This window comes from Tachysurus fulvidraco, chromosome 1 (assembly GCF_022655615.1).
Source record: "Tachysurus fulvidraco isolate hzauxx_2018 chromosome 1, HZAU_PFXX_2.0, whole genome shotgun sequence".
Taxonomy (NCBI): Eukaryota; Metazoa; Chordata; class Actinopteri; order Siluriformes; family Bagridae; genus Tachysurus; species Tachysurus fulvidraco.
In genome coordinates, this window is record NC_062518.1 from 9,661,129 (window position 1) to 9,722,512 (window position 61,384).

The following is a 61,384-nucleotide window of genomic DNA, read 5'->3' on the forward strand; positions in this document are numbered from 1 at the left end:
TAAGACAAGCCTGAGTACAAATGGCCATGAAAATAGACTATTGGTGAAAATGTCCTGAGACTTGACTCGTGTTATACAGTCCTGGACCTCAGATCCACAACAACCCTAATCGACATACAGTGCTTGCTGAAAGGGGATGAAAAAACTTTTACAATCAATACAATCTCCCTTATAAATACTACACAAGTTGTGAAGTGGTCTGAACATGTAACTGTGCAGCATCGCAACACCAATGTGATTATGCCAAAACATTGTAAAGACAGTGTTGTGGGCAGTCGTGGCCTAATGGTTAGAGAGTCTGATTCGTAACCCAAAGGTTGTGGGTTCGAGTCTCGGGCCGGCCACGACTGAGGTGCCCTTGAGCAAGGTACCGAACCCCCAGTAACTGCTCCCCGGGCGCCGCAGCATAAAAATGGCTGCTCACTGCTCCGGGTGTGTGTTCACGATGTATGTGTGTTCACTGCTGTGTGTGTGCACTTCGGATGGGTTAAATGCAGAGAACAAATTCTGAGTATGGGCCACCGTACTTAGCGTATGTCACGTCACGTCACAATTCAATTTATATGTCTAGCAGCTTCACAGAAGCATAGAAACGGAATAACAATTGTAAAGTTTAAAATGAAATTACTATTTCTCTCTAACATCTATCCCTAATGAGTAAGACTGAGGTGACGGTGATGAGGACAATCTCCCTGAGGTGATATGAAGAAGAAACCTTGAGAGGAACCAGACTCAGGAGGAAGCCTCGGTCTCGTTTGGCGGATTAACGTGAATGGAAATAATGTCATTCCAAGAGCTCCTGAGGAACTAACAGGTCAGCGTAATCAAAACTTACAGAATATAAATCTCGAGTTAAATTAATTCCCTGCAACTGCATTTTCAGTCATTTGATTGTATTCTATATTTTATTTTTTTTTGCATGATATCGTTCCACAAGACGACCTTGCAAAATACTGTACTGCTTTGATCAGAATCAAATTTAAGATGTTTGCTTCATGCCCCAGCAGGTCTTTAGTTCTGGTTCTGGACCAGATCACAGAAGAGAAGTGACACTCACCTGGCAGACTGAGGTCATGTTGATGTTGATCATGTTGTTGATGAACTGGAACAAGACACAGCCATTGGTGTTCATTTAGAATTGATTTCAACAGCTTTATCCACAGATGCAGTTTCATTCACAACCATATTTTAATCATTAATAATTAATATTTCCATGGATTTTAAAGAGGTCACAGTCTGACAGATACTGTATAAGCCTGAATCTGTTCCATTGATGTCACCTTTTTAGATGTTGTCAGGAGGCATGTCCCCCATTTTAAATTATTAATACACCTGAAACATTAACTACAGTAAGGAAGTCTTGATGAAAGTGATGCAGGAAGCACACTGCCCCATGTTCCATCCCTAAACACGTTCTAGGCATGAAAAAATATAAAATAAATAAAAGCCTACGGCATAAGTCAAGCCTGACAGCTTCTCAGCTTGGTTTGGTTGAGGCTGTCGTTAATGACGCCGTCTTGACCCAACAAAATCTACAGTCATGATCCGCTCCTGGGTTTCAACATCAACGAACCAGTTCAAACTCAGGAAAACAAAATCCTAAAACTTCACTACTTACCTTATCCAGATTTGGTACGTTGAGAAAAAACTCGGGGTAAGGGTAGGATACTCCGACGTTGTTAACTGTGAAGGAAAAATTATAAGGACCAGATTTAAGACAAACAAAAAAAAAAAAAAAAAAAAAAAACAGATCAGAAAGATGAAAGCGGTTCCCATCCAGCAGGAGGCAGCAAACACTAGCATATGGCAGCTAGTGTTCATTAAAGAAACTCCTACTGTACTCAAAATATCCACTAGTTTAGAAAAAGAGACACCAGTTACACAGTCCATGCCTAGAACATTTTGTTCCAAAAAGCCCAAGTGACACTACAGGGACATGATAACAGCCGCTGAAATACCCAAGCTTCACACTGATTGGCTGCTTGGGAAAATGCAATCACGCAAACGCACACAAACGCACAACCTACCCAAGATCCCAATCTCAAGTCCAGCTAGTCCAGATTCAATCTTGGAATAGATATCCACTGATCCGAAGTCTGCAGAGATGGTTCTAGTCTCAACGTTGTACATGCTCTCTGAAAAATAACAGAGGGTGTTAAGGAAAAAAAGGGGGGGGGGGGGAGGATTACTTGAAATACAACATGAAATGAGAGGGGCTTTTATTTCAGCGATAACGGGACGTCAGTGAAGGACGGGCGAGGACAAAGCCGCAGGGTTTATTATCCAGTGTACAGACAAACACAAGGAATTCACAGTGCTACAATCATCCATGTAAGTTACAGAAATGTTTCCAGGCCAGTCGACTTTTTTACAGGCGTGCACGAGTGAACACAGGAAGTGAGCTGAGCTTTTGCATAGCTGCTTATTTTCTGTTAGCCTTTATGGAAGGCGGATAATAAATAACCTGTGGAACGAATTGAAAAAAGTTCAAAACTTTAAGCTGCAGACAAAAAAAAAAAAATGCATGAATTTGAATGATAAAAGAAACAAAATACTAAATGTAAAAAAAATAAATAATTAAATAAGAAAAAGCAAGAGAAATATATGGGGCAAGACAGAGGGAGAGAATGAGAGAAAAGAAGAAAGAAACTGACAAGAATGAAATAGAAATACAGTAGAAGAGGGAGAGAGAGGGGGACAGAGGGACAGAGAAAGGGCAGGAGAGAGGGGGAGAAATCAAGAAAGAGAAGAAATAGGAACAAAAACGGGAGGGGCAACAAAACAAGTGAATGGAGAATAAAATCAAGAGTGAAAGAAAAGGATGGAGGAGAGAGAGAGAGCTAGAGACTAGGAGACTGAAAGAGAAAAAAATATGGCTTTAGAGGAGAGAAAGAAAGGAAAGATGAAAGAGGTGCATTAGGAGAGATGCTGTGTGTGAGAGAGAGAAAGACAGCGAGAAGAAACAAGGCTCCATTCACTCCGTTCGTCTCTGCTCGTTCTCACAGGCTCGTCCCTGTAGACGCTGTCCTGCTTCATTGAAAAAGATGTGCAGGAGCAGGTGAACTGGAGCGACTCAGCACACAGGCAATTAAAAACATGACGGGAAAGAAGAAAGAAAAAAAAAAAAAAACTAACGCTGGAAATGTGCATGATATGTTGATGATGTGCGATATGTTCTGTTCTTAAACGAAAAAAAGATCACAAGCAGCTAAAAGTGATGCTGTGACGTTAACCTGCACGACTTCCTCATATTACAGCACTAATAACTAGCCACACACTGCGGTATCCTACAACACAGGATCTTTCATCTTTAGCTCTAGAACACGGAACAAACTAAACGTCGCTACATGAAATGAATCCAGTGAAAATGTTCTGTGAAAAAAAAAAAAATACATGAAATACATGTCCATTTGTTCTGGTGCCCCTACATGACGTATCCCAGGATGCACCTCCATCTGCGATTGTCCCTCAGTGTTGCAGCAGCCAGGCAACTTGGCTGGCACAGAGCCTGTCTTTCAGCGCGACACTAAAAATAGCCTGCTTCATTAACATCCAAACTCATTCAGCAGAGGGAGACACTCAGAGCCTCGCAAGCAGGAACAGCACTTTCCCTCCATCACAATTCCCTCTTTCAAGCACACACACACACACACACACACACACACGCACACACGCTTTTGCAAGCACACGCTTACTCGCGCACTCACTCGTGCAGACGCTCTCACCCCAGCACACACACACACACACACACGTCTCACTCTGTTTTCTCCTTAACTACACTTGTGGAGTTGCTCAGGTGCGCATCTAAGGACCAATTTTTTTTTCTGGATTTTTCCTTATGGTTAAATAATTCAGAAGCAGATTTTCTACTTTTATGCTGATAGACGGCTAATCACGTCTCAGGGAAAGGGTCTCCATAACTAGCCCATGGTTATCTGAAATTGGTTTGCTAAAAGCTTTACTGAAAAATCAGATGTTATTTTATTAGGTCCTCTCTATATACAAGAGGTTTCTTAGAAAACCTGCACGAGCCGGCTGCTTATTCAATCGCTGTCAAGTTACATATTAAGAATTCCTGGAAACTCAAATCCTCCGTTCGTCCCAGACGAGCCATGAGAAATTGAAAAATGTTATTGGAATTAACTACGCATGGGTCAAAATGCGAAACCAAAGCAAAAACAGCTAAATGGGGAAATATAGGTTTAGATTCATGTTGTTTAATGGAGACATTTTTCAAAGGCAGGCTACGGAGCATGAAGACTTAATGGCTATTCAGTTACTGTATAATAACATCAATAATGATAATTATTTAATGGCGTATACCAAAGACACTTTATTAGGAAGACCGGTACACCTGCTTATTCATGCAGTTACCCGATCAGCCAATCAGGTGGCTGCAGGGCAAGGCATAAAATTCATGCAGATATAAGTCAATTCAAATGCATATGTACTGTATAGCGCTTTTAGCGATGTTTATTGTCTCAAAGCAACTTTACAGAACATAATAAATGTTGCAAAAAAGTAGAAAAATGTTATTATATAAAGCTATGCAAAGATTCGAGATTAATATTAGACTTAAATTTAAATCTGCTTGTATTTATCCCTAATGAGCAAGCCTGAGGTGACTGAGACGACTGTGCTGAGGAAGAAACCCTGACACAATAGGGAACCTCATCCTCATTTGGGTGGCACTTGATTGGGTATGATTATAAACTGTTATGAACACCGGACAGTGTTACTATGAATAATGTCCTTTCTACAACCGTATACACTCCGGCAATTGTTTATTGATTAGGAGGTTTTTGTCCTCAGGGACTACGTGGAGTTGGTAACTTCTCTTTGAATGACTCTCTGACTCTTCACTGTCGCATGGCGGCATGTCGATTACTGGTTTGAGTATTTCAGAAAGTGATGATCTCCTGAGATTTTCAAGCGCATCAGCGCAGTGTTAACTCAAACAATAAAACACTGAGTAAGCAGCAGGTCTTTATAACCGTAGTGAGAATCAGAATGCACAATGCACTAAATCTTATGGTGGATGGGATACAGCAGCAGAAGTCTACATCGAGTCCTGTAGGCCGAGAACAGCCATCTGCGGTCGGCACGAAATATTTCAAATTCTTTATGTTTTATCAATCTTCTGAATGCGTCCAGCTTTAGTAGACCTCTGTCCATGGTTCCATGGTCTCAGTCAAACTCTGCTTGGGTCAGTTTACGGCGTCATGATCGAATTTTCTGGGATCAGACCGATATCTGTCAGAGATGTTATGATGTTTGATGTGAAGCTCTTGACTCCCATGTGATTTAAAACTGCCACGTGAGCAGCTCGATAAATAACCGCATGAATATATGGATGTACAGGTGTTCCTAATAAACTGGCCTGTGTGTTTTTTAGTATAATTATAATATATCAGGATTTGAGAGTAGGCCAATTTTTTGGTAACCTTGTGTGTAAGGAAAAGGTGAAGGAAGATAAAGAGGTTCTAGTGCACACCAATAATATCTGTCCGAAAATCACGTGACTGAGAATAAAATGGGAATAACAGCAAAAACGTAACAGCAGAAACACGCCAGGAAGGTACATACCAATGGATTTTGACACTTCATCCAGCTTCTCCTGAGTCCGGCTGATGAGGACGATGGCAAAGCCTCGGCGTGCAAGCTGAGAGGTGGAAGAGGAGAGAAAAAAGAAAGAAAGAAAAAAAAAACGCACAAACAGCCATTATAGCGTATTATCGTGTTCACAGGATTGGTGGAAAAATCTAAAAATATCCAGTTATCAGTTGTGTGTAAGCCTGGTAGTAATAAGTCAATCAATCATCCAGACAAATATACAGAAAATTAAATAACATTTTATTACATGGAGAAATAACATATGCTAAGTATAAGAGTATAAACAATTTAACTACTTGGAATACACACATTAGCGTGTTCAGTGATGTACAGTAAGACTGGATCCATTCATTCATCAGCGATTAGCGTTAGGTCTGTGCTCAGGAGCTCTTGGTTACACAATTCCACTCGACTATAAACCTTTGCAGAACGGACATTATTAGCATTTAAATTATTTCCTGACCAGGGTCACCTAAATGACGATGGGTTTCCTTCTAAACCTGCTTCCTCTCAAAGTTTCAGGGAGGTTTTCCTCACCACCGGTGTCTCCTAGCTTTGTTAGAAATAGTTAGGAATACGCAGTAACTTAATTTTAAACTTTTTTTCTAGAATTATTGAAAGCTGCTTCGAGACAACGTGAATTGTGCAAACCGCTTTACAAAGAAATTTCATTGAACTGAATATGTTGTGTATGTTAAGGATGGTTAAAGCAGGCGGCGATAGACACTTTCCACCTCGCTGTTCATATGTGTGTATGCTTTTTACTGGTACGTGTTTTAGTCTTCCGCTCATCTCTCACGAAGACCTCTCTACTGATGACTCATAGTGATTTCTGTAAAGGAAGACCAAAAAAAAAAAAAAAAACACCACACTGGAATCTTACCTCCTCCGCGTAGGCTTTTCCGATTCCATCGGTGGCCCCGGTTACGACTAGGAGTTGAAAAACAGAAGGAAAGGTTAGTTAGAAAATTGATACATTAACTACTTAGAGCATGAGACAGAACTAGCATCAGCATGGAAAATCCACTACACCGGCATGGTTTCCTTTGGTAATGCCATTATAAGACATTTAGTGTGATGAAGGAGACCCTATTACGTCTATAGAGCGCCCATGCATGTTCACGTGACCCTAATGACACCATGAAGTGTCATGTTCATTATGTAAATTCCACTGAAATGAAGATCTGGGAAGGGGATTGAACTTGGCTTGGGAGAATTACATGCTAACAGCAGGACAGTGAGTGTGCGAGTTCCTGGGCCGTTCTTGCTCAGTCGTCCTTGCTTTACCAAGACAACAGTGGCTATTTTAAGCCATTTGCTTCATCACCCCCCCTCTCACAGCTCACCTCTTTATAAAAATAGCTGGAAGCGAGGCATGTAAGGGGACAGGCTGACGATGTACTGCATGTATAGGAAGAGCAAGAAAAGCTCAGATTCATGACTGGCTTTGTCCCGTCGCCTCGGCATGGAGGGCACAGCCCTGGCGTCACCCTCCTTGACCTTGGCATGGATCGTGTCAAAGTAGGCAGAGTTAAAGATTCACGTGAGCGCTCTGCTTCCGCTGGAGTAGCAGAGGACAGAGTGTGGAAAAGGAGGGAGGGATGACGAACAACAAGACAGCACAAGGGTGGGGTGAGTGGGGTCTGATGCTGGGGCAGCTAAAAATAGAAAGAAAGAGTGAAAGGCAAGCAGCAAGTGGAGAGTACAGTCGAGAAGGGTGGTGACACACAGCTAGAGGCGAGGGAAAATTCTGTACGCTTTCAGTAGTTTTTTAGTAGAGACGGAAAAAAATAAATCCACGCGCTTCTTCTGATGAGGTCAAGATGCCGAGGAACATCATTGTCGAATCGCTTTGGTTAGAAATTAATTGAATAAAACTCATGACGAATATTCATGTCAGTGCGTGACATCATGTTCACCTGTTCACTGACAGAGTGCTGTCATAACTCATTATTCTGATCGAGGTGGAGTTTAGACACATGCCTGCTGCATCTCCACCCGCGCCCAAACCCACAAACTAACAGCTTTGGCCTTCGAGCTTGATCAGTACTAAATCATGTGAATCGTACAAAAACTGATCAGCTCCTTGTACAACAGTTTCTATTAACGGTCATATTAGACTGGCTCACTTTTATTTTCCCCGGTCACGGCAATACAAATAAAAGTATGGTGTAATAGTAGGTCCATAGACTGTTTAGAGGATCCCAATTAAATAGACCCTGAATCGCCACTGAAGCAGGAAATGCACTGATGCAATCTAGCACAGCTGAAGGTAAAGACAATCAAAAATTATTGACTGAAACCAAATCAATATCAGGTGAGTGAAATCTCTCTGTTCTTCCTCTTCATCAAGTACAAAAAAAAAATAAGTGTCTTTTTTTTATTTGAGAAATCAAGTCAACACCAGCACGATCTCTAAAGAGTGAGGACGCCCCCTCTCAGCGCACACTGCTGATGTTACTGATGCTGCTGCTGCTGCTGCAAAATAGTCTGAGGGCTAAAAAAAGAACAGGAGATTAAAAATACCAGGCAGGCACTGCAGCCTCGTCTGGAACGGCTGCAGCGCTTGAATACCAACGAGGCTCAGCATCACATCACCCGCTGCACATCTTCCTCTTTTGCTTGTGCACAGAAAGCAGGCTACAGATGCAGCCGGGGTCTCACCTCCCGCGTCGGCTGCACGCCGGTATCCGGCTGCGTCTGCACGGCTTTGTTGCCACTGCAGTAACGCATGCTGTTACTGACAGGGACCATGAAGACGAATGAAGCTGCGCCAGGAGAGGCAACAGCACCATGTATTCACTACTCACACAATACCATTGACCAAGAAATGCAAGAGTGAATGAATCTATTTTTGCAACCAATGCCCTGTCCACTGATGCATGAATTATTCCAGCTCATTCCACAAAGGATAGTGCTGTGATAAATATAGCCTCATCGCAAGGGTAAAAGAAAGAAGAGTGGGGGAGAAGAGAGAGAGAAAAAAAATGTAAAAAATGAAAAAAGAAACACTCTACGTGTGCCATCCACGTGGATTCCGTTTTCTTCTCTGAAACGCTCCTCCCCTCTCTAACTCCTAACAAAAACTTTAGAGGGGGGGGGGGGCATCCTTTGCTGTCCCTGTATGTATGCTGCGTTATGTAATAGAGGGAGCTCTTCATTGGATGCCACGATCGAGGCTTCAAAGGGTCCCCTGGGCCGTGGCTCACACTAACATTCTGCTTTAAATAGCATGGGATGCCACGTGCCTCTCTCTCGACGGCTTTATTCGCTTCACATCGACAGCGATCTTCAAAAGCAGGGGGTTTAAAATTGGCTGCTCTAAAAATAGCTTGCAATGCATTCAAGTTTTCCCCGGAGGCGAGGTATTTTCAGAAAAGGGGGGACAGAACCGTGTGAATGTCTCCTAAGCTCAAGTATGCACTACGGTATTGCTGCATCAGTTCCTAAAGAGCCATCAATGAAGTATTCATAAGATTTTGCAATGGAACCTCATAATGAACAGAAAATGAATGCGTGCTGTTGAAAAATGAAAATGAATGAACGAAGACCCGTTTTGAAAAATAAATTGTCAATGGAAAATGCACAGAAGGTCTCAATGAAAGAACACTGAGAAAATAGAGTTAAAATTCAACAATCTGCAGCCCATTCAGATCTAAAATAAGCAAACTACGGTGTACCACAAGGATTGGTCTTGGTATCCTTTATATTTTCACTGTATATTAACTTTCAATTAAGCTTAAAATCTTAAAAACTTCAAATCCTACCAATTATCAGGATACTCACACATGCTTGGCTTAAATATGTGAAATGTGTGTATGAGCAACAAGATGGTTGACTTCAGAGGTTTATTCATCGTCTCCCTTATTCTGTGTCAGTTTCCTCCGGGTTCTTGGGTTTTGACCTGAAAGCATGCTGTTAAAATGGTTGCGTGAGCATGGTGTCATGTAATGGAGTAGCATCCTCTTCTCTCCAGGGTGAACTTCCACCCAATACTCCAAAAACAGGCTCAAGATCCACCACCAACACCTTTACCAGATTGATTACTGAAGATAAATCCATGAATAAAAAGATATTAGAAAATTGATGCTGTCTCTAATATATGTGATCCCTTACGACTGTTAACAACAGACACTAGACACTTGGTGGTTGGGACAACATATAAATTTCCACTAATCTTTTACTCCAACAGCTGAGGCCTATGAGGACTTGGGTTAAGGTTGTGCGGTTTGCGTCTCATAAATAAGGCTTCTAACGGCAGTACTGAAAGCAATGACGAGAGCAAAAGCCAGCGAGCAGGGAGCGAGTGTGTGTATTCATGCAGGGACAGCGGGAGAGAAGCATATCATTGTTTTACGACTGGGAGGAGAGACAGAGAATAAAGCAGTTCGACTGAATGGGACGATATGCGTGAATAGGAGCTGGGCACGTGGCAACAACGGTGCACATCACAAGAGGAAAGCAAGGGGGAAAAAAAGAAAAAGAAAAAAAAAAAAGAAAACACACACACACACACACACACACACACACACACACACACACACACACACACACACACACACACACACACACACACACACACACACACACACACACACACACACACACACGAATCCATGTGGCCAATCAGAGCCCTGCCTTCAATCAACCAATTATAGCCTGCAATTTCAGATGCCTTCATTCACAAAAGTGGAAACAGGAACCGAAAAGGAAATTCACACATTGAGGGAAACTGTCAGGAAAGCACTAAAAATAGCTCTGTCTGTTTTCGTGGGTTTTTTTTTTTTTTGGTTAGTGTGTGAACCCTCTGCTTGCTTATTGCCTTTCAAACCTACAATGAAGCAGTCTGTATGTAAGTACAGGCAAGTGTTAATAAAGCATGATAAGGCATACACACAGGTCAGCAAGACAATTGTGTACAATGTCATTTCCTGAGCAAATTTCACATTTTTCTACATGATCTTGTCTCTTTAAGATTAAGGATGTGTTATGAGCAGTAGTGGCTCAAAGGTTAAGGCTCTGTGTTCAAATCCAAGGCACTGCCAAGCTGCCATAGTTGGGCTCTTAAGCAGGGCCCATAACCCTCTTTTCTCCAGGGAGGATGCATCAAGATCCTAACAAGCTGAAATATGTGAAGAAATATATATTTCTCTGTGCTGTAATGTACATGTGACAAAGAAAGCTTTGAAACTGCCACTAAAGCACAAATAAAATACATCATCATATAACATCAGACTGTGTAGGAATGTTCGGGGTTGCCTTTACGCATTTTACAAACAACTATTGCATGTGCTGTGTCCACTCTGTAGTTTTTGTTTGTTTTGGCACCAGCTCCTCTGTGCCTTCAGCCATGTTGCCACACAAAATAAGTTAGAAACGCAAGCTAAGGAGCATGGTTATGATTGGTTAGTTCCATCTGTCTGTCAGGGAGAACGCAAACTAAACTAGTGAATGAAGTCTGCTTTATTAAACATGTTTGGGTTCCCCACCTGAATGCTTACAGCACAACTGAAAGACCACTTGCTGCCACTGGACAAACAGATTATGGAAATATTCATTCATTCATTCATTCATTCATTTTCTACCGCTTCTCCGAACTACCTTGGGTCAAGGGGAGCCTGTGCCTATCTCCGGCGTCATCGGGCATCAAGGCAGGATACACCCTGGACGGAGTGCCAACCCATCGCAGGGCACACACACACACATATGAACATATACATATTCAGGTTTATATTATCTGTCACCAAAATTCAACTGAAAACAACATGAGAAAACAGAAGTTTTCACCATTAAATTAAAGTGATACATTTATTGCTCTGCTCGTGTACCAGCAGATCCCAGTCTATCTCAGGCAAGTCTTTGTGCAAACCTCAGGTACGGCACAGACACGGTTCTCAAAGTGGCAGCTTGGAATATTTTTTTTTCCTACCGTGATAGAAATCCCAACTCGATATAAAGAAGTATTTAAAAAACTCCTCATGCGAGTACACTTATAAATAAGGTGTACCTAATATCTGAAACGTAATTGTGTGTAAAATAAATCTATGCTGAGTTAGACTATGATTTTTTGTTTCACACAGAAAAAATAATAAATAAATAAATAAATAAATAAATAAATAAATAAATAAAGATGGGGCAATAAATCGTACAAATCACTCACAGTACAATCTGCATGCTAATAAAACTCATGCAAATATTAGAATAATTCTAAAAACTGTGAGAAACTGTTATGACATCACAATAATCATTCATTCATTTATTTATTTTCAGTAACAGTGTTATCCTGGTCAATGTTGTGGTGGATCCAGACCAAAGAGCACAGGGTATGAGGTGGAAACTAACCTGGGTGGAACTCCAGTTCATCACAGGACACCATACACACACTCATTCACGTCAAGGGGAAATTTTCTTTCCCATCGGCATGCATTTAGGAGATGGGAGAACCAGAAGAAACCCACATGGACACGGAGAGAACAGTCCACACGTATATCACAATACCATTATGTTCATTTCTGACAAATTGTTCTTAAGTAGGAATTGATTGATGTCATGTGTTTTCTTTTCATACAACCCTCTTATCTCAAGCCTCATCTCTGAACAAAATTAAATTGCTTTCTAAAAAATTTTTTTTAAAAATTAAAAATAAAAAAAGAATTCTGGTGCTGAAAGAAATTTATCTCATATAATAAAGACTAAAGGACAAAAAATAATAATTCGCCTTCCCGATTGAAATCTTTAAACCCCGACAATCATATCTGGAGTGAACCTCAGTCAACCTGCCAATGATTCAAATTAGCTAAAGACTGAAGAAAACAGTTTATCTTTGAAAAATATTATATGGTGTATTATATATAAGTGTAGTATTATTATAGGAGTAAGCAAGGTCATGTTCGAGTATCTGATCTATTTTAGTTTGAAATCACAACATAAAAGACATATTTAAAACAACTCCTTGTGAGATTACATGTATAAATAACATGTACCTAATATTCTAAACATGTAATTATGCGTGTAAATCTATGCTAAGGAAGTCTATGATTTATGATGGGGCAAAAGATTCAAGTTAACTGTCTGATCTATTTTAGCTCGATAATAACTACACCGGTGTCCGTTTTGCTTATACAAGGGTGTGATTTTGAAAGCTTGAAATGTTGAGGTGTCTGAAACTATGATTTGACAGCAGACAATAAAAGCTACGTGAGCTTTTATTAATAAAATAGCATTAATAATGAAGGTACAGGAGCTTTTATTAATAAAATAGCATTAATAATGAAGGTACGTGAGCTTTTATTAATGAAACAGCATTAATCATCATTCCAGGTGAGTTGTGAGTTGACCAAAAAGTGGACTTTTGAACTTCCAGATAAGGCTGAACTGTGGTGTGGTGTTAAAAACCTGTCTTGTGTAATTTGAACAACAATTCAGATTTTTATCTATATTCAATGTCCAAGTAGAGATAGAGACAGAGCTATGTATTTATTCATTAACCATTGAACCATTTGATTCTCATTCCTTCCAATAAACACAATATTCTCTTGAACACCTTTTTATTATTTTTATACCAACCTTAACGCTTAACACAGTCAAGATAAGGTGTAAGATGGAAATGTTTGATTTTGTTTGTTGACAGTAAATCAGAGTTACTTAGAGCTTAAGCAGAGCATAAATAAAAGCCGATACTACCTGGGTGTAGTGTATTAATACACCTGTTTACTTACCTGCCCATTTCCCGAGTTTGGGGGCTTTTATTAGGTCCCCATTGCCCAGGAACCACACTCGAAGGCCGGTAAGGAGTCTAAACAGAGTGCACACGGACACCCAGGTCAAAGTAACTGCCCCTAACCAAAACAAGGGCAATTGAATCTTCTTCAGAACATCCGCAGCTTCCATGACAACAGCCTGTCTGTGTTCAGCTCTACTTTTTAAGCTAATCTCTGTTCACCACGAAATAAAACTAGCAAGCTTTCTGTTTAACGGTGAGGCTGAATTCTAAATACCTCACTACTTCCTGTATATGTGCACTAGATTAGTCTAGGAAAGCACTGGTATTTGTGCCCTACGTAGTGCACTATATAGTTTATAGGAATTTGTTTGGTATTCGACACTTTACCGAGGTTGACTTCCGCATTAGCAACCGTTTCTGTGTGGCGTGTGCTGATCTCGAGCTCTGATTGGGTCCTGGTTATGTCAATCAAAATTAAAATTTAGAGGCGGGTCTGGACTGGGAAGCCTTAGCTTGAAAATGACATTGATAGATTCAGGTTTAAGATGCAAATCAATTAAGTATATAAATGATTAGAAAATAATAATAATGCTATATGAGGCATTAAAACAGTGACTAGACAGATGTATGTTAGAATATAACATGTGGCTCTGAAACTCAGTGACTAATCTACAGTAGGCAATTGATTCAGTATAAAATTCAGTATCTTGATTCAGTATCCTGAAATATATATATATATATATATTTATTTATTTTTACTAGGTATCTTTACACCATATTGCATGTGATTGCTCACAAAAGCCAGGTGTCATATATTTTATTTTTGAAAGTACTTACAGCAATCTCATTACACATGATAATCAGAGTATGTAGGAAAAATACAAGCACCGAAAGCACGATGAATTTTATTTTATTGATTTAAATATAGAGAATTAACATTAAGTGCATGCACACGTGTTTATTGTCATTGTGTGGATTGTAAATGAAATTATAATTTGATCGGTCACACACAATCAGTCTGTTGTCAAGTCAAGATAAGAAGCTTTTATTGTCATTTCAACCCTATATAGCTGTTGCAGTACACAGTGACATGAGACAACTTTTCTCCAGGACCATGGGTGCTACATAGAACAAAGACAGAGCTAAGGACTCAGTAAATAGTCCTAGATACATAAAGTGTATCTGTGCAACCTGGTGCAAACAGTGCAGGACAAGAAAAACAAGACAGTGCAGGACAAAAGACAGTGCAAACAAAAAATACAGGACACTACACAAAAGATAATACACAAAAAACAATACACAGCGCCGACCAGTGTAAATACTGTATGTCAAACAATATTACGTGTGCAGAAATACTGGAATGAACACATTAGTATTATAGCAGCAGTTACATGAGGTAATGTAAAGTATTGTGCTAAACAGCGAACATCTGAAATGTGAGACAGCATATGCAAAGAGCAACAACAGTGTGCAAAACAGCATGTAAACAATTTGATGCATATATAGGAATACTGTGTATATAGTGTAGGTCTGTGCAGTCTAAACAGTTGACGTGTGCATGTGTGTGTAGTGCTCAGTACAGTTCAGTTCAGTCTTTGAGGAGTCTGATGGCTTGTGGAAAGAAACTGTTACACATTCTGGTCGTGTGGGCCCGAATGCTTCGGTACCTTATTCCAGACAGCAGGAGGGTGAAGAGTGTGTGTTGCTGTTACATACATTAAGTATGTTGCTCTAAGAATATAATAACCACTAAAATATGTAAAAGTCGTAGCATGTAGAGTAAATGCTGTAGAATGCAGGACCGGCTATGTAGATCTTACATCTTACTTCCTTGTTTTACATCTTACACGTTGGTTTTAATACATATTTGTCATCCTGCCTATAGAAACAGGATGTAGATATGCACAATACACATCTTGCTCAACACACTGAAAAAAGTTTAAGCTTTCACAATCATTAACGGCTCAAGGCATTTCTCACATGACAGAAATATGGTGTCATTTGTAGGCTTCTAAGCATATTTCTTGTAAAGTATTAACTTGTAAAGTATCAAATGCACAGAAATATCAAATGAATATTGGATTATTACCTTAAAGGTAGAATAGCACATTATCTTACATGTACAAATCACATAGAAGATAGTTAAGACGTGCTAAAAATTAATAAATATATTGGTTCAAGCACAAGTGGACTAAGTGGCTGAGAAAAGATTTTTGGAAATCGTCTGGTCTCGAACCTCTTGTTTGTGTTTAGACAGCTCTCCTGTCAATCTTTGTATAAACACTCTATGAGCTATAGTATATCCTGGGGCAGAGATCTGTGTACATGGATGGGAATTAAGTGGTAGGCTAATAATAAAAAATAATAATAATAACTCAAACATTAAATACACCTACAGTATTAAGGGGACAAATCACAAATCTTACCTGCTGCACCTTTAATTCTAAATGTTGGATCATTTAATGACAATAAAAAATTTAGAAATCCATCAGAAGGCCCAGACTTTCATTCAACACTCTTTATAAATAGCTTTTCTGTTAGTTTGACTGCATATAGAAAATAACACAATGCAAGGATTTAAATAGCAATATCTCCAGCAATAAAGGTTCAGGCAACTTATATCCCTGCATCTTATGTCCCCTCTGAATTAAGTACACAACACAAATGTCTCTTCTGTCATCTGCAACTTTACTTTAGTCTATTAGTGTTTTCCATGATAAATCTGACCACCCATTATTGTGAGCCACTAAAACATCATATTTTATCCAAAATACAGTTACAATAATTTAATCAAGACCAGGGACCAGTTAAAAAAGGACAGGAGAGAAGGGGAGTGAAAGGATGAGCTCACACACCTCTGGTTTATATGTAAAAAAAAAAAAAAAAAAAGCAGAGCTGAGATATGATCGTATAAATTAATAGAAATATAGGTCATAGCATGACATGCATGACATGACACTGGCAATAAAGATGATGTGATACAAATAAATTTTTAAGCCATTATAAGGGTACAAAAAACTATTCTATTCACATTCTCACAATAATTAGAGCTCCTTACAATAACACTTTATTTTAATAGTACTCTAAAATCTCAGTATAATGTTATATAACTGCGTGTAACATACAGTATAACACACATTGCGATGCTCTTACTTGTGATAAAAAAGTGAAAAGATTTTCAAAATGATCACAAAGTGTTTTCCTAGTTTTGGACCAACTGAATCACTGTAAATTTTGCAGAGTAATTAAGAAGTGAAGAAAAAAATCAACAAGTGTCCCAGCAAAAATTGAAATATGTGTCATTTGAAATTAAACTGGAAGCTTTTTTTTCCTTACTGGACTTACGCCTACAGACTAAAAACTCTATTCCAAGTCCGAGCTTTTTTAACCAATTAAATATAAATCCAAATAGATATTGATTTCTTGATATATATTGTTTCCTATAAACAATAATAGCAAACATTCCTCATCATACTAATGCATAGTAAATATATAGTTCCCAATTCTGCATTTCTTAATAGTCTTGTTTAGGTAAAATGCAACAATATAGACTGTTCCAGAAATATTTAAATAAAAGTGTAGTACTTGGTATTTTGGTTCGTTTTGGGGTTTTTTTTTTCTAAAGTCAGACGTGATACTAAACCACTCCACACATCCGGTTAAACTGCTTTGTTAAATTAACTAAATGGAAGTCAGACGATCAGACACACACACACACACACACACACACACACACACACACACACACACACACACACACACACACACACAAACACAGAACATTCTGCACTTCTAAACATGTTGTTAAAGAGAAAAGGTGGTCAAATTTGTACATCCCTATGGGAATTGTTTTTAGAAGTAGGTTTTTTTTTAAGCTTTTGCACACGTTAGACCTACATATTATATAAGAGATGCACTCATGGATTATTTATGTCATTGTCACTGCTATAGTCATTTACATACATGGCAAATGAATGCCAGGGTTTAAAAATGAAATACAACAAAATAATACAATATATACACTATATTATAACGATATAATAATACACACACACATAGATTTTCTATGCAAATGCATTTTTTCTTATTTATTTCACCTTCATGTATTTTTAATTAGAGCTCTTCTACTATATGTCACCTCAAGTGCCCATAATTTGGTCAAATTTATTTCTTTTTTCCCTTTTTTTTTGTAAAATCTATTTGTTTTCTGTTCTGTTTTCTGCTTCATATATGATTTGTTTTATTGTAGTAAAGGAAAAGCCCATGTGTGTTAATGACAAAATGACTGCTGTTACTTCATCTATAAGCATGTGATTGTTTTTATTTGTTAAAACATCAGACATTATTTTAGGTAAAGTATATATACTTTTTATGTTCGAAAATGTGATAAAAATGATGCTTTATTAAGATTATAATTCGTTTTTATTTTCTTTTGAATATTTTTACATGAATTATTTTATAAAGTTGAGAAATTCTATCTTTTTCTAGCAGTATTATATTACTTATAATGCTTATATAATAATTTGTGGTCTACTTTGTGATGTACACCTTTTGTTTTAATCTCTTTGTCTTTATTTTATTTAGAAGACACTTGGAATAATCTAGGACATTCTTCCTTTATTTGAAATTTCAATGAATATCTAAAACAATTTGTAAAATATTTTCAAAACATGCAATAAATATCTTTTAGCTTTTCTTCTTTTGTCTAACTCTGATAGGACATTAACAAAAGGAGCACAAAGTTAATGTTCAGCATACAGCACGGAGTTCATAATTAACAAGGCCAAACTGTTGTTTTGTGAAAGCAGTAGTCTGAGGATGTGGCCAGACTTGTTTACCACATCAGCATGAACCAGACAAAGGCAAATCATTCAGGTAAAGCCAATCTGAGTCCATTAAAACATTTCCAGACATCACTTAAAACAAGAGACATGGAGAAATAACAGGCTAATTTCAAAATATTCCAGCCAGGACAAAGAGCGATGTTGGTAAAGTAGCTTTTTTTTAAACAGCAAAAGAAGGCAAATGTGTTTTTTTCAGTATGGTATTTAAATATCCTGGATTTGGATATCAATTCAGAAGAAACCACCAGTGGATTACTCATGTCTGTCACACTGCCAGTTCATTTTTATACACAGCAAATTAACGGCACGTATAATAAACACAATACAACACAATACAGAAGACAATCTGAGAGATTCAATTATACTCTCTGGCATTTTAAATAGAAGAAATTAACATTTCTTTTTATTTATTCACTTTACTGTCAAATATTAGTATAAGCTTTACATCTTTTGTAGCTTGTTAGCAAATAGACTGGAAATTAGCAATGACCAATCTAAACATTACAACACTTGCAGGCTTCAGGTCATTTTTGACACACTCTACACACACATTGGATAAATCATGACATTGTCTGATGTCATACTTTGTCCAGATCTCAGCTAGATTTGGATCAGAAATAGCATACAGATATATTTCCTTAAACAGTATTTTCATATATGATAAACTCAGATATCATAAAATGGGGTTTTCTCTCTCTCTCTCTCTCTCTCTCTCTCTCTCTCTCTCTCTCTCTCTCTCTCTCTCTCAATCTGTCCTTTTTTCTCTTACTAATATTATTATTAATTGTAATTTCATTCTTATTATATTATTATTGTGTACAATAATTTCTCATGGTTTAATTGTGTCTTGATGATTAATGATAAACTAGACATAATTATCGTGTCTAGTTTTTTACTGGAAGCATCTACAGTATGTTTATGCCTAATATTACATATTCTTTTCTTACAAGTCTAATTAAAAATTAGCTCTAAAACAAGATACACATTTGTATTGTTTAAAGTATGAATGAATTTGTTCACCTTATTCAGTCATTCAGATTTTGCTGAAAATATTTAATGCCATTTTCTATATGAGAGAAACAAAAATTATCTAGATTATTTAAAATAAAGCATATAATAAAGCATATAACTCTCTCTCTATATATATATATATATATATATACACAAAAATGTGTGTGTGTGTGTGTGTGTGTGTGTGTGTGTGTGTGTGTGTGTGTGTGTGTGTGTGTGTGTGTGTGTGTGTGTGTGTGTGTGTGTAAAGAGTAAATTAAATATAGGCTTTTAGGTTAACTATTATAGCAACACAAATCATGAAGACATTCACAAAATAACATTCACTCTTCAGTCAGGAGAACATGGGCTTGAATCCCAAAAATGCCACAGCATTCTCTTCCCTGTCAGTCAGCATATAACTCGCCATTCACAAGCATCTATGAGCTCATGTATGCATAAGAAGGCAGATACCACTTTGTGTTCTGTAACATAGCAAAGTTCACACATCTTGAAGGAAGCATGTGTTACAGGGGAGCGCTAGTTAATGAAAATTGGTGTATGTCTAAAAATGCTACTGATCCTAAAAAAAGTTTTTACTAACTGAAAGTGTGAAGTAGATAAGTAATACTAATACTAATCCATTTCTATTTGAATAATCATAAAATATCCTGTATTAAACTCATAGATAGCTCATTTAGTATATGCTAGAACTCTGTTTTCTCTGTCTTCTAACAGCAGCCATTTATTAGCTCGACTAAACACAAGCATGCTTCCTGACAATGTTATTAAGCCTGAGGTGAATGATGTGTTCTTTACAGCTAGAACACAATTATTTTTCTGATAGTTTAACCTACTGTAATTATAATAATAATGTGCTTTATAATCGTTCAGGTGTTCTTATTATACTGCCATTAAAGTAAGTGAACACGTGTTTATCTTTATCTACGTGTCCTGTTTATGTTTAAAGTTTAAGTTGCCACTTGGTGAAATATACATCCACAAATTGTACAGTTCTAATGTAGACTGTGTGTACTCTGTAATGCACTGGTGTAGTAATCCACTGTTTTTGTTTTTCTTTCAGAGTGACAAAGACAAAGAGCAAATGGAATAGAATTGAATAGAATAGAAGTAAACAGAATAGAATAGAAATTAAGTGAATATGACATGAAGTCCATGAAGTATTTATTAAAGTTAATATGAAATTATTTGAACTGAACTGAATTGAATTGCACTTTTTTGCACAATGCCAACACACAACATGTCAGAGTTTAATTACAGGATTTTCTTCTCACCGGCTAATTAAATCTACCCTAGGGATGATACACGAAGGCCGTGTGTTTCACCTTTTTGAGTTAGGTATGCATGGACAACTCATAATGTGAAGAATAACGTCATGAACTTGTAATAAAATGTGTAATAAGGGTAACCCAGCTGCTTGAGCTCTGAAGGGTGAAGTAGAAAATGGAGGGAAAAGAGGGAAATTAAAGCTGAGTGTAGCATTTAAAAGTCATTGATGCCGGTTGTCCTGCAGACACATGCTGGCTTTCTCGCACTTCTGACTCACTGTAAGCAACGTTCTCTGAACAAATGCATTAAGTGCACTGCAAGCTCTTCGGTTAAACATGTCACTTAAAATAGCATGTTACAGATAGAGAAATATTTCCAGTGCGAGTTTAGAAGGATGACCAATAGAACGACACGATCTGGCATTGAGAAGTAATGCAAAGATTATAAAATATATAATATACAGAATCAGATTGAAATACTTCATGGAAGTTATGTCATTTATTAGTACAGTAATTAGTAACTGCAGTGTTATGATCAAAAATGAAATAGAATTGTGTTCTTTGTGCAGTCAATTACAGATTGTGTCTTTTTAGGCAAATGAGTTTGATTTCTTTTATTTGTTTGTTTGATTATTTTATGGCAGGTATTGTGTAATCTTATAAGCATGTCAACAGATACATGAAACTGATTGGTGCACCATTACACAGCCAGCAGTATATATTATATCATGACAAATATATCATATTAAACTCATGAAATTTTTTTCTTTTATTTGTTTTTATTATTTATTTATTTATTTTTATCATATCACAGTGTTGCCTGTTCAGGCTGTACGCATGATCCCCGATGTATATTTCTGTTATATGACTTATATCTATTTAACACAGAGAAAATAAAAAGTAATATAGAATAATAAAACTAAAGACTTTTTTAGAAATGAAACCTGACATTGGAGGCCACTAATTCTACACTGAATAATGACTCTGGTACGTTCTCAGTTATATCCAGTCACCTTATTAAACCTGCAAATTGCAAGTTAAAGATAAATTATAGTGTATACTCACTGTCCACTTTATTAGGTACACTTGCACGTCTTTAGCAGGAGCACGTCAAGCATCAGGAAAAAACGTTGGATCTCAGTGACTTTAACCATTGTAGGGCTTGTTGATGTCAGAGGGCTGGTTTGAGTATTTCAGAAACTGTTGATGTCTTGAGATTTTCATACATGACAGTCTTTAGAGTTTACACAACACAGTGTGAAAACAAATAAGCATCCAGTGAGCACGTTTCTTAGGGTTTGAGCTGACAAGAAGGCTAAATTAAATCATCACTCTTTATATTTGTGCTGAGCAGAAAAGCATCGTAGTGTAGTGAAAATGGTGGATGAGCTACAACAATAGAAGACCACACCAGGTTCCAGTTGTGTCTGCCAAGGCTAGGAATCTGAAGCTAACATGGACTCAAACACACTGGACAGATGAAGAACGGAAAAACCTCAAGTAGTCTTTTTCCAATCTTTTCCAAACTGTGAGCCTGTGAAAGTTTATATAACAACAGTAACAAGATGCCAGTACTTGAGCCTTGTGCACAGGGAAATAATTGATGTTGAATTAACTCTTGTATTCTCTCTATATATTAAATGTCCTGTTCGGTGTTCACTCTGTACCAGTGATGCTCCAATGTGGACAGTAGAACGCATGGACAATGGATCGAGGATCGGAAACAGTGAGTTGTGTCATGACTCAAACTCACACATGGACCGTTTTTCAAAATTTGCCATGAATCAGTTTCTCTGTAGGAACATTTCCATTTATTCCATGTCACAAAATTGATGAGAATGAGAATATAATTACATTTATAAGCCTTTATTTTTCTTACCCAGGGGGCATTGACACAATACAGTGATTCAATCTTACTGCACTCACTAAGATTAGTAATATTTTGAATACACACATTCAGAGCATGTAATCAAAGTTTAAAATAAAAATTTGAAAAGTGTTTCCTCTGTATTTAAATAAGCACTGCACTACAGAAGCATGCACAGAGAACGAGGGAATTTCGTAAAATGAAGTACGTTTGTTTCTTTCATTTGCTTAAATGTTTTCAAGGTGTGTTCATAAGCTTTAGACATATTTAATCTATCACTTATACATACATAGATATATATACTGTGTATATATATATCTATGTATGTATATACATTATACATTAGACAGGATGATAAAAGAATCAGTTATTAATGGCAGACACATTTTCTCATATAAAATCCCTTATGTGATTTATGTAAACTGTGCTTATATTTCAAATCACATTAGTTTGTGAAAAAAAAAAATAAAAGGTCTGCTGCACATAGAATAAGAGCTGTAGTTCATTGCAATGGATTATCATACGCCTGATATGTTAAGACAGTTTCTGTAGTATTGCGCTCATCCGGGATGTTCGAAAGCATGGCCATAAACACACTCCCCAGACTTTGTGTGCCTTTAGAGAAAAAAATCCAGTGCTTGATGTTTAAAAAAATCCTGTAGGAAAATTTTATATTGTGATTTAGAAACTTGCATACAGTAATGGTTAAAATTAATATTCCTGTTTCCTTAGGAAGATGGAAGGACAGTAAGCGGTTTTAGTTTGGAATATTATTTTGATTTCTCTCCACCTCGTCATGTTGTCGGGTGACATGAGATGAAATGAATTGTTCGCTGTTACTCCAGTGCAATTTGAACATGTTTCATGTTCATGCATGAATAAGCTTTTTGAATATAAGTGTCGTTAAGTGAAACCGATAAAGAAATGAAAGACTTTAAGACATAAAAGCAGTTTAGGATCAGGGTCCAGAGTAACGTTCAGCAGTGTATGCGTGAGAGTCGTACTGGATCAGCACTCGGTGCTTAATCTGGCGGTGTGTCTTAAAAAACAAATCAAGAATTTAGCAATAATAAATAACTTAAGAATCCATAATGAATTACAGAAAAAAAGTGTTATATAAACTAATAACAATTCTGTACAATGCTGTACATTGATAGATTATGTGAAATGAGAAATGATTGGTGATATGAATAAAACATAAAAAAAAAATCAAATCATGAGCAGTAAATATTTGTGGTATAAAAGAGAGAACTCCTGTCATCTGTTGGCTCAGGCTCCCCTCCCTCTCTCTCCCTCTATCTCTCCAAGCTCTCTCTCCCTCATCACGGCGACTAGCTCAGACAACAGGGCTGGAATAACCTGCACACAAATCAAAACGCAGGGTTACCACTCTTTTAAATTTCTATATTCTTTTTGTAAGAGTTTTACATCTCAATGCATCATTTCCGCCTGGTTAGAAGAGCAGACACCTTAGTCAAAGCTAAAATGTTAAAATGTCATAAGGCCCTAATGTTTCAGTGGCGTCTGATAAAGGCTTAAAGAAAAAAAAACATTCAGTTAGTATATGATACACAGTTACTAATGAGCAGAAGTGAAATTTAAGACGTGAGCACAGACATAAACAGACACGCACGAACGCACACACGCAAACTCACGACTCATGAATTGGGGCGAATGCTATTGCTTTTATTTCTGGTATCTTATAAGATATAAAGCTTGAAGTTTGTACAGAATAGAATTTTGTTTTTTATTAGTAGTATTATTTTACTTTATTAAGTAAAGATGATTTTGTAGTTGCATGACCTAACCTCTGTATTCCTCTGTAGTCATCTGCCAGGCCTGTAAGAATGAGTGCTGTTTGTTTGATCAGATGAAATATAGAAATGAACTCTAGGTAAATAATAAAGAGTTCTTTTTTGAAATTAAATTAGTGCATGCATACAGTAGAGGAGAAATGCTAAAAGACTATTACGCAGGTGCAAAGACATGACAGGGATCCAGTGCACTCTGTTACAGTACTTCATTTTGAATCTATTATTAAACATGTAGTTAAATTGAGTAGAAAAAAACAATGTAAAGCAATATTAAATTACAGTGATCGATATATCAGTTTATAGTAGTGTGTACACACAATGAGGCAGCTGTCTTTTTTTTTTTTTTTTTTAAAAGGAATGCTTTTGGAACCATAATGCATGTATAGATTCAAACTATATGCTTTGGTTTGTAGTAAAAAAAAAAAAGAGGAAGAGAGAAAATGCTGAAAGTTGTGTAAACTTGTAAATCCTATTGCTTTAAATTTATGGAGGAAGAGGAGATTTATGAAAACTCATACATTTAAATACATCAGAACTGCTTTATTTATGTTATTAAATGAGAATATCATAGATATTCTCAATAATAATTGTACAATATATTTGACTCAGTAACCATGAAACGTACAGCAACAAGATATAAAGCCACACACACACCTCTGACATTGTTATTACAAGTTATCGATTTAATAGTTACTTGATTGGTGTACGAAATAAACTGACAGCTCAATGTATATACAGTGAATGTAAATATGTTGTGTACAACAAATATTTATGTACTATGTTGACAAATTAGTAGATGATTAGATGTTACTAGTAAACTGGAAACTCTGTGTATATAATCATACAATACAAACTGTGATGAAAAAGCTCCTAAAATAATACTAAATTACACCAGCTGATCATTTCAGCGTTCCAAATGAGTAACAACAGTAGAGAGAGTAAACTAAATTAAACTCTTTCACAGCAGCAAGTTGGTAAGGCTAGTGTTTCCAAGTCCTGGTCCTCCACTGCATATTTTACTGTGACACAACTGAATCAACATGATTCACTTTATTAAGCCTTTTGTGGTGATACAATGGGTGTGTTTGAGAAGGACACACAACTGTGCAGTATTAGGATAGCATTGCCAGATACTAACTGAAGTGTTAACTCAGTGTCCATGTATATAGAGATCTATGCAGACATCAGGAGAAAACCGTGGAGCTTGTTTCAGTCTAGGTAAGCAGTGTGCAACAGCACCTGTGCAAAAAAAAAAAGAAAGAAAGAAAAGAAAAGAAAAAAAATCCTCCAGGTGTCACGATCAGGCTGCGGTTTATTTTTGCATTGCGTTTGTCCTTTTGTGCATGTGTTTATTCTGTTATATCGCGATGCCACGTGTAGCACAGAAATACTATCTAATGAACAAAGACTCTCGCGCTTCTGACATTTGCAATTAAATTTCACGTGCTACATCATTCAAAGGCGGGGTTGGAAACACCAGAAGGGTGAGAGGAGGAGGAAAAAAAGACAGGAGAAGATGCTTCATGTTTTCACCAGGATGAAAGAATCAAGGATCGCCAAGTGGGGATCACAAACCTAGTGAAAGAAGAGTGGGAATAAAACCCAGCCACAGCCTCCACGTCGCTCGTGCCCTCCGCAAATGCTTTTTGGGGTAAGGGCTTCCCAGGAATAGTCATGAACAGCAAGCCCAGACCGCAAAAAGATTCGTGAAGGACTGATGATTGCATAGTCCAGGTTTAGTTTGTGTAAAAAAAAAAAAGAAAAAAAGAAAAAAATTCAAGCTCTTGAGTATCATTGTGAGTGGCAGTCCGTGCTAGGCGCGAGCTCGCCTTGTGCATCAGTCTCCCCAAGTCCAAATCTGCACAATTGCAATAGGAGGAAAGCAGAGAGTCTTAAAGCAGTGCGTCCCTAAAACATCCCAACGCGTGACCATGTCCAGCATCATTCTCATTCATCCTACTGTATGCCTTCTCCTGCTGGGGATGAAGAACGGAAAAAGCTGATGTGCTCCTGTCACTCGGTGGATGGATGGATGTGTCCAAGGAGGGGACTTCACAGTAAATAAGAGAGCAGTGCAGGATCTGATTGGCGCAAAACTGGGGGGAAAAACACCGTCATCGACCAATCGGCATCCTTCGCACACAGGAACCCCCCTTTTTGAAAAAAAAAAAGAAAAAAAAAAGAAAAGAAAAAAAAGAAGACAAAATACTTACATAGCTTAATGTATATCCTCTGTCGAAAACTATAGTCTCAGAAGTGCACTAGATGACCATGGATAGCTTGGTCCTAATCATGCGTCCATAATGTGTCTACTAATCAACAACAAAGACGCATGAACTGAGATGCTCTTCACTTACTTAGTTATTAATAAGATGGAGTAACCCTAAGCGTACACACTTAGTAGGATAGCTGGAATCCGGCAAAATTGCACTATAGCTTTCAACAATATGCGACAACGTGCAAAAACGATCCGAAATAAAAAAAAAACACTTACCAAAAATTATCGTGGCTGCTTCCGATCTGTTCTGCTCTTTACTCTGATCACAAATAAAACAACCCTGTAGTTCCAGGTCTCATGAATTATAAACATCGGCTATATTTGGACAACCCCACCCCCTTCAAATCAAAACACACAACAGCACAAACACACACACACACACACACACACACATACATATATATATATATATATATATATATATATATATATATATATATATATATATATATATATATATATATATATATATATATATACAGCACGACCAAGCCCACCCCCAACAGACGCGCGCGCACATGGATACACGCGAAAGACACAGAACAAACTCTCCCTGTCTTTCTCTCTATCTCTGTCTGTCTCTCTTCTGTCCTCTCCCGCGCCTCTCTGCCTCTCCACAAAGCCCATACGATACGAATACTCCAGTTAGCCTTTTTTTTTTTTTTTTTGCCTCCTTCTTCTTCTCTCAACTCTCTCTGGATTCCAAGGTCAGGAGCACGAGCGATGCAAAGGGAGGAGAAAAGCGTCTCTTAATCTCTACAGGTTGTGCAGAAAACGCTCGCGCTGTTCGTTTGGGTTTTTTTTCTTTTTTTTGTGAAAGTCAGTCAGTCACGATCTCCCTCCATCTGTCTCCTGCGCCCCTCCTCACGCGCGCTCCATTACTCACTTTCGCAGTCACGACTCGCCAAGCCGCGTCGCTTCCGACCAAACAACACGCCAAAAATGAATTACACGGGACCAGCATGACCAGATCCACTCGAAAAATACAGAAATGTGGTCTTTTAAGTGTTAAACATGGAGCTTTGTGTGTGAGTGTGTGTCTCTGGCCATGGCTGATCTACCCACGGCTCTTTGCGCGAGCCTTAGCGCTTCACACATAAAGCAGATGCAATACTCTTATTATATGGAATATAGGATATCACATATCAGGTTGAAAGAAATCTAAGCATACTTGGCTATACACTTGTAGAAGACTAAATTCATTGATTTTTGAAGTTGCATTAATTGTATTCACAAACTGCTTCGTATTGAATGATATTGGGGTTTTTTAATGTCATTTAGTAGCCTACATGTTGTCAGTGTTCAGATGCACACAGATGTGGTACGTGGTTTACTGCAGGTGGATGTCAGTAGTGCTCATAAAACTCAACAACAATGAGCGCATTCTCAACACAAAGAGAATATCACTTAATGATCAGTTCAAGTCGGCAGTCCTGCATCATTTCCCATTACATTACAATGTTAAATAAGATTAAAACAATACGATATGCACAATGACTAAGGTGTGGCTAAAAAGACATATTAATGCTGCTTACGAGTCACGCTGCATCTGAAATCTCATGCTTTTACAATAATTGGTTTGCCAAGGTCAGACCAGTTTTACAGGCATGAAAACCAGGGATGTTGTGCAGACATGGCCCAGGTTTCAGGCATATGTGGGCCCAGTGGTTACATTGGCAAGTGGAATAACCTCTGGCAAAACCATGTTTTTTTCCCCCCATACTGTATATTACACCTGGTGAGACTGGTAAAGAGTATTGTGTAACACCACTGTTAATCAAATGGAGGAATAAAGCTCTCAGATTTAGTACCCACTGGATCTGATAAAAATGTAAAGGCTAACCTATTCAAGCCTGTATTTCCATGGTTTTGAAAGCTGTTAGTTACTTTTGAGAAGATTGTTTAGAGAAAAGCTTAGCAGAATTGTCAAAATAACATATGACTACACTTGTAAATGTATCGCCGTCTCTGTTCTAGACTGATCTGATGGTCAGCGGTTACATACGGCAGTGGTTACTTTGGTGTCAGTCAGTGTGTGAGTCCCACACTCATTCATATACCATATTTGGAAATCCAGGAAAATGTTTTAATTAAAGTATGTGTAGCGTCATTTGCAGATGCAGATTTAAGCATGACTTCCACTGGTAGCATCAAGGCAAATAAGACAATACTGAATATATTCTCCTTTTCCCACCGTAAAGGTCTATTGCATGACGCATCAAAAATATTGTAAGCATATCAGGATTTTTTTTGTCTCTAGAAAAGAGGACAGAGGAGAAGCTTAGCAGAAAAGCCACCCTGCCCAACTGGCTCTGACATTTTTTATTCTAGTACTCATTCTCAAATTCCAAGTCCTATGAATCATCAGGGTTTCCCCTTTAAGGTACCTCTGCACTAAATTCACAGATTTTTACCACAATGTCTTGTATATCTTGTCAAGTCTAGTGTACCTAAAGCTACTCCTCTGCTCTGGTTGTAGAAATGCATCACTTTTATTGTATATCTAAACGAACATGCTGAACCACTGTTGGGCCATTAATGACGTGCCCTTAAACGATCTTAACTGAATTGTATCTATATAATCTGCCTCTCTGAATAAAATCTAAGTTTATAAATGTAAGAGGTATACGACAAAAAAGTTTAATAAAGTTGAATGAAATGAGCTACTGTAAATCAGCAAAGCACAGTAAACAGGAGGTAGAGCAAATTGCAGAACAGATTAATAAGCCAAATGATGAATCGACACAGCATTAGCATAAACATGCCCTGTATCTACAGTATAAGCATAAACATGCCCTGAAAGGTACAACAGTGGTGTGGAGGTCTAATTATGGGTTTTGTAAATGATCACATTAGTAGGTCTACGTTAACTAAAACTATGCCTCACCTGTTTGCCCAGTCTACTCTGCCTAACTGACTGGACTGAAAACTACAACTACCTACTCATTTTTTTAAAATTCATTCATTCAGTCATGTTCAATAAACCCTTTATCCTGGACAGGGGTAGGACAGGGTTATGGTGGATCCAGAGCCTGTTCCAAAAAGGCACAAATCATGAACATTTAGAAATTCTATAGAAAATTAACTTTAATCTATACTTCAGATTTGGAAGTCTCCAAATCTGCATTCATATTGATGGCCTATACCGTATTTTTCACATAACGTAAAAGTGCATTACGGGTGTTTTCCCTCTGAGGAAATCATTAAAGGGTCTCCTTCATAGAACAGGTTAAATGTAGAATAGATATTTACCCTGTAGTATAAATCTAGAACTGTTAAGCATGTGAAGAACAATTGAGTTATTTGATGAATGTGATAGATATTCACTCCGGTGCTTTAATATGACTACAAAATGGTAAAAATCTCAAATTGGTGCACTATATAACACAATTGGGTGTGGTCGTGCTGTTTCTTGTTCACAATATTCAGAATATGTATATTATCTAAAAAGCAAATTCAACTAAAAGTGCTCAGGTCTTTCATTTCTTCTAAGAAGCACCTTGAGTACAAGTTCAGGTAGAACTAAAATGAGGAATGGCAATGACATATGGATTTGAATAGTCCTATATAGCACCCACATGCTGATTGGATAAGAATACACTACTCAATTGGGAACTCTGTCTACAGCACCTATAGTATGGTAACCAATGTATTCTGTTGGACAGTATTTAGTGCCAGAGTATGTGGTTTGAAATGTATCCCATTAAAGTTTTCTAATGCAGTATAAAACAGATCATAAAGCATTATTAAACAGTAAGTGAATACATTTCAGGTATTCTATGGGTGATATCCTGTTCTATTTTTAGATCACAGTCAAACTCTGTTACAGTTTAAAAGCCCACTAGGAGAAAAGGAAAAGGCTCCCCCACAAGCTGTATGCATTAAATAATTGTGATGCTCAGCTATGTGAATACATCGATGTAGTTTGGAAATCAAAGACAAGGCACCCAGTAAATAATCGTTTACAACACACTGGTCACCTGAAATTAATTTATATAGATTTATATGGCATATTTTTCTGTTTTTTGTGCCATCAAGAAACATTTGATGGTTTATTTGACTGCTGCACCATACACACTAGTTTGTGTCTGTCCATCCATCTAGCCATTTAGCCTGGATAGGTAATACATTTGTGTTTTTAAAAAGACAAAAGTAATATTATTTTTTTTGCCTTTTTTCTTCTTTTTGTACAGGGGTGCGTCATTACCAGGCATTGACGTCATGTTCAGATGAGACCCCCCCTCCCTTGCCCTGATTTAAAGACTCTTCATTGCTTTCAGTGGGTATTGTAGTGCTAATGCTATGATAAACTGTTTGGTGGCAACAAGATGATGCATTGGCAATAAATTAAAAACAACAAGGGGGGTTTACCAGGTGTGTATGCTTTTCATTAAATACCCGTGCTCTCTCTTTTAGTGCCACTGTTCTCTTTCCTTTTTTTATTATCCTTTCCCTTTGTCATTTCTTCCCTTACATATACATCTATATATTGTAAAGGTTCTGCATCAGAAATCCTTACATATCCAAAGAAGCTTGGAAGAGACCTTTTTAAAAGATCCATTAATTATGGCATCAATTCTGTTCTGATACTTGACTAATATATTGCAGACCTGTTTTTAAATAGCACTCAGCAAAGGTATTATTCTATTTGTGTTCACACAGATATATTTTGATACCTGTGTAAAGCTGTAAGGAACACAGAGGTTACTAAACACAATGGTTTATTCTGGCTTCTTTAAATAGTTATGGGTTTGTTGTTTGCTTGCAACAAAGACCTTAAGAGGACTTTTATAAGAGGAACATGTGCTGGTATTCTCTGCCTACACACACAAATCTGCAACATTTATTATTAAAACCACAACCATTGTATTGTATACTGTATGTATACATTTATTTGGCAGTAAAAAACTGACTAGAGCTTGGGGAGAAGAACTTCTGTGAGCATGTACTGTATCCATCTATTTTCTGTTCTGCTTATCCTACAGGGTTGCAAGGAGCATTAAGACTATCCCAGCAAACTTGGGGCACAAGTTGGTCGTGCCATCTATATTATGCCAACGTATCACAGTGCATGTGCATGTATAACTTATTATAGGGAGAGAAAAAAAGAATAGAAAAAAGCTGCTTGTTTTTGGCTTACACTGGTATAAGTGACAGTACAAGTTGGGATGTGAACCAGAAACCCAGCATTTGTGACTCTTTCACGAATCAAAATGTCATCTTAGTCACAATTTAGTCATATATAAACACTGTAGCAGTAGATTTATAGCTTGCATGTTTGCCTGATAAAGCCTGGATAGGGTTTTCAAAAGGGGAGCTGTCTGTGGTGCTGAACCTTATTACTCTCATATAATCACTGAATTCGCTCCCTAAAATTCTCAGAAAGCCCACCTTTCCTTGCCATTGGAATGGTCCCCACGAAGGTACCTCTTTCACCCCTGAAAGGTGGCTGCAGTGTACCATTAAAGCTTTCATCATGAAGCTAATTAAGGGTAAATAAATAAATAAATAAATAAATAAATAAATAAATAAATATCATGTACTAAAGTTACATAATACGTACTCAAAATGGCACTACAAAAGTGACAAGCCAAGTAAGAGTTTAGCACTTTTTTCCTGAGAGTATATTGGCTAGTTCTTGGCTTCCTAACTGAGTTCTATTTGGGAATTGTGTCTGATGGAGAACCCCACTATGGTGACCTGTGGTGACACTATGGTGGGGTTCTTCATAGAAAATGTAAGGGTTCCACTTACAGCTGTGGAAATGTAACCGTAGTCAGTCTGCTTACATTTCAACCACATGTTTTACTACAGTCAAAAAAAAAACTGCCATTGAGACGCTCTGGTTTGAGCTCTCTCCTTTTTTTAGAATTAAATGTGTGCATGCGTGTGTATGCGCGTGTGTCTAGAGTTTCTCCAGGGCGATTTCCCTCCTTATACCCAGTATTCCAAGGAAAGACTCTGGATCCGCCTTAAATTTTAAATAGCTTACTGACGATGAACAAATGTTGAAATCAAAACACACGGTGTTCTCTTTTCCCCTAAAACGTGAACTTTCATATTAAGATCCAGAAACATGATCGAGCCGCCCGAGTCGTGACTAAAGCAACTCCACTGGACTAGAACTGCGTGTTCTTTGGGCTGCGTGAAAAAGTAAGAAAACAGACTGTTCATCACAACGCTCTTCACTCCTGCTGTTTTACACAACGGTCTGTAAAAAGTCTATAATGCAAATGTGGTGGTTTTTACAAGGCACGTCTGCTGTAATCACACAAATCGCACGCAAAACCACTTCATCTTGGTGCGTTGCCACTGCGCGCCTCACAAGTTCAGAAAGAGAGAGAAAAAATAAACAAAGCACTTTTTGTACTCTACGCATTCACTCGTTGCTGGTTTTCTTCCGGAAAAAATACATGTTTTACTGTACCTAGAAAGATGCATAGGCAAGATTACATTTAAAGATCTACGCTAAAACTAATCGTGCACTAAAAAACATTTAAAGGTGTATTATAGCCACAATTCTAGGTTAAAAATAGATGCAGATAGTTAGGTTCATAGCATTCTAGCGACAAGGAAAGACAGTTTGTGTGTGTGTGTGTGTGTGTGTGTGTGTGTGTGTGTGTGTGTGTGTGTGTGTGTGTGTGTGTGTGTGTGTGTGTGTGTGTGTGTGTGTAGTTGCAGTGTGGTTTAAGGGTTTTAAGTCGAAGGAAATCTTCATCACTCACCTTTCTCACGCTAAGAGTTTTCTGGCTCGCGCTCGGTAGGTCCGTGTTATTAGACTGAAGTTCAGCCACTGTGTACTGTACTGCGTGAATGAGCTCTGGGCTCTGCTCGCTTTTCTCAATGAGGCAAACACACACTTTAAACGGGAAGCCCGACATCCCCTCTCTCTGTGTGTGTGTGTGTGTGTGTGTGTGTGTGTGTGTGTGTGTGTGTGTGTGTGTGTGTGTGTGTGTGTGTGAGAGAGAGAGAGAGAGAGAGAGAGAGAGAGTGTGTGTGTGTGTGAGAGAGAGAGAGAGAGAGAGAGAGAGTGTGAGAGAGAGAGAGAGAGAGTGTGTGTGTGTGTGTGTGTGTGTGTGTGTGAGAGAGAGAGAGAGAGAGTGTTTGTGTCTGTGTGTGTTTGTGTGTGTGTGAGAGAGAGACAGAGAGAGAGAGAGAGAGAGAGAGAGAGAGAGAGAGAGAAAGAGTGTGTGTGTGAGAGAGAGAGAGAGAGTGTTTGTGTCTGTGTGTGTGTAAGAAAGAGAGAGAGAGAGAGAGAGAGAGAGAGAGAGAGAGAGAGAGAGAGAGAGAGAGAGTGTGTGTGTGTGTGTGTGTGTGTGTGTGTGTGTGTGTGTTGGGGGAAGGGGGGTCACTAAGAGTGGTGTCTCGCTAGGAACTTATTCCAAGCCAAGCATTTCTAATTATAAAAAATCATTATATTATGGGTTTAGTATTTATTCCAAGCATGCCACATTCTGCACTGCCTTCTTTGGATCGGCATCATTTTTATTTGATTTTATTATTAGTTATAGTAGTATTTGTTTTGTGCTCGCACTCGTTTCACCAGCAATTGGACCATCTTAAGCCTCCGTGATGTTGCCTTCCACAGTAGTTTTAAGCGCCGCCCTCTTCGGAATCATCAGCCAATCGGCGCGCGGCTGACTTGCATTGACGTCACTGCGTCATTAGGTATCCCTTAGAAACACAGACGGACAAAAATAGCATCAAATTAATTCAGCTGGGGGGGGGGGGGTTAAAAAAAAGGTGAAGGGGAGGATTTTCAATGGGTAGGAAAGAAATTTAGTAAAATTGATCGTATGCATATAAGAAATCCCAACAATTTTATTTAAAGCAATCCTCTAGTGTAAAGTATATTATTGTATACTCATCACTACCCATTTTTCCTTGTCTTTATTCCCATCAGCACACATTACTTGTAAACAATTGCCAGGATCCAGAGTGCATAACAGGATTTTGTACATATTGCCCTTGCACAGCTTTGTGCAAGACTGCAAAAGGATCCCAGAGATGGAGAGCAGTTTGAAATCAACACTGGATCCAGATTTCAGAAATGAAAAAAAAAAACCAAGCACACAAGCAGTGACTGATGGTTAAGCATTGAAGCATTGAAGTGAGGGACTCCATGTTACCTCGAATCACCCTGTCTCTCTAGCTGTACCTCTGTATGTGTGTGTGGTGTTTCCAAGGATGGCTGGTTTGGGGAAACACCTAGTCAGAGTGTGGTTCAGTTAAACACAAAGCCCTCTAGTGGCTGGTATTAATACTTCAAAAGACAAAACCATATAGATAAATAAAAAGGCAATTGTAAATGTGGAAGGCATCAACAATTGTCAGTATTGTGTTTTATCTTTCAATTTATCTGTCTATTTCTATACTTGGTAATGTTCGTAAAGCAGTAAACTTCAAAACAACCAGAAAAGTTCTTGCAACATATTTTGATTTTGCATTTAAAAGTGCCTAAATTCTCTCAGGTACACAGTCATGCAGTTGTATAAAAAGAAACTTGTTTGTGCTTTTTTTCCAGCCTTCTATGTTACTTCACTATATAATTACACTGCATGGTCAAATGTTTGTAAACACCGGACAAATCACACATACATGCATATGCTTGTTGAACATGCCAGTTTGCATTTAGTCCCACTTCACTGTAATAATATCCTCCACTCTTCTGAGACGGTTGTTGAGGGGTTTAGGTCAGGGATCTGTGCAGAATGTGTGAGTTTTTATACTCCAAACTTTCAAAACATGATATCCCATACAGATGTGTGCAATCAACTGTGTGTCAACAGTTTGTATGTGGATGTGATGGTATAGTGTCCACAACCCTTTGGTCATAGAGTAGAACTTATCATAAACAACCAAATACTATTTTTATCTGCAAAATAAATGTTTAGAAAGTATATATATTTTTTCTTATCTATTGATGCTCTAATTATGCATAAGAGTGACATGTAAAGAGAAATTATGTATGAAATGTTCCTCAGACATAATCATGAAAACCTTAACATTTTTTGAACAATAAGACATAATAAACTCAAGCCACACCTGAACCGGACGTTCGGGAATTAAGGAAGTATCACACTAAAGTGACACAGAATTCAACTTAGCTTGTGTCTCTAATTGACAGAAAATTTGCATGATCTATGATCCATTTGTTGCAAAAACTTTACAAGAGATTTTAAGCCATTTTAGAGAGACATCCTTCCGAAGACTGAAATCAGAAAAAACAAAGTCCAAACTTGTCCTTAAAAGAATTTTATTCGCTTATCCCCCTTGAGGATGATCTTAAACCTTCCACCACAGGATTCAGTTTAAAAAATACATATTCTATCTGTCTTTCTGAATTAAAATTGCTGTTTCAGGTTCACCTTAACCACTTGTGATGAAGAATATTAATGTTATCATCATCATCATCATCAACAGTGTGTGTTTATTAGTGGATTAAGACCAGTAACATTATTTGCTGAACAGAGAGAAGTCATGGAAGGCTGCATTACATTTTACAAACACAGATGTGTGTGTGTGTTGTGGTGTGTTGTGCGTGTTGTGTTGTGCGTGTGCACGTGTAGAGTTTGAGCAAACATTTGTCATGAATTCCAAGAATGAGTTTGACTAAAAACAACAAGAAAAAAAAAGGTCAGACATAATAAAAATGAAACACATTAAGACAGCAGTGTATGAAAACGTTATATTGTACTTAAAAATGATTGGCACTGTAAATGGAGATGAATTTGGAATGGACCTGTTATAGATTACTGATGTTCCTTAAAACTGTTGTAGTGTATAATAGTGTATCTACAGTCACACTGAAAAGAATATAGACCAAAATCTACATCCAGAGACAATGTTTTCTCAGTCAGCAGAACAATTAAAACACTTAAAAAAAAATCTGCCATTATCAGGTTGGTTAAGATCCATCAGAATTACCTTATTCAGTGAAGCAATGAAAAAAATATAAAACTAAATATGACTTTAATGGCTGATTCAAGTACAATACACTAATGGTTTAGTGTCTGATTTAATCTTCCTTGTATTCTGACAATATAAAAACTAACCTTAAAAACACTATGTTCTATGACGTACATGTTCATCATTACGCTGTGGTTTGTCAATCAAATAGGGCCTTTATTGACCTTATTTCTCTTCCGGGACTGATATATTTACTGTGCATATTATACTTCAGAAATCTACTATTTAGTATTTGGTCATAAATAGACTTCGTGTCATGACGGTGTTGGAACATTCTGAAAATTTTGTGAATCATAGAACGCTTCCGGCTGTAGTTAATACATCAGAAGTGGTTTCTTCATGGCATACAAATCTGAATATTTCTCGAACCATCATAATAATACCTGAATTTGTCCATGCTATGTTCGGGAGTGGAGTTGTATCGAGCAAACATCTGGCTGACTTTCAAATTTTGTCAGTTTTAGAAAAGAAAAAAGAGAAAAGCAAACAACCTGTATTAAAAAAAACCTACAAAAAAAAACCTGACACCATAAAATAAATAAATAAAAAAGTTCTACCGATCTATTAATTACAGCAACCTTTTCTGTAACATTGGAAACCAAGATTCTTTTCAAAAACCGCTCTGTTTAACTGAACCGCTGATGATATGTGGCAAAAATAAACACTGATAGAGCTAAAGCCTTCCCCACTTCTCTATTTAAATAGAGCTGTATGTATGTGTGTGCATATATGTGCCACTGTGTGTGTGTGTGTGTGTGTGTGTGTGTGTGTGTGTGCGTGTGTGTGTGTGTGTGTGTGTGTGTGTCTTTATGGAGCTCGCCTGTCCCTCTTAGTCAGAAGGTAGCATTGAATGGTACGAAGACGGTCTTTGGCAGGTCCAAACTCTGGCTGGAGCTTTAGAGTGGATTCATACCAGTGCATTGCTTTTTCAAACTCTTCCTGTAGAACAGAGCAGAGCAGAAGGGTGAGGAAGATGAAGAAGAAATGCAGCTTTTCTTTCAATGATGGTCAAGTGAAAGACCTCACCATTGCTATGTATACATTAGCGAGGGTAAAATGGTTTACGACGAAATGAGGAGCGATCTCTACAGCCATGCGAGCCACGGTGAGTGCGTCCTCCCACAGACGGGCGTTCTGGAAGATGTTAGCCAGGCTGATTAGTGGAACATCCTGCAGGAAGAAAGACAACATCAGGTGTTTATTAAAATCTGGAACAGCCCTATTTAAAAGGATTTAAACTCGAGCACACTTAGTACTTGCACAGTGACTTATATGAAAATTATAATAAATACATTCATCCTAACTACTACTGGTGTCAGTTACATTTTTGATTAATCATATGCACAATCATTTAAAGAAGAAATTTGGTGTTCATAAAAAGTCCTGTTAAAAAAAAGAAAGAAAAAAAAAGAAGCAAGCTTGATCCTCACATTCTGGCGAGTGTGTAAGGAGATAAACACAAATCTTGAATCATATAATTTGCATGGATTGCACTTTTATATACGGAATATACTGTAAAAAATCTATTTGCATGTTTTACAGAAATTAATGCAACCAAACACCCATAGGTTAAGATAAAAAGTTAATTCAGTTATGACAAGTGGAATCTTGCCATATAAACAGAGTACTTGGAGTTCTTTGACCTAACAATTATTTAGTTCTTTAGCCATAAAACTGTTCAAAAGTTGGAGCAGAGGCTGAGGAGACACCAGATAGTCACAAGAGAAAACCTGTTTATTACTTAATGTTTGATTAGTCCGTTGGTACCTTCATGTGGTGAGGTGCAGAGTTTAGAGCCTGACGCAGACAGTCGATGGCCTTCCTCCCCTGACCCTTCACTCTCCAGTACAGAGCCGACATACTGGATAGAACCCATGAGGTCTGGTTCTAATGGATGAGGCCAAAGACAGCATACAATAATAAGTATACACAAGATAATTACATCAAACATTTTTATCCTTCCTAAACACCAAACTAAATCTCCTTGCTACTAAAATTTGCAAATCAAACAAGGTTTATTAAATGTAGTGCACTTCCACCTGCCTTGTGGGCTAGGTAATAAATTTATTATCTCCCCATCTCTGCTAAACAGGTCTTAGCTACAATATATTTTTTATATTTGAGTATATTAATACATTTGTGGTTTCATTTTTAAGCTAAAATATTGCTATAGTGCTTTACATTAAAAATAATTAAGCCAAAATAAACACATGGTGTAACTTATGTACTGGGAAAGGCCAATTCTAAGACCAACCATCCCCGACTATACCTTTTCCAAGACTTTGGCCAAGCGGGTCCCCACTTGCTCAAAGGGCTGCGGCGAAAATTTATCCTTTCCCAAATTTTGAAGCACCTGAGTGAGACACACACAGTAAGGTAGGTGATTGAGTGATAGACTGCTAGTAAGAGACCGCATGCAGTAACCTGAATTCCACACACACACACACACACACACACACACACACACACACACACACACACACACACACACACACACACACACACACACACACACACACACACACACACACACACACACACACACACACACACACACCTCTTTGAGCTGACTCTCTCCAGTATAGTGGATGCTGCCACGGTTTGCCACTCCCCCCAGATGGTCTAGTGTGTGCATGCTGGCAGCCAGATTAGCATTGCACACCGGTTCTGCTGCAGGCTCCTGCAGTGGAGTGGCAAAGTCTATATGTTCTGTGATGCTACACAGAGAACATGGAGCAAATAAAGAAGACAAAGTTTATAAGCAAAGGACATACGTACATTACTGGAGTTCTGACATTGGAGGAAAAAATGCCCTCCAATATACTTTATGGGTGTTAATAACATAATATACATAATCACTTAATATACATAATCACTTACTGCTCAGGTTTGCCAAATCTGTATACTATAGAAAGTAACCACTGGAACAGATTCTGAGTCTACTACATAAATCCTGTACTGTATGTGTATACCTGTCGTCAGTGATTAGTCCAGACAGTATCTTATTTGTTGCAACATGTGCTTAAGCAAAATTTCAATTTTGGTAAACCTATAGACAGTTTTCGGTGAAAACACCATAAAAGATATGAATGTGTACATTAAATTCGATAAATAAGCATACTCAATATTTTTGGCAGACACAGCCAGCCAGGTGCTTGCAACAGTAGTGAGGTCTACACGTCGTGTGCGCTGACACTCCTCTGGTCCTGGCCAACCCAGACTGCTATAGTCCTTCCACCGTTCTAGAAAACACACAGCTGTCGTTAAAACACACAGTTGTACATAATACTGCACGTGAAAGAAAGCAGTCGGTTCATTAGGCAAGAACCTGATGGTCCAGGGGAGGGAATGGTGGGGCCGCTGATCTCCAGGATGGAGTTTGCAGCTGAGGAGTCGCTCTGAGAGGAATCCTCTTCACCTGCCCAACTCTCAGAAACATCGGCCTCGGACTTGGGCTTTCTCATTCGCTTCACCTGGAATGTGATCTGGAAATCCAGAACAATAAATAAAAGCTTACAGTGAATAGATTTTCTACAGTGTTTAGTATACATAGGACATTCATTTTCAGAAGAACAAAAAAAAAAAAAAAAAAAAAAAAGCAAACTACTGTAAATATATAAAAATAACAGAAAGATAAACTAACTTCTTTGGAACCACAAGAGCCTAACAAACTACAGAGATGTTGTTTCCTGACACAAACTACAGAGATGTTGTTTCCTGACAGTCAAGAGCTTACCCATTCTGCTCCATCATCATCCTCACAGTTCCCGAAGCAGGCACTGTCGCTATTGGCCCCCATCACCTTGTCGTTTTTTAAAACACGGATCCCTCGTAGGTCTCCGCGCTTCCCACTCACATCCAGCGCTCCCTCAAATGCTCCCATCAGCTCCTCATGCAACTGCCACTGCTCTTCTCCTTCCAAACCTCCTTTTTTATCTTCCCCTTGTTCCTGCTGGCCCACCTCTCCTGAGCCATTACTGTCCACCACCACCTCTACAGAGTTGGAGAGAGAGAGAGAGAGAGACAAGGGAACAAAAATGAGTGAAAGAGAAAGTAAGTGATTTTGTGATGCTCGATAATGGCTCAAATATGAGACAAACTAAATACATACTCTCAAACAGGAGTGAGTCCTTTAATGCAGATCCAGGCATGGCGTCCGTGGTTCCCTTTTCTTGCCTTTCCTCGGCTTCCCAATCCTCCACCTCAATGTCATCTACTCTCTCACAACCTGAACCATCTGCACACCAAACACACTGTATATTCTTACACTAACTTCATTACAGCTTTGTTACTACATGTCCATAATACACTGAGACAACTGCTTCAAAAAATATGACAATGAATTCTAAGCGATGATTTCAGGATTTCTTCTCTTTGCCTTTAGTAAATTGATATTTTGAATGGCCAAATATAAATGAGAACAGTTTGAGGATTAACCTGCTATGGTGAGTTTATCTTAATGGAAGCCATGAAGGCTATTATTTTAAGCAGGAACAATACTATTCTTTAAGTTCTTTTTTCGTATTAGCTGCACTTGATTCCACTATATGCCAATCACAGGAAAGTTTGCAAAAGCAAAACGTCACACGGGGAGAGATGAAACTTGAGATAAACCACAAATCCACTCAAGTCTACAGCAGTATATTAATACCTAAATCAATAGCACTGCATGTGTCTCCCTCAAATTTGGAGAGGACAATGAATTCATTTTTCTCTGCAGAATAAACCAGCCTCTAAATAAAAGTTTAAGCTATTTTCAGCCTGTTGAATTATTGAGTGCAAGATTTCTCCACTTCAAAGCCCTTTGGCTTGATGGGGAACAGCGTCAGGGGAAAGGAGTGCTGAACTACAGGGGATGCAAAGGAAAGAAAAAGAAGGAAGAAAAAAAAAGAAAAAAAAGGAGTGGGAGGTGGAAGAGAAGGCAAACCCAGAATAGAAAATGCAGTGGAGAGAGAGCTAAAAACAGATGAGAGATTACAGTCACTGAGCTATTAAAAGACCTCGACCCACAACACATCCGAGGCTGAAACACAAGGGATTAGAGCAAAGAGACTGCAAGACAGGGAAAAGTGGATGGTGCAATATGGTAGCAGTCTGGGCTAAACTCAGGTTAATATAAACTTCACCTTTGAGCACGGCAAGATTTATAAAAGCTAATACGCTACTAACAGAAGCGTATTAACAATATTGGAAGATTAAGTGTATATTTAAAGTTTTTCTCTGACTGAATGATATAATGAACATGTATTAATTGGCATTTATTAAATTATTGTCTATTTTTGAGCAATGTAATTAGCAGCCATTAGTGGCAACAGAACTCACGCTGACAGGTCTGGTGCTGGAGCTTGTAGAGAAAAGGGTAGAACTGCAGGCAGCGCAGCAGAGGCAGGCTAGCATGACACTGGCTACAGCTGCCACTCAGAGACAGGACGTGTCGGAACAGGGTCAATGCACCAGTCAGGTTCCCTCGAGAGAGCTGAACACTCACCATGCTCAGCAGAGTGTGAGGCTTAATGAAACGAGTGATTAGGAAAGTCAGTAAAATATACAATGACACTGGACAGTCAGTTTCTTCATTTAATTATTGAGAAATATGTTCCAGAATTACATATCTGTGACTTGCAGAAGTATGTGAACCTTAGATTTCAGTATCTGTAAAGTAAAGTGTCCGCTAACTGTTGCTCAGTCAAGGTCTTATCTCATTCTTTAGTACAGAACAGCTTCAACACTCGGATTTTGATGGGTGTCCCTCACATGAACTGCTTGCTTCAGGTCCTTCCACTAATTTTCTTTTGGATTAAGCTCAGGACTTTGACTTGGAAATTCAAAAATATTATCTTTGTTCAGTATCAATATCATTCTTTGGTGCACAGATGGATGCTTGGGCTTGTTGTCTTGGTGTATGACCTATTTTCTGTTGAGATTCAGTTCAAGGACAGATGTCCTGCAATTTTCCATTAGTATTCACTGGTATCATTATGAATTCATTGTTCCATTAATGATGGCAAGCTATCCTGGCCCAGATGCAGAAATACAAGCCCAAAGCATGATACTACCACCACCATGTTCCACAGAAGGTATAAGGTTCTTATGGTGGAATTCAGTATTTTCTGTTCTCCAAAAATAATATCTCATTTTAAAACAAAGTGTTATTTTGGTCTCAGTCCTACACAGATTATTATTACAATAGTCCTCTGGCTTGTCCACATGATCTTTAGCAAACTTCATGGGCAGCAGTGTTCTTTTGGGAGAGTAGCGGCTTTTACCTTGCAACTCTGAAGTGCACACCGAGGCATGAACATTAACATTAGCCAAAGTAAAGAGGGCCTTTAGTTGCTTAGAAGTTACCCTCTATTCCTTTCTGACCCAACAGTCTATTACATGTCTGCTTTTGGAGTGATCTTTGTTGGTTGACTGCTAGGGAGAGTAGCATTCCTCCATGTGTACAGAATCTGTCTGACTATAGATTTGTGGAGTCCAAACTCTTTCAATATGATTTTGTAACCTTTTCCAGCCTGATGAGCAACATCAACTTTTTCTGAAGGCCTCAGAAATCTCCCTGGTTTTTGCCATGGTCCACTTCCATGAACACTCACAGATATATAATATTGGAACATTTTCCTGAATAAAAAAAAAAATTATAAAGTATAATATATTTGACTGATCTGTTTGATTGGGTTCACTTTGTCTGCTTTTGGGACTTGTGTTCAAATCTGATAATGTTTTGGGTCATTTTTATTCAGAAATATAGACATTTCTAAAAGGTTCACAAACTTTCAAGCGACACTGTATATATAGTCACAATCATATATTATTACAGAAGTTTAGTAATAATTTAATTATACTGTAGTATATACTATTGCAATTTACTTCAAAAATAATACTGTGATCATTTTGTTTTGTGACAACAATATACAGTAATTTGCTAAAATAAAAAATGGTGGTATCGCTGATAATCATAGTGAGAACCTATTAATCACTGTAAATGAAATTTGACAGTTTTGTTGTTTACCATAAGTAGATTGGGTGCTAAATATAGAAAAAGTCATTTCTTTCAATGGATGAATTGGAAGCAAATCTTTAAATGGCATTTTATCACTTGTAAAAGTATTAACTGGAGGCAAAAATGAATAATATACCTATATGATATACAAAAATATTAGATTTTTTCCATGCAAGTGAAGAAAACATCATTTTCAGAACAAATTCTATGCTAGAAAATATCAGAATATTGAAGCTATTGTTAGGTAAAACGTTACATAATTCTCCCTCACTTACTAAGCACTATAAAGCATGTGTGTGTAAATAACTACATGAAAGTTGCTGTAGAAAACTGCAGGTCACTTATTTTAGTGCTATCCCATGGAAATAAGGGGATTCATCTTGTGTACCTCTGAGGCGTTGATCTCCATGGCCTGCTGCAGGAGCTCCTGGGCTACATGGTGGAGGCCGTAGTGGAGCAGCAGGTTGGCTGTGTTGACTAAGGGCACATTTTTGTGCTGAGGTGGAGCTGAGTGCAGGGCCTGGCACAGACACTGCAGAGCTCGCGTACCGTTTCCCTGAGCTCTCCAAAAGAGCCCCGCCTCATTCTGAACCAGCCACCGTGGTACACTCATCTACAAGCACAGAGAGCAAAAATCTACTATAGTACAGATTCCTGCATTCGTCCTGATTCAGCTCGTCTTAAAATAGTTAGCCTAGATATTTCTGGAGCTGTTTCTTTTCTAGAGAAGTAATTTGCTGTCCAATCAGTATTTGTCCCAAGCACCTGCTAATGTGGAACAAAAATGAGGACATGACAAGACAGTTTATCATCACTACAAGCAGTCGTTCGTCTTTACCTTCTCCAGAGTACTTGCTATCATTGCACCCATTTGTTCCATGGTCCAACCTTCACTACGCTTCAGCAATACCTGCATAGCAACAAACACACACATGCATGCAAAATCATGTGTTTTACTTTAACACTTAATTCACCTGTAAAACCTCACTTGTAGAGGGCTCCGTTTTGTGTTGTGGAATATGTAAATATAACAGTAGGACATTTCTTACAACCTTTAATAAGGTTTTTTTTTTTTTACTTCCCTCCTAATAAATATCCTTTCCAAAATACCTGAAAAAAAATTTAACATGACATGTTCAATGCAAAAGCTTATCATTTCTTTGCAAATGAAGTACAAAATGATAAAACAGCATATACAAAAAACTGGCTCCAATTAATTCCTTAAACAAATCCTGTGGCACAGGTAGACAGTTGTCTACCAAAACCTCTACTCCCAATTCAACTATTATGTTTAGTGACATATGGTTTTGTTATTTTTACTTATTGATATTTTAGAACCGCTGATAAAGTGAAAGTGACGTGACATACAGCTAAGTACGGTGACTCATACTCAGAATACTTTCTCTGCATTTAACCCATCCAAAGTGCACACACACACAGCAGTGAACCCACACACCGTGAACACACACCCGGAGCAGTGGGCAGACCTTTATGCTGCGATGCCCGGGGAGCAGTTGGGGGGGTTCGGTGCCTTGCTCAAGGGCACCTCAGTCGTGGTATTGCCGGCCCGAGACTTGAACCCACAACCTTAGGGTTAGGGAGTCAAACTCCCCCACGACATGACTTGATAAAATCAGTAGGCTGTGGGCCAGTGTTTTGTATGCTTGTGTGTAAATAAAGAAAGAATGAACAATCAAACCTGAGTAGCGTACGGATCGGGCAGATGTTTCCCCTGCAAGGTCCAGGCTACAGAAGTCAGAGGGTCATCAGGCAAGGGTTGAGCTTCCATACTGCAATCTGGAGTCTCGAGAGAGACAGGGGGACTCCCGTTCACATACAGGCTACTCTTTCCCCTGAACAAAGCAAGACACAGAAAGCTCGAGTATGAGTTGGTTCATGTTTCAGAATGTAAGATGCTCAATAATAAAAACTAGAAATCCTAATATTTAAAAATCTGGCAAGTCAAGGCACACAGCAATACACAAGGTTTACAGAACGAAAGTGAGATCTGTCCTGCATCAGATGTGGTTATGTGCTACGTATAGAGTCAGGAAACGTATACAGTCAGAAAAACTGTATAATACAATTATCAAATATAACAAATATCACCTAGACATTCTAGAGGCTCCTTAAGGGAAAAAAAGTAAATGCGGTAAATAAAAAGCTGTGAAAGTGTGTGAAATGTTCATATAAAGGTTTATGTATTATTGAGTGAGAGTGCATTTATCTGTCACACCTGAGGCCATGACTCTCTGGGGGAAGAAAGAAGGTGGGCAGCAGGTTAGCAGAGGGAACGGTGGGAAAACGCTGAGCGCAGTCTGAACTTCTCGGCCACAGCATGCTATGGGTTTCCTATTTAACATGGAAAAACTTCAGGTTTTTGAGCTCTAGAATACCTGGAGCACATATCCCAATACCAGTGAACATGCTCCACAAATGCACTATTACACTCAGTGGAATACTGGAACACAGAGCATAAACAAGATAAATGTGCATTCAGATGTTTGTATACAGAGAGCAGGAGACAAAATCTTACAGCACTAGAGGATGATTCCTTGTCCCAGTGTGCTGCTGGTATGTCTCCTCCAGACACAGTGGAGTAAGGCTGTGGGCTCTGACTCTCGTTCACATTCAGCTCCGACACCAGAGCTACGGTGCCGGCTACGGACACCTCCTCGCCAAACTGCACATGTACGCACAATAAACACAGACAACAGTCACTAAGATACATCTCATATTTACAAGGTTTTTACAGGTTTGGTTCCTGTTGTATAAAAAGCTAGACTAGTCAAACTGGCACCAACAACCATGCCACACAGTCAACCTGACTGAGATCACACCCCATCATTATCTGAAGCTTGACATTGTTATCTGAATGACTTTATGTACTGCGCTGCTGCCAAATGATTGGTTCATTGATAAATTAGCAGGAGTACGTGTCTTCCTATTAAAACAGCCGATAAGTATGTATTTGTTTATATTGCTTCATATTTTTACATGACAATTAGATGCCCATATCTAGAGTGACTGACATTTTTATACAAGCGAGTAATTGAGGGTTAAGGGCCTTGCACAAGGGCCCAGCAGTTGCAGTTTGGTGGACCTGGGATTCAAACTCGTGCCCTTCTGATCGGTAGTCCAACATCCTAACCACTAAGCTACCACATTTATACAGTCTTAGTATGTCATTAGACCGAGTAGATATAGACAAAATTCTCTGTAAAAAAAAAAAAAAACCTTAATTCATATACTGTACATATGTGTGAAGTCATACTGTCTGTAGGGCATTGAAAATTTAAGAATTAAAAATTTATTACTGAAAATAGATTTTAGTGCCTCGACTGAACATTCCGAGCCGTCACGATCATAAACTGCATTTAAAATTCCTTTATAAAGAAGTTCATCTCAAAGCTGTGGCACATATTTGAGCACTGCTGTGTGAAACAGGTCTGCTCAGTCTAACCTGGATATAGTGCACGTTCTCAAACAGATCTCCTCGATGATAACGGACAGGTAAGTCAAATGGACAGAACAGACTGTACTGCTGCTGACCTAGACGACACATCTGGTGGTTACCTGACCAAAAAAAAAAAATCATTTGTTATTGTTGCTGTGGGACTGTATAATCAGTAATTGCTGTATAATCAGGATACATCTGACACACCTACATCACCAAACTACCTATTGTTTATTGAGGTCACTGCATAACATTACTCATCCAAATACTTGTGTGGGTACGTATCTGAACCACGCCAATGGCTCACTGGTAGTCTGTCTCACCAAGCTGTGCCTCTTTGGCCATCTGTGTCTCATGGATGATGTTGCGTAGAATCTGTTCCTCCTGGATCAACTTGTGCTTGTCTAGCGTGCTCTGCTGCCGCAGGTAATGGTCATGCTGCTTCTGGTACTCTTTTAATTCATTCAGAGTACGCTGAAGAGACCTGCAAAATAAAACATAGCAGTCACACTAGCTCCGACACACAACACAGAGTGCAACACTAATTTCCCCTTGGCATTCATAAAGTGTTACCTCATCTTTTCTGATTGTTATGTGATTTCAAACCTAGTTGTCCAAAAACACTTTATCTGGTGTTAGAGACAAAAAAAATCTGATCCAATTTCTATAGTTAGAGACCAAAAAAATCTGATCCGTATTTCAAACAGTTTTATAGCCAAACTGTTATGTAAGCCGATATCGAAGTATACTAATAACACATATGTTCCCCAAGGATTATAGTTTTAAGCATTCGTTTGGCATTAAGAACATAGTAACAATCCAAAGCCAATTCAGCATCCACATGCAGCAAAAATTGTCAGGAACATGGAGGTTAAATGTATCTGGTAAAGAAATGATAATTTTCTCCTCAAAACATTTGTTTAATCATCCAATATGCTGGTTGTGTAAATAATTAAAGTTGCTTAAATGGACATCGTGGTGATTAAATAACACCACCACTAATCCTAACATCACCTGCCCATAAACTTCGTTTATTTTGCCACTGAAACAAAGATTGCTTAAATAAAATTTATGCTGAGAGTCTATGGAAATGTCTGACTGGAACAGCTCTTTATAGAACCCATGTCATAGAGCATACCCCCCCCCCCCCCCCCCTTACCGGTGCTGAGCCTCGAGCCGCTGCTCGAGCTTCTGCTGACAAAGGACAGCGTGTTTCCTCCTCAGAGCCTGCTCAAAGCCTGGCTGAGCCTGCAGAGCCTGCTCATAGCAGAGCACCGAGTGATTGTATTCCCCCAACATCTGATACAGAAAGACAAACATGTTCAGAAAGCAGCCAATCAAAGCTTTTACATGTGGCCACCATTAAAGAGTTACTCTTGCTGAGGTATTTGGCACTCACGGCGTAGATGTTGCCAAGTGTGTAGTGGCTGGTAAATATATCAGTAGTGTGGTCCAGGGCAGCGTGAGCCAAGATGGCGGCATCTGCTGAGAAGTGCGCTCGATGCAGAATATTTGCCAAGTTGACTAGGGCTACATCCTTGTGCTGCCTATTAAAAGAAAAAGTACAGTATGCAGACACATGCAAATTTAAGTCAAATGATGAAGGACGTGACCACATCAGTGTGTCACTGAAGGGCAAAAACAATGAGCTGTACACGGCCTGGTTTAAACTGTAATAGTTCAGTTGAATATGAATTCTTGAGCTTGCTGAGTAGTGAAATGTGTAACCTAAATGTGGGCTTTAAAAGTAAAGTGGACTGTTAAATTGTGGCAGCAGAGAAAATGTCTCATTAAAGGTCTATCATGACAGGCTTAAAAAGGGCTGTGGAACTGATGGAAATAGCTGATGAACTGCAGTCTCCTGTATCCGTATTACTTAATACACATGCTGAAGAATTGACATTGATTTTGTACTTTTTCCTCCAGCTCCAAACTCATTGGTGTGTCATTTCTTTAGGCAGAACATTGATACCTATATACCTATTGTCATGTCTTGCACAAGCCTTGATCATGCCGTTTTATGAAGAAAACCGGTCCAATAATCTTAAAAGACTGCTGTAATCATACAGCGATTTGGGGTATGCTTGTACCTGGGAGAGAAGTGAAGAGCACGAATGACACAATCCACAGCTCTCCTTGGCTCATTCTTCATACGCCAGTAGAAGGAGGCCAGATTGTAAAGCACCCAGGAGGAGGAATTCTAAACAAAAATAAATATTTTATATATATATATTTACACATACACACATCTAAATAAACACATACAAAATAAAACGTGTCTGTTATTATTATTCTGTACACTGTCATATGCTCACCCTCAGAAGACCCTGTTGTATTCTATGGCCAACCTCATCCATGCGATGACCCAATTTTTGGGATAAAGTATTGAAGATCGGGTCATCCTTTGACAGCAAAGGTGATGTGAGGTTTACTTTCTCCTGCACACCCTGAAAACCAAACCAAGCAATGAAAAAATAAAACAGAAAACAACTCTACACAAAACAACTTGCATGTTAATAGTCGTAACTATTTTTTGTGCTTCAATATTATCCTAAATTTATTTTAAAATGAATTTCTGTGCTCGTTGATTTAGTTTAACAGTTTCCTATCAGAATGCCACTCGACTACACGCTCATGGGGACACCAGATTAAATGAATTCTCGAATCATCTTTACTTGAAGGAACCAATGCAGCAGCGCTTTAATCCCACATGCGAATTCAGGCAACGGCAAACTTTTCACTGGATTAATGAAAATACAGCGTCCACAAACACTTCAGTTGAAACATATTGTATACTTTTTAGGTTTCCTTTATGCAACACACAAATGAATAGAGCATTACCCTTAAATGTTGGTATGCATGAATACTGTATGGAAGCTCAAGAATTTCTGTACAGTCGGGCTTTTCCAGGTCTGAAGGTAAAGGTGAAGTGAAATCCATATAGTCTTCAGGACTGTAATGCACAAACACATTAAGCCAAAGAAAGATATATTACATTACAGCATCACAAACAAACCACCAGACAGCAAGAATACACCTTAGAGCTGCTTTACTTTATGCCTTTGCTCTCCAGCGATATAAAGGTGCCGTCATAGAGGTCCAGATCCCCGAGAGGAACTTTAGCCGTGACGCAGTCGGCATCTTCTTTATAGTGACGTTGTTCTAATCCAGTGTCACGGTCTTCATTTTCTTCAATATGAATTTTTTGAGCAACTAGCTGCTTCTATTAAGGGCAGAGAAGAACAAAAGAAACGGCAAGTAAGCATTAAATTGTAGAATGTTGGAGATTGTTTTTAATCAGCATGGAATGACATTCAGTGACCTCAGTATTATAAGGTTCCATGTGACATTTGGATCGAAATTGAATTAAGCACAATGAAGTCATCAAAAGAGATTAGTTGATTCTCCTACTTTTAGCTGTCCAAGTTCTACATAGACAGCTTGAGAACAATAAAAATTAAGTGTACAATTTGAGAATGAATAATGTTATGGCACTTTATGCTACATTCACATAAAGCAAACAGAGAACTATAATTTTCAGTGAGAGCTGGCAAAGAAAGTTTTGCTATTTTATTTGCGTAAAGTTAAATGCAAATGTGACTAGCGTGACTAGCAACGAGAGTGAAGACAGTAGAGAGCACGTGATCTGTGACAAAGACCACATGCTGTTTCTTCTTCATCTTGTATAATATGATGCACATATACAATGGTGTATTTTATACACACCCTCATCGGTGGAACGTCTAATTGTGGCTTGCGGCAATAAAATAAAAAACACACACCCCGGTAGTTTGTTGATATGTATTTACGTGTTTTTTTCCAGACTCATAATTTCAATAATTACTTTCCTAATGTCCGTAATCATATTTGACAAGAAGACCCCAATGAAAAAGGCAGATGAGTCACTGTCTTTAAAAAGGCCAGGGATAAAAGAGACAGTCTGTGTGAGACTTTTTATTTTGAGAGTATATCGATTTGAATGAACTTCAACATGTAGGTTTGGATTATAGAAGAAAATGTCCATTATCTGAAAATGACACTTTAGCTAGATAGAATCACACAAAAACTAAAGTCATGGTTTAGCCGGCAGATATTAAAGTCTGAACATCACCTCTAATTTTTTGAGGTAGTTGACCCGAGTCTCCTGTTGCATGAAAAGGACGAGATGATGTGGGTGTTTCAAGTTAAGCGGAGAATCCACCTGCAAACAAATGAGCACAAATCACTTTCAGAGAAGCTGGAAATGTGTAGATATTTTAAATACCAGGTCATTTTACAAGCTGAAACATATCACAATCACAATGTCACCAGGTTATGGACCATTAACTGGTCAGTGACATGAAGAGAGGTGTCAGAGATAGAAAAGTCAGAAGGAAATAGAACACAAATCTATACATCAGAAATGTAGAATGGAAATAAGATTAAAGGGTCCAATGTACCGAGTACTGAAAACGCCTGATTACTTGACCTCTGGGAAACCAAACCAAGACTCACTTCTTAATGCAGTGCAGCTGTCAGACAGAAGCTAACAGCTGTTTTAACATAATAACACAAGTCACATAAGCTGTTTGTAAGAATTAGCTTCAGGCTAAAGTAACACTGGACTCCCTAGCACATTACCTAGCAACCAAACTCGCCACCTCAGCCAAGTTAGATAAGAAACATGAAGCTAACGTTAGCTAAATAACCAAAACACAAACAGTTCGGACCTGTTGTTGGATTTTTCCGTCCTCTGTCACGACCCAGTGAGTCGTAGCTCGTCCAGGTTCGACTAAAAGAATGCAAATAATCATAATAAACATCTTTGCTCGGACAGACGCCTTCCATAATACACTAAAACAGACAGCGTCTTTCCCTAAGCTACGTCGCTGGACTTCCGCCATTTTTCTGACTAGCTTTCGGCGTAGTTTTTCTCCACCTGTATTCAAACAAGCCCCGCCTCCTGCACTAAAAGGAATACTATCAGTCGGAAAACGGGTAGAACCAAACGAACGAAAAAATCCCAAGAACTTACACGACCGTCTTCCGGTCGAGTGAATACTTTTGTTATCAATATAAAAGTCTTATCATTTATTTCAAAATAAAAGTTTGAAAACACGTTTTCATAAAGTATCACTATACGAAAATTAATTTAATTAAACACACACACACACACACACACACACACACACACACACACACACACACACAAACACATACATATATATATATATATATATATATATATATATATATATATATATATATATATATATATATATATATATATATACACACACATTCATACACACACATATATGTTTAATTATATATATATATATATATAAATTATTGGAATAACTCTACAAATAAATAAAATTTGTGTAAATGTATATCTGATTTATAAAAATGCCTACACAATATAATACATTTTATATAAATATGTTGTATAAAATAAAAATAAAATAAAATAAACTCTTTGTCTTTATGTGGAAAAAGATAGTTGAAAAAATGATAGTTTCCCCTTTATATCTGTATTTTTGCATTCTTGTTTTAATATTTAAGTAATGGTATTTAATTTGATTCCCATCTACTCTAATTATTTAAGAGTAGATGGGAATCAAATTAAATACCATTACTTAAATATTAAAACAAGAATGCAAAAATACAGATATAAAGGGGAAACTATCATTACAATTTGAAACTGCTTAAAAACAAACTGGAAACACATCAGTCACATGTTAAATTTTTTTTTTATCACTTTGTCAAATTGATCAAATTGTTTAACACATCTTGATGTGAATATAAAGAAATAAAAATTGTGTTGAACTGAAAAGTGAAACTGAAAATCATTTCTATCATCTCATAATCATCTTTTGAACTCAAATCCAAATGTCTTCAGTGTACAGCAAAGACAAAAGAATTGGACCGACTGTTCCAGTACTTTTGGAGGAGACAGTATATACTTTCAACATGTCAGATATTCCTAGTTGACCAGACAGGGAAGTGTTTGGAATTTTTTCACATTTTCTAGATTACTAATGGTTCAACTATACGTTACAAGTAATCTTCAATGCATCTCCTAAATTGTGCAAAATTCTTTGCCGTCAACTGCAAGAACTCTGAGCTTATTATTTAGCCTGAAGAGCTAAAAATCAGTTCCAGGTTCACCAGAATGAGAGCACACAAAGATTTGCAGAGAAAGCAAAGAAAGCAGATTTTCACTTTCCTTATTTCCTCCCAAAACATTCTTGAATCTCAATTGCTCCTAGATGAGTCACAGTGTGAGTTTGTTTATCCAAATGTATGTAAATACTTGCTGGTTGAAAAATTTACCTAGAACATCTAGCATAATGCAGTATTTAGTTTAATTAGATAAAAGGAAAAAAAATTAATGTAGCAATTTTTTTTATTGCGTACGTTGATGAAGAGTGAGTAATGTGCTGAAAAATATTTTAATGTAGTGAACCAGAGAATAAAAGTACAATGGACAAAAAAAACATGTAACGATATATTGTGCAAAACATTCATGATAGGCGTAGACTTTAAGGTACATTTGCTAATACTGCTGGTTACAGCCTAGAATCAATCATACACCCAATCACCATTCTACCGTAACTTACATTTAAAAATGTTACAGACTGAGCTGATTTGTTTTAATATTAACATATAATAACTATGGTTTTTTTCTTCATTAAAATTTGTATTAATCATATTAACAATAAAGATACAGATTCAAAAAAAATTAAATATACATAACCCTCATTTACATATAAAAAAGAAGTTCAGACATTGAAAAGGTGAACATTAAAGCTTTTAGTGAGCAGGTCATGCAGTGTTTCCATCGCCAGCTGTGACAGTTTTAGAGTATTTTACAGTATTCCTTCTGTGTGTGTATGTGAGTGATCATAGGTGTGTGATGGTTGAGTTCAAGACTTCTGGTGTGAACTTTGACTTTGAGGCTTTGGAGAGGTCTCTCTGTGGAAGAAAGATCAACAGGTCTGTTAGTACAATGACAATAATAATAATAATAATAATAATAATAATAATAATAATAATAATAATAATAATAATAGTTACAGGGATATTGGATGGCATCTAAGTAACAGCCAGCAGATTAAATTTAAAAATAGGTCAAAGATTTTACAAGGTGAAAAGAAGGGTCAAGATACACACGGTCTAAACATCTCAAAAAAAGGGTTAGAGGTCACACTGGGTGAAAGAGGGTGTGAGCAGCAGCTCAGCTACATGAGTAGACAAGGGTTCAAAAAGTAGTAGAAGCCTACCAAAGTCCATGAAAATAAAATAAAACGTTTCAAACGCACTACAGAATAATGTTCAAATGATTTTTTTATTATTAAACTAAGAGGTGATCCATTCTAGTATTGAATTTCTTTATGATTTACACAATAATTAGTCATAAAATCTCCTAACAAATTCACAGAGTTCAGCTCACAGGAAAACAAGTCGCTGAGCTGCAGCAAGTGTGTTAAAGTAAACATGCACTAATAATAAGTGTTAATATTTAAACAAACCTTGATGAACTGCATTCGATGTTGACTATTCCCTTTTAAAACAAATGTAAGAATTAACCAGGGATGAAGAACAATCCAACAAATAGATTTTAAGCCAATACAAATGGTCATATATTTTCAGAATTTTTTTTTAGATAATTCCTTAGTAAATAGTCTAATTTATGTCGAGGCTAATTTTGTCAGTTTCTCCTCTGAGGACAGGAATTTTCTTTACAAGCACCATTAGAGCTGAAATACCTACTGTGTCTTTTAATGCATCGAAAAGGGCAAAATATTTAGTGTAATCGTAGTTTATAGTTATAGTAATTATAGTTTCTTAAATGACAAACATAGAAAAAACAAACATCAGAATAGGAAGGGTTGGTCCCATGCTTGTTGCTGATTGGACACAACACACAACTATGAAAACAAAGCACTTTTTAAGTCTGTTTTTTTTTCTGACTACTGCTAATGCAATGTAATGTTGCATATTAATGCAATGTAAAGAGCATCTTTAGGATGCAAAACGCAGTAAATATAACTATATGCCTATTGGTGTTACACTGTTCAGTAAGGACACACCCTTTCAGTCTAAAGACAACGACATGTTTCTGTTCATGCTGTTGGTTTTCTGATTTGCTGTTGTGTTTTTTTTTTCAAAGCAGACTATTAAACTGTTTAGCAAAGCATTGTCTGGAAAATACAGTACTTTATTAAGAAATATACACCAGAAATATATTCAGCACATAAAATGAAAGTGGCCTTTTGAAACCAAGGCCACTTTCAATGAATCAATGACCTATTATGTTTCTAACTAACTCAATCTTCCATTGCTTTTTGAACCCCTTCTGCTCTTTGAGTAAACAGTGTTTGTTGTGATAAACAGGAATTACAAAATGAAGATCAAATTACCGCGAACTCAGAATATGTGCTGGCAACAGAGTTGATGCTGAAGTTACGTTGTGGGCTAGCTGGAGTCTTCAACACACCCCCTGTAGCGTAGGGAAGATGACAGACGTTCTCCTTGTTACGCTCTGCCAGTCCTTGAGGAGGTTTCCCTCGGATAGGGGTCTTCAAGGAATTACCCTGTTTTTGAGATAAAGATAAAAAACATCTGTCACTTATCTGCATAAAAGACAATACTTAATTTGCACCCAAGTCAAAAACGAATCAGCCCTGCACTAACCTTACTGGCTGATATTGGAGGGCGGGACACAGGTGAGTGGCAGACAGTTCCACAAAATACAGAGCGCATAGTGCTGTTAGAGGTGCCAGTGGCGGTGCTGGAGGTAGCGTTTAGCTGAAGAAAACGTAAAGAGAGTTAGTATAATACATGCGTTCATACAAATGAACGGAAAGTTAAGTTATAATGCAGTGATTAGCTAAAGCATTAAAGCATATGCATGTACATATAAAGCATTAAATATATGCATGATACAGACTGAAATCCAACTGAAATTATTTTAATATTTTTACCTTCCGTGTCTTGCAAGGGGTCATACTGCCCAAAAACCTTCGTTTAGCAGGAGACCGTACAGCAGTACCATACAGCATGTCCTCCTCTGTCTGTTTGCTCTTTTTTAATTGCTAACAAACAAAGATAGGAGACGTATGAATTTGAAGAATGACAAAAGTTCTCGTGAAGTAGTGGAATGGGAACAAAATGATTTGTTTTGTAACTTAAAATGTAACAGATGTTCATACTGCTTTGTAAACCAACCAGAAAGCACCACAGACAACAGTCTATAACTGAACACTGGTCCATTATTTTGTCCAGTGGACAAGACTTTCTAACCAGAGACATTAGCTGGATCATTCTCCAGCACCTTCCTTTGAGCCGTAAATTAAAGTATGTTTTTTTCTCACTCCGTCAGAATGTCCTGCTTTGACATGCACACACTCAGGCGAGTAGAGTAACCAAATTCTGCACAGGTTCTTGCTTACATACAGATATTATACTTTTCTATATTAGCCAGTGTATTTCACTGTTGTGCTAAATTTCATTTCATTAAATGTAGAAACTATGGACTGTACTCAGAGCTGGCAAATTATTCCTGTGACTTACGTTCAAAAGATATTTCAATTTTGACACAGGAAAAAATTGTTGTAATTGAGTCGGTACAGCTTGTCAGATGATAAATATTATAGGTGTATACAGGTTTCTAACTTTCAACATAGGTGTCCGAAATGGGATTTTTCAATATCATCTATACCACTGACTGCAAACACAAGCACTATCCTTTCAACCAGATTTAATACATGCTATAAAAATTAGAAATGATATGGCTTCCACCTTCATTATGCTGTATGTCTGCTTATAAAATAGCACTTGATGCAAAATTTTGCTTTTTTTAAATCTTATTTTTAACATTGGATACTTTAACTATATCAGTACTGATACAAGATACACCTTGATGAACTACAGTACGTTACTAAACACACATTTGTTAAAAGAATGAAATAAATTGGTAATATGAAGTGAAATTAAAATGAATTTAGTTACTCTTAACATTTTCTCTTAAGAAAGGCATACCCGTTCTTGTTTTTCCCGCTCCTTCTCCAGACGATGGAGATCCCACTGCTCAGAAACAAACTGCATGAACTTCTGACCCTGGACCAGAAACTCTCTGCCTTGTTCTTGCTCCCACTGCTCGATCTGGGCTTTCAGCTTCTTTTCCAGCTAAATGAGACATATTGAGGTGCATGAAGCTTTGTCTGTTCAGGCGTTATTTTAATCTTCTTGAACAAATGGCAATCAAAAATGCTTGGAGGTAAACAGCATCAATTACCTTTGGGAGGCCTTTGAGAAGATCCGATCTTTGTTTCTCCTCCTTTAAAAGGTTTCCTCCTCTGTTGGTAAATCTGGATGGATCTGTGGCTTTTTTCTTCAAATGGAATTATTAAATGAGTAAAATGAAACGATAACAGCAATAATCAGCCAAACCTATTCCCGATACAACTACTAATACTACTAATGATTATCATCAGCTTTCTATCTCTGGTTCATACAACTTACTTCAAGCTCCAAGAAAAGTGTCCAACTCTCCTCCCATTTGTGAACACCTTCAAAAAGTTCTTTATGATCTTCAAAATGCTGTTTCAGGCGCTGAAGCTCAGATTCGTGCAAGTTCAGAAGTTCTTCGCTAAAATGATCTGAAAAGAACTAATTATTTGACTTGGTACACACCAAAAGCATTTGCAGTGTATAAAAGAGAATTTCAGAAGTTTACCATCATAGTAAGGTAGAAAAGCTTGTCGCTGATCAGGGCTGTAGAAGCACTTATCCCAGAAAAACGTAAGTTCTTCTCGAACAGCCTTCGTAAGATCCTGAATATTTCTGAGCTTCAGTTCCTCAAGACGATTGACTTCAGCTTGCAACTGAGAACAAACAGAAGGCAAATTTGAATAAGCAAAAAATATGAAAGTATCAACCACATTTTCCAAGATGTTGTTAGGATCTACATACTGCTTCCATGTTCCTCTTCTTAGATGTGGTCATGTGCTCAGCAATAGCCTCTCGATCCTCCTGTGAGATGTGCAACCTGTCCCAAAGCTCCTGGATCTTTTCTCGATATGACTTACAGATGCGCTCGTTCTCAGCTTTCCTGCTCTCAAGCTGAAACAGTTGAATGTGTGAGCTTTTGTATTGTGTAGCACTTCAATGAAAAAGAACATTTGGGAAAACTATGCCACTCTTACCTGGTGGAGGAGGACCTTAAGGGACTCAAGGTTGTCTTGGGAGAGACAAAAAGCCTCTTCGTCCTCACAGACAATATCCTTTTCAAAACTAGTCTCAGGCAGTTGATCCAGATTGTCCATACAAAGTATTATCTTTGTCTTTAGCTCAACAAACTTTCTGTGTCTTTGCTCCTAAAAATAAATAAATAAATAAATAAATAAATAAATAAATAAATAAATAAATAAAGACAGTTAAAGGTACTTAAAAATATATAACTTTAAGATGTTACTACATTAGAGACAGATGATTGAAATCTTCCACCTTTTCTGCTGTCAGTTGTGCAATGTGCTGTTGGAAGTTTTCCAGTTGCTCCAGGGAAGGAACTGAACTTGCAGAGATTGAGAACGGCTCCAGGCAGAGAATGTCACAGAGGTCCTGATCCTGCTCTATGAGAGTTTTAAGTGTTTGCATTCTCTGTCCTTTCTGTTTCAACATAACCTCAAGAAAGGTTCGTATATCTTTCTCCTGTTGGAGCATTGTGTTTCCCCTCTCCTCCTAAAAACAGGTAAACAGACAACGTTACAAAAAGATTATCAGTAGACATGGACAAATCAGTAGCCCAGGCACCTGGGTTACAAATTTCATTAGGACAAAATCACTCTATACCAAGCACTAACTCTTGCCTTAGTATTAATGAAAATGCATCTAAGATATTTACACATGAGAAAGCAACTGTGTTGATCAATGAGTGTCTACCTTTCTACAGCTTTTGAGGCTCTGTGATATTAATGAGCCTGACTGTTGACAAGCAAGTTTGACTGGTTAGGGTCACAACACGCAATCACTTACCCGATACAGAGGAAGCTGCAGTTCCAAGCACACTTTATCCAGCTCTTTACGACAAGTCTCAATACTGGTCATTAAACGCTTTCTCAGACTCTCCTCTTCAGCAATCATCATGTCCAGAAGACCCTAATAGATACATTAACATTTATTCATTGGGCAGATACTTTCATCCAAAGCAACTTGAGCTCACAAACTTCTAATCAGTAGTCCAGAGCGTTACCGTTGAAACACTTACTTAATAGGTATATGTAAAAATAATAAAACAAATAAAAATAAATAAATAAAAGCCTTTTATTTTAACGTTAATTTATTAGAAACATTGGTTGCCAGTAAAGTACTGTAAACTCTATAGTAAACTGTAAAATATAATTACACTGAAATACTGTTATATTTAAATTAAGTTCTGTAAAATGACACATAACCTGGTATACATACTAAATTGGCTTATGTAGAAAACAATTGAGTTGAGAAATTAAGGGACTTGCGACAGTCTGGTCATGGTTAGACGCTAGAATGTGTGTATGGTTTAAAATGTTTGTCTTAAACCTTTAACCACTGAGCCACCACAACTACATCACAACACCGCAATTAACTTGCATTAACAGCCAAATTAGCTCGACTGAATGACTGCAATGAATCAGTGCAAGCTAGGTGAGCTGATTTGAAGTGGCTTATTGGATAAGGTTTCATGTCACAGATTTGTTGTTTGTTCAAATCCCAGCACCATAAAACAAATTAATTGGGTCATTGAGTTCACTTGTATCCTGCAATCTACCACATGTACCGAAGATTTTTACAGTGCTTTATTGGCAGCCTAGGTTCCAGGTAAATTACTGTTTAATCTGTAGTATATATTTATTACAATGTAATGCCATATGAATTCACAGATAAATTTACTTTATATTTGATTTTAGGAACATATCCCGGGGCGTGTGGCAGCCTAGCGGTTAATCGGAAGGTTGTGAGTTCGATCCCAGCTCCACCAAGCTGACGCTGTTGGGCCCCTGAGCAATGCCCTTAACCCTCAATTGCTCAGTTGTATAAAAAAACCGTAGATAATATAAGTCACTCCGGATATGACGCCGTCTGATAAATGCTGTACATGTGCAATATCCACTTCATACTCACTTTGATGTGACTTTTGACCACATTTGTTCTCTCAAGTCTCTGTTCCTCAGGGATGCCAATCTCCTCCCAGATGTCCTTTAGGTGGCACAGAGCTTTATTTAGACATGACACTGCCTCAGCAGCAAGCACCTCACTAAATACATAATAAAAACATGGACATGTGAACAAGGCAGAAAGGAATGACAAGTTTATATAGTTTTAGAGAGACAGCAAAATCAATGCAAAGACTTTAACACGCTAATCATGATTAAATGTTGCTTAAAAATGTCTCAAGAGATTTACAGTGATTGGTGCTATTAAGTCTGGTCATTGATCTGCCATATTAGCATATTAGTTAGCATATTAGCTAGTTAGCATATTATTATTACACATCAATTAACCTGTCATAAGCTAACCGTTAGCCATTCGTAGTTAAATAAATAAGTCTTATCGTTAAATTAACTCGAATATATGACCATTACTGACCTCTTCCTCATCGTAGGGCGCCAACAATGTAGGTTTTGATGGTTTGTTTAGTGGGTGGAAGACGTGTAGGATCTCAGCTTGGGTCTCGCGCAGCCGTTTCTGTTGATTCAAAATACGCATCGAAATAGCGCTACGGATCTCATTGGCCAGCGGAGGTGCGAAGTGCGCATGCGTGAGGGTAGGGCGTTAAAACTGGACTCGTTGAATTGATTACGTCAGAAACGGTCAGTCGTGTCTCGCGCGCCGCGGTGTCTTTGAGTGCACCGAGATGAATATAAATCTCTTAGACAACACAACACAAATCCAACTTGTTCTTTGAAAAATGTTGATGTAGAACAATTATGCAAACTAATCCCTATCATGCAGATTTAGTGATGTTAAAAAGAGTCCCTCAGGGTCAGATTTTTATATTAGATTCATTTTATAAACACTAATAAGTCTGAGTCTGATTCACTGCTGGGCTCCTTATTGTGTTGGGTTTCTGTGCTGTTATCTCTAAATACATGCCAGTGGTCTGAGCCGAGCACAACACACACATACACACACAATACACACACATACACACACACACACACACACACACACACACACACACACACACACACACACACACACACAATACACATATATGCACACACACATACAGGGCTCTCAAGTTTTGAAGACAGACAAGAGTGTCATCTCCAACCCTCCACCAAAACACAACAATGGGGGTGCCCCCCCCCCTCAAAAAAAAATACAAATTTATGACATAAAAGTTCCAAAACTTTATATTTAAATTAAACAAAACATATTAAATATAAAATGTAGTACTGTTGGTTAGTAGCCTTATTTTTCTGAGATTTAATTAAATTAGATTTAATGAGAATTTGTGATAAATTCATTATTTTACAAAATGTCATAAAGCCAGTTTGAGAACCACTGGT

At 37.8% G+C, this 61,384-nt stretch overlaps 3 protein-coding genes and 1 long non-coding RNA gene across 7 annotated transcripts in view; all 4 read right to left on the bottom strand.

Moving 5' to 3' along the window:
* Positions 1-13,688, bottom strand: part of hsd17b12b (hydroxysteroid (17-beta) dehydrogenase 12b) — a 20,676-nt gene extending 6,988 nt beyond the window's left edge. The window contains exons 1-6 of the mRNA XM_027137077.2: positions 13,332-13,688; positions 6,497-6,543; positions 5,587-5,662; positions 2,028-2,135; positions 1,619-1,683; positions 1,058-1,102 (exon numbers count right to left, since the gene is read on the bottom strand). Of these exons, the coding sequence (XP_026992878.2) occupies positions 1,058-1,102; positions 1,619-1,683; positions 2,028-2,135; positions 5,587-5,662; positions 6,497-6,543; positions 13,332-13,503 (513 nt within the window). The 5' untranslated portion in view covers positions 13,504-13,688. The remainder of the gene's footprint in view (positions 1-1,057; positions 1,103-1,618; positions 1,684-2,027; positions 2,136-5,586; positions 5,663-6,496; positions 6,544-13,331) is intronic.
* A 9,094-nt stretch (positions 13,689-22,782) lies between these two features.
* Positions 22,783-33,369, bottom strand: LOC125145497. Its single transcript, XR_007143913.1, has 2 exons — positions 33,144-33,369; positions 22,783-23,685 (listed from the first exon to the last, which is right to left on the bottom strand). It is a non-coding gene; the product is annotated as an uncharacterized LOC125145497 (long non-coding RNA).
* A 2,288-nt stretch (positions 33,370-35,657) lies between these two features.
* ttc17 (tetratricopeptide repeat domain 17) lies at positions 35,658-51,802 on the bottom strand. Of its 2 annotated transcripts, XM_027137109.2 has the most exons (25): positions 51,557-51,802; positions 50,959-51,048; positions 49,901-50,070; positions 49,689-49,800; positions 49,163-49,294; positions 48,938-49,047; positions 48,247-48,394; positions 48,007-48,146; positions 47,171-47,331; positions 46,854-46,966; positions 45,927-46,073; positions 45,627-45,742; positions 45,090-45,243; positions 44,229-44,300; positions 43,779-44,003; positions 41,710-41,896; positions 40,499-40,624; positions 40,124-40,380; positions 39,716-39,872; positions 39,509-39,629; positions 38,945-39,104; positions 38,657-38,740; positions 38,155-38,274; positions 37,414-37,557; positions 35,658-37,326 (listed from the first exon to the last, which is right to left on the bottom strand). In XM_027137109.2, exons 1-25 carry the CDS (start codon positions 51,728-51,730, stop codon positions 37,195-37,197), a joined length of 3,552 nt encoding a protein of 1,183 aa, XP_026992910.1. In that variant the 5' UTR covers positions 51,731-51,802; the 3' UTR covers positions 35,658-37,194. The 2 variants fall into 2 exon arrangements, with proteins under 2 accessions (XP_026992910.1, XP_047675461.1); XM_047819505.1 differs by lacking the exons at positions 50,959-51,048; positions 51,557-51,802 and having other exon boundaries at positions 49,885-50,008.
* Positions 51,803-53,323: 1,521 nt separating this feature from the next.
* Positions 53,324-60,618, bottom strand: prc1b (protein regulator of cytokinesis 1b). 3 transcript variants are annotated; one of them, XM_027136940.2, is made up of 15 exons: positions 60,459-60,618; positions 59,994-60,126; positions 58,869-58,991; positions 58,341-58,574; positions 58,040-58,210; positions 57,807-57,956; positions 57,571-57,718; positions 57,357-57,493; positions 57,130-57,225; positions 56,874-57,020; positions 55,817-55,927; positions 55,527-55,640; positions 55,253-55,426; positions 54,362-54,393; positions 53,324-53,804 (listed from the first exon to the last, which is right to left on the bottom strand). In XM_027136940.2, exons 1-15 carry the CDS (start codon positions 60,467-60,469, stop codon positions 53,756-53,758), a joined length of 1,830 nt encoding a protein of 609 aa, XP_026992741.2. In that variant the 5' UTR covers positions 60,470-60,618; the 3' UTR covers positions 53,324-53,755. The 3 variants fall into 3 exon arrangements, with proteins under 3 accessions (XP_026992741.2, XP_047666931.1, XP_026992742.2); XM_047810975.1 differs by lacking the exon at positions 55,527-55,640; XM_027136941.2 differs by lacking the exon at positions 54,362-54,393.
* Positions 60,619-61,384: the final 766 nt, after the last annotated feature.

Excerpts from the sequence above, each read along its gene's own strand:
- prc1b (XM_027136940.2), bottom strand. Across the intron at positions 58,211-58,340 it reads CACAACTGACAGCAGAAAAG|GAGCAAAGACACAGAAAGTT; the intron begins GTGGAAGATTTC and ends ATTTATTTTTAG. Across the intron at positions 55,427-55,526 it reads CTCCAATATCAGCCAGTAAG|GGTAATTCCTTGAAGACCCC; the intron begins GTTAGTGCAGGG and ends TCTCAAAAACAG.
- ttc17 (XM_027137109.2), bottom strand. The coding sequence starts at position 51,730 with ATGGCGGAAGTCCAGCGACGTAGCTTAGGGAAAGACGCTGTCTGTTTT. Across the intron at positions 49,801-49,900 it reads CTGGAGAGCAAAGGCATAAA|TCCTGAAGACTATATGGATT; the intron begins GTAAAGCAGCTC and ends TGTGCATTACAG. Across the intron at positions 39,105-39,508 it reads GTGTCTGCCAAAAATATTGA|CATCACAGAACATATAGACT; the intron begins GTATGCTTATTT and ends TTCTCTGTGTAG.